This window comes from Cannabis sativa, chromosome 3 (genome assembly GCF_029168945.1).
Source record: "Cannabis sativa cultivar Pink pepper isolate KNU-18-1 chromosome 3, ASM2916894v1, whole genome shotgun sequence".
Lineage (NCBI taxonomy): Eukaryota > Viridiplantae > Streptophyta > Magnoliopsida > Rosales > Cannabaceae > Cannabis > Cannabis sativa.
The window spans coordinates 60,839,599-60,911,687 of record NC_083603.1 but is presented as its reverse complement, the minus strand read 5'-3'; the positions used below and the strand labels follow the sequence as shown (position 1 = coordinate 60,911,687).

The following is a 72,089-nucleotide window of genomic DNA, read 5'->3' as shown; positions in this document are numbered from 1 at the left end:
TGGATTAAGGAGGGAGACAAGTGCTCTAAGTTCTTTTTTCTCTCGGCTACTATACACCATAGGAGAAATGCTATTGAAAGCATTTTAAACAATGAGGGTGTTTGGATTTCGGACAGAGAATCAATCGGTTGTGAATTTGTGAACTTCTTCACGAGAATATTTAATGGGTCAGATGTTGGCTAGGGTTTCAACTGTAGCCAGTTTTTCCAAGAACGGATTCAGGAAGTGGAAAAGGAGAACTAGTTAATTGCCCTTCTCAAGATGAGATTAAGCATACCCTATTTGAAATGGGTAACCATAAAGCTCCTGGTCCAGACGTGATGTCTGTACTATTCTTCAAACATTATTGGGAGACGGTCGAGGAAGACTTTTGCAAGGCGGTTTCTGACTTCTTTGTCACTGATAATAGGCATAGGGGTATCAACACTACGAATATTGTTCTAATCCCAAAAGTCCCTAACCCAACCCGTACTAATCACTTCCGCCCTATCTCCCTCTCCAATGTGCTTTATAAGGTCATATCCAAGATCATTGCAAACAGAATTAAACCTCTTCTACCGACAATCATTTGCCCTACCCAAGCCGCGTTTGTGCAAGAGATAATCCACTCGTTCAATAGAAAGAAGGGCAAGGAGGGATTTTTTGTTATAAAAATTGATCTAGTAAAAGCGTACGATCGGCTGAGCTGGAGATTTATTGACCATGTCCTCTCTTGCTATGGGATTCCTTAGCAGTTTCAGTGGTGGATATCACAGTGTTTATCCACCACCACTCTCAACATTTGTCTGAATGGAGGCAAGGTTGGGTCAATTAAGCCAACCTGTGGTCTCCGCCAGGGAGACCCTCTCTCCCCCTATCTCTTTATTTGGGCAGCTGAGGTTCTTTCAAGGCAGCTGAATGCTCTAGATACAGGTGAGATTCTTGGTATACGACTTAGCAGGGGGGCCCGGTCCTATCCCACATATTTTTTGCGGATGACTTAATCCTTGTGGGTAGAGCCAATGTGAGGGAGGCTAAAGGCGTTTAGCATTGCCTTGAACAATTTTGTGCTTGGTCGGGACAACAAGTTAATAGGCTTAAAACAACAATCTTTTTCAGCAAAACCACTCCCCCGAGTATGAAAAGAGTGATTAAGGAAACTCTTGGTATTGGGTCTTCGGTAGGCTATATTAAATATTTGGGGCTTCCGTTATTCCGATCTAGGCAAAAGGATGCTGACTTTAACTTCATTATTGAGAACCTCACTTCTAAGTTACAAGGGTGGAAGGCAAAAACCCTTTCTAAGGCTGGGCGTGCTACCCTGATCAAATCAGTATGTCTTTCAATGCCGATGTACGCAATGCAAACCACCAAATTATCCAACAGTCTGGTTAGCAAAATTAATGGGATGGTGAGAGATTTCTAGTGGGGTTTTGACAAAGGCAACCATGGTGTGCACTTAAGAGCATGGGATAAGCTCTGTCTCCTGAAGTCCCATGGAGGTCTTGGATTTAGGAAGACAAGAGAGATGAACTTGGCGTTCCTGGCGAAATGGGGATGTAGCTTGTTGAACGGGTGCAATTCTCTTTGCTGTCGGATTCTGCAAGCAAAATATCTGAAACGGAAGGATCTCCTGAGTCATAAATATAAGAGCTCAGATTCGTGGTTTTGGAAAAATGTGATCCGAGCGAATGTGGTACTGAGGAAGGGTGCCTGTAAACTGGTTGGTGATGGTCAAGATACTAGCGTTTGGAGGGACCCTTGGATACCACATGGTAAAGATTTTTCTCCGAAGCCAGTTGGTTCGTATGGTAACGAGGACGCTAAGGTGGCTGATCTTTTACTCCCCAATAGGGGTTTGGACATGACTAAACTTAATGCTCTGTTTAATCAAGAAACGATTACTGCTATTTTAAAAGGGGGTCATCCCTCTGGTCAAGGTAGGGATAGGTGGGTTTGGACTCTGGAACGGAATGGCAAGTTCTCCTAGAAGTTCGCTTACCTAACCCAGGCTTCGGAGAGAGCGCCTCCGTGTGAGGTTGCTCCTTCTCTCTAGAACAAACTCTGGAATAGTAAGGTTCTTGAGAGACATAAGATGCTTTGGTGGTGTATTTTGTCCAAAGCCCTTCCTATTCGGGCTGAGATTAATAAAAGATTCCCTATTGACGATTCTAGTTGTCCTCTATGCGGGAGGGGGGAAGAAACTTTTGAACACTTATTCCTCTCTTGTGAGGTGGCTTTCCACCTTTGGCGATCTTCCCCCTGGGGTATTTATCCAGTCTGTAATACTGACTGGGTAAAATTCATTTGGGACCTTAAGCAAAAGGGGGTTAATGCGGATGATGTTTTTCTCTATGCTTCGATTACTGTTGACACCATCTCGAGGATACGTAATGATAAGATTCACAATAATAGTCCAGTTGATGTTAGCAGATGTATTAATTCTATTTGTCACTCTTTTGAAGATATGCATGCTACCATTTTCCCTCTCCCCAGTCCTTCCCCGTTGCTGGACTGGAGGCCCCCCCCCCCCCCACCGAAGTGGATCAAGCTTAATTGTGATATCAAAGTGGGGCTGGATAGCATGTGTTCGGCTATGGTGGCCATGGATCATCTTGCCAGGGTTCTTCGAATTACAACGGCCAGGCTAGACTTTGTTAATGCGTTGTGTGGCGAAGCGGCGGCTTGCTGCTTGGCGGTTGAAACGGCTTTGGATCTCAAGGCTAATTTTATTATTGTGGAGAATGATTCGAGTGTGGTGATCAATGCTCTTATTGGGAAGGAGTCTCAATGGGCGCTTGAGAACTACATCTCCTTTTGTAATAATCTTCTCCTTTATTTTCTAGTTGTGTATTTTCTTATGTTAGCCGAACCTGTAATTTTGCGGCCCATAACGTGGCCAAGTGGGCGTTCACCCACAAGACATTTGGTGTTATTCTGGTTTCCTCAATACCGGTGGACCTATTATGTAATGACCGCGAGGTCTAACTGTTTTCATCATTAATATATATTTTTCTTCGCTTTTCTTCAAAAAAAATATTAGTTAGGAAATTGTAATGTGAAACTTACTTTATTTGTTTGGACAGTTTAACCTTAAAATATTATTTCCTTAGTAATATAACTCACATTGAGGAGAGTAACATTGATACCTTAAAAAAATGTGAGATTTAATTATTCTCTTTCATTATTTTAATTTGAATAATATTTTTGAATTAATAAATAAATTTAAATGCCATTAATATTTTGATTTATTATAAACAAAATATTACGATATATATTTAGTCTGTGAGATCGATTTTTTTAACCGAGTTATTAGCAATAACATATATATGCATTATACATAAATTTTATGCAGATAATGTATATAAATAACATAGAAAATAAAAGTAAATAACATAGTGATAAAATATATAAAAATGTTTATTTTAATTAATAAAAAATACAATAAAATTTAATATTTACTAATTAATAAATATATTTTTTTAACGAATAATTATTTTTTTATGTATAATTAACATTAAACAGAAATAATAAAAAAGAATTTTTATTTTAATTTTTTAAAATAATATATAAGATTCATGTACTTAACCAAACGACGTAATCCAATTAAAAGAAATATGATTACATATTACCTTTCATAGCCAAACACATTTTACACATTTCTCTATAATCATATTGTCCTTCATAATATTCTCTATAATCAAATTATTTTTAACACTTCATTCCAAACGCCGTTTAAGTGTATAAATTAAGTGTATATCTAGTAATATTTTTCTAATATGATTGTTATTATTATCATTGCATTTGTTTTTTTGTTTTTATCTTTTCTCTTCTATAAAAAAATGTAATTTGATTATAATTTACACTAGGAGAGTTTTATTTGTTATTAACACAATCAATTTTATTATTTTTAATTTGCATAATATATATATATATTAATATTTTTTCCTTCATTCTCACATTCTAAAAAAATACACATATAAAATAAAATATAGTTGATATGGGTTTATTTCAAATATTAACATAAAAATATTAAAACAAGAAAATATATAAAATCTTAGTAGAGTGAAAATTATAATAAATACATATTATTTAAACAATATAAAAACAAAATAAACTTACAAACATAATATTTTAATATGGATATATTTGTAGATTTTTATTTGAAAATTCAAAAACAATTTATAAATACTGAACCCCGTTTCAATAATATATTTTCAGTCACAAAATTAAAATTTTCATGTCAAAATCACAATTTTAAATTTTATAAATTTTAAATCACGAACCAATCAGCCTAACATTTAATACTAATAAAAAACAGGAAATTTGAATTAATATACTTACATTACCCTATAATTTTTCTCCTAAATGCAAATTTATTAAAATTGGTCATATATGACCACTTTACCAATTTTCCTAAACTACCCCTCTCATTTGAAACCATCAGCCTCTCTCTTCCTCTCTCTTCGTCTCTCTCAGCCGAACAAACCCAAGAAATGTTGGAAATTATTTTACCAGGATCTTAGATCTACTCACAAGTATGTTTATTAACATCCTAAATAAGAACTTTCTAAAACGATAAATTAAACATATATAAAGTTAAGAAACCTTACATTGGGTGCAGCGGAATTAAATGACTCCTTCCGTTCAGATCTCTAACCCTTGTATCCTTTCTGTAGCAGAGTATTATCAAGATCTGAACCTGAATCTCTTTCTCTGAATCCTTGATGCTGAATCTCCTTTGCTGATGATCTTTCTTCACGATCTTCCTCACTATGATTGAGGTATTGCTTGCTGTGTATGGGCACTACTCTAATTACTAGGGTAAGTTCAAAATATGAAGGAAGAAGAGAGAGAGAGAGTGGCGGCCAAGGAAGAGAGAGAAGGCTCAGTTTTTTCTGATTCAGAAAAAGTGTGTAATTTTCCTGAAGCCTTCACTATCTATTTATAGCATTCCACTAGGGTTAGGTTTGAATTATTTGGCATTAAAATAATGAAAATATCAACTTAAAAAGCCTACAAAGGTGGTCGGCCATGGCTTAGTGGATTGGGCCTTGCTTTTTGCAATTTTGCAATTTTAACACTTTTGTATCTGATTTTCTCAAAAATGCCAATTTCCTAATTCAACAATTTAAATGCCAATTCTAACTATTTAATAACTATAAATAATTATTAAATAATATTGTCATTTATCATATTTATTAATTGAACCATACAAAGTATCATAATTAACAAATATGCCCCTATTAACACTTTCTTTACAATTTCGTCCTTACTTAGTGAAAATTTCGACTTCGCCTCCAGATCCTCTTTTCTTCTTGTAAACCCACTTGCATCCTATCGGATGATAGTCGTCAGGTGCGTCTACATATTCCCAGACTTTGTTCTTTTTCATGGAATCCATGCCGGCTGACCATCGTTTCCGTTGCGGACTAGCCATTGCCTGTTTATAGGTTAATGGATCGTCATCAATACCGTCACCTACGACCATATTGATTTCACCATCCAAGCCATAACGAGCAGGTTTTGTTGAAACCCTCCCACTACAACGAGGTACGGTTGTCTTCTGAACAGAAACTATAGTAGTAGATTTCTCAGTTTGTTCAACTGAGGGAGTGGGATTGTCCTCTTCACGTGTGGAAGAGAACGGAACATTGGAAGGACTTATATCTGAAAGCATTTCCTCCAACACTACTTTACTTTGTGATTTGAAATTCTTAATATAGTCATCTTCAAGGAAAGTGGCATTTGTAGAAACAAACACTTTATCATCCTTGCGACTATAAAATAGTCCACCCCTAGTCTCTTTAGAGTTACCGACAAACATGCAAACTTCAGTTCGTGACTCAAGTTTGCCATCTTTCTTTCTTAAGACATGAGCAGGGCACCCCCAGATTCTGTAATGGCGTAAACTAGGTGTACGACCATTCCAAAGTTCTGAAGGTGTCTTAGGGATTGATTTAGATGGAACAACATTTAAAATGTCGGTTGCCATCTGAATTGCATATCCCCAGAAGGACGTAGGTAGAGTTGAAAAACTAAGCATAGACCTAACCATTTCCAAAAGCGTGCGATTCCGTCTTTCTGCAACTCCATTTTGCTGTGGAGTGCTAGGGGCGGTTAATTGGAATTCAATTCCAAGTTCAATTAAATGATCTTTGAACTGCATATCCATATATTCTCCACCCCTATCAGTTCGCAAGATCTTTAATGATTTACCTAATTGGTTTTGGGCCAAAGCATGAAATTCTTGAAACTTTACAAATGTTTCAGATTTCTTATGCATAAGGTAAATATGTCCATATCTAGAGTAATCGTCAATGAAAGTGACAAAGTACTCATAACCACCTCGGGCTTTGACATTCAAAGGTCCGCAGACATCGGAATGCACTAACCCTAGGGGTTGTTTGGTACGCTCTCCCTTTGCAGAGAAAGAACGTTTAGTCATTTTCCTTCCAGGCAGGACTCGCATACTGGCAATTCACCTAAGACGACATTTTTCAATGGACCGTCTTTGGTTAGCCTATTGAGTCTATCAAAGCCTATATGACCTAAACGTTAATGCAATAGATATGTTTCATTATCATCAACGATCTTTTACTTTTTGTGATTTCTAGGTTTAGCTACTTTAAAAAGTTCGTTATGTAGGGCAAATGGTGTTTCTGGTCTAAGAACATAAAGCCACTGTTCCGTGGATGCAACACAAATCTGAATGTCATTTCGAGAAATGGTAGAACCAGAATCTGAAAAATCTAATTTGTATTGTTGCAATTGTAAGCATGAAACAGAAACCAAGTTTCTACTGAAATTTGGAATGTATAAGACATTGTCTAATTCCAAAATTCTGTTTTGAAACTTGAGTTTGGCTTTTCCTCTAGCTCTAACCGAAACCATTTCACCATTACCAACTTTAAGTTTCAACTCTCCGAATTTCAAATAATTCCAATTCTCAAGCAATTGCAATGAACAACTTACATGGTTTGTAGACCCAGAATCAAGAATCCAAATGGATTTATCATTCTCTAACACACATGATTCGAAGACTAAAGCATTACTGCTTATTCGTTTGTTAATTGTTGTTCTTGCTAGTTCATTTTGTTGTGAAGTATAACTTGAGGAAGTGGAATCACTTTCTCTTATCTTCTCAACTAAGCTTGAAGTAGTAGGATTTATGGAGTTATGAACTATTTTCTCTTCAGAGTGAACAATTCCCAGCTTACCTGCTTTCTGGAATTTAAAGTCCATCATGAGCATATGTGAAGTATTACTCTGACAAGGAGTTTATAACTTCAAGTTCAATTGCTAAGATAAATTAGGAGTGGAATGAGAAGGGGATTATAGACACTACAACATATCAATAAAACAGAAGTAATGACATATGTTATAGAAATACTAAATCTAACATAGTTTATTTTCCAAGGTTTCCAACATAATGAAATACAGTGTCCCGGTAGGCGAGAGTCAAAGATAACATTAGTTGAATAGAGTTGTCAGCTCATCTAAAATTAAACATTTTAGCAACCTTTTATTCGATCAAAATGAGAATCCAACGTTGTCCCGGTAGGCGAGAGTCAAGGTTATTCTCATTTTATGAGCTTCCACCATTGTTTCATGTTTTATGAGTTTATCTCTAAGTAGTCACCGTAGGGGAGAGTCTAAATAGAGACGAAAACTCACAAAACACTTATCAAATGAAATCTTACGGTGTTAAAAGTGTTCAACGAATAACCATCCATAGGGGGACGAAGTCTAGCGTCTCGAGGTTATATTGAAAAAGTTTAACTATTGTAAGACCAACAATGGAGATCGAACATCTTTTGATTAAAAGCTCATTATTTTTAATAAAATATATATATATATGTATTTTGTATAATCATAATATTCGATATTATAATAATAAAAAATTACAAATTAAAGTTGGTTTAAATAAAAAATCAACTTCAATTAATTTTCAATTATTATTTAATTTGAAAAATAAATTCAAATAAATAACGAACAAGTTCCATAATATAATGATGAAAAATTACAAATCAAAGTTGGTTTAAATAAAAAAATCAACTTTAATTAATTTTCAATTATTAATTAAATTCGAATAATAAATGGAACAAGTTCCATAATATAATAATGAAAAATTACAAATTAAAGTTGGTTTAAATAAAAAATCAACTTTAATTAAATTTCAATTATTATTAAATTCGAAAAAAAATTCGAAATGAAAATGGAACAAATTTGAAAATATCTTGTTTAAGTTGTTTTAGAAGAATCTAAAAAATCAACTTAAATATCTTTCAAATCAGATTTAATTAAATTAAAATTAAGTTGTAACCACTTAATTTGAAGATATTCCATTTTAATTTAATATTCGAAAAGATATTAACCTAAAAAATATCTAAAATATTCCATTTTAAGTTAATATTCGAAAAGATATTAACTTAAAAAATATCTAAAGAATCTTAATAACCAATGCCTAAAATTCCTCAACTTAATTTTGAAATTTTAAATCCAAAAGATATTCAGATTTAAGTTGGTTAATTGTAAATAACTAAATATCAACTTAAATAGGAATATTTAATGAAAAATTTAAATTAAGCTTCAGAAAGAATCTAGATGGTTATAATTCTATATTTAATTAAATACAAGAAAATACATATAGTTTAGCTTAGAATATAAAATTCTTTAAACTATGATTTTCTAAATTAATTTCAAAATAAATGAAATTAATTATGTTGCTAATCAATTTTTTTATTAGGTTAAACTAGTGTAATTAACCTAGTACAGTCATTCAAATCAGGCAAACGGGCCTTCACAATTGGGGTGGTTCATGTGAGGGGGTGCTGGGTTCAGTATGTCGTACCCACTTCTATGGCTTCCAACTCTCACACAAGGCCCAAAAGAGAGGAATTTAACCTTAATAAGAACAACTGTTATTAATTGAATAGGCCCAAAATCTAAATGGGCCTAAATAAATTCTATCAAGAACTATGATAATTTATTTTAGCAACAACAACATATATGCATCTATAATAAAATTAAACACATAGGCTCACACAGGCACACTTTGTATGGGTCCTATCATGTTGCTAGGTCATACACAGATGAAAGAAGTTTGTAAATATACCTGTTACAAATTATTATCTTGACTAAGGGAGCCATCAGATCATTAGATCTGGCAAAAAGTAACCATGGCTATTTGCAATCAAGTAATAATAGGTTTTGAAAACTTACACACAAGCTAAAACACATACTCCTGCAACAAGGTTAGTTGGATAGTTGGATGTAGGATTTATTTAATTTTAAATTAAATAATTAATTTCGAAAATAATTAATTAAATAAATAAAAAAAAATTCGAAAAATTTAAAAAAAAAATTGAAAAATAAAAAATTTCAAAATTTTATTCAATATTTAAATTTAAAATTAAACCTACAATTTTGAAAAATTAGGTTTCAACCAACCTAAATATCATTTCAAAAAAAAATTTGCTAAGTACTTTTAAAATTTAAATGTTATTTTATAAATAAAAATTAAATAAAAAATTAGAAAAGATAAATGGATATCTTCTCCAAATTTTAAATGTAATTTAAATAAATAAAATAACAAAATTTAAAAAATTAGCAAAATATCTTATATCATTTAAAAATTACATGATTATAGTTATGTTATTTTAAATTTAAATAAGGTCAAATTATTAAAAAAAATTTAAAATATTTTAAATCTGACCTTAAACTTAAAAATAAGATAAGATATAATCAAATTTTAAAATAAGATAGATTATTAAGCAAAAAGATAGATACTAACTATTTTCAAATTCAAATTACACTAATATCTTGAATTAAATTTAAAAAATATTAAATTAATTCAAAATGATAATTAGAATTGAATTAGGAATAGTAATAGTATAAATACAAAACTACACAAAAAATCGGAAGTTAATTCTATGAAAAAGCATGAAAAAACAAAAAAATTGTGAGCTGTACGGACAGTTTTCGCGATCGCAGGAAAATTTCAGCACAGCTCCGTTTTTTTTTAATCTTCAAAAAATCATAACTAATTCAAATTAAATCGAAATTGAGTTCTGTAAAAAAAGTAACTTGCTTAATTTTTTCCATACTATCCAATAAAAATAATTCCAGAAATAGAATCGAAATTATTTTTTACGAAAATTCACAAACACCAATCAATCATCAAATAACACTCAATACAACACGATACCATCCAAAAAAAAACAAACAACCGTTTTAAAGTCCAAATTTCTTGCAAGTAAATCAATTACCAAAGCTCTGAGGCCAGTTGTTGGAAATTATTTTACCAGGATCTTAGATCTACTCACAAGTATGTTTATTAACATCCTAAATAAGAACTTTCTAAAACGATAAATTAAACACATATAAAGTTAAGAAACCTTACATTGGGTGCAGCGGAATTAAATGACTCCTTCCGTTCAGATCCCTAACCCTTGTATCCTTTCTATAGCAGAGTATTATCAAGATCTGAACCTGGATCTCTTTCTCTGAATCCTTGATGCTGAATCTCCTTTGCTGATGATCTTTCTTCACGATCTTCCTCACTATGATTGAGGTATTGCTTGCTGTGTGTGAGCACTACTCTAATTACTAGGGTAAGTTCGAAATATGAAGGAAGAAGAGAGAGAGAGAGTGGCGGCCAAGGAAGAGAGAGAAGGCTCAGTTTTTTCTGATTCAGAAAAAGCGTGTAATTTTCCTGAAGCCTTCACTATCTATTTATAGCATTCCACTAGGGTTAGGTTTGAATTATTTGGCATTAAAATAATGAAAATATCAACTTAAAAAGCCTACAAAGGTGGTCGGCCATGGCTTAGTGGATTGGGCCTTGCTTTTTGCAATTTTGCAATTTTAACACTTTTTTATCTGATTTTCTCAAAAATGCCAATTTCCTAATTCAACAATTTAAATGCCAATTCTAACTATTTAATAACTATAAATAATTATTAAATAATATTTTCATTTATCATATTTATTAATTGAACCATACAAAGTATCATAATTAACAAATATGCCCCTATTAACACTTTCTTTACAATTTCGCCCTTACTTAGTGAAAATTTCACAAATAGACAGAGTCTAACTTGTGAATTATAATTGATTAATCAAAACCAATTACATGAGTCTTACAAACAATATTATCTCAACTAGTGCGGGGACCATGGGTCTATATAACCGAGCTTCCAATAAGTAGATCAAGAATTTAGCACTAAAATTCACTAACTTATTAATTCTTCGTTGAATCGACGCATAGAACTTAGAATTGCACTCTGAGTATATAGAATGCTCTATATGTTCCACCATATAGACACATCATTAGTTATCCATTGTTATAATCCTAATTTGATCAATGATCCTCTATATGAATGATCTACACTGTAAAGGGATTAGATTATCGTAACAGCCTACTATGTATTTTATCCTTAAAACACTTGACCCCGTATAAATGATATTTCAGCTTATGTGAAATGAGATCTCCACCATTTATTTTCGTTTGGTCAAGCTCGAAGGAGATCATCCTTTGCTTACTATTCGCCAGATAGAAGCTATAGATTCCATGTTTATGCTAGCGCTCCCACTCAATTGCACTACCGTGTTCCCAAAATGTACATATCACCCTGACCGAAAAGTAGGCTTAACTAACAAATCAAAGAACACGAATAGTCTTTCAAGATTGAGCCTAATCATAACAGGATTAAGAACATTTGATCTAGGATCAACTTGGCGATATTGACTTGAATAGATTTTACGGTAAGTTTAATTAAATCTAAGTCAAAGTTCAATATCGGTCCCTTCTGATGCATACTCCATGCATCCAACCTGAGCTTTATTTTAACCAATGTTCTGGAAAGAACATAGTATTTCTCCAAATACAAGTAAACTCTTGTTGTAGATTATCATATCAGTAAAACCCTGTGTCTGATAAATCTAGGAAACTTTATTCACATAGTCATGTTTACTTTCCAATGTGATGACAGCACAATAAACATGATCAAGTATGTGAAAAGGGTTTAAGATGAATTTATAAATCAAATAGACAAGCAATTGATAAAGTGAACCAAAACATACACAAATGAATGAAAAATACTTCTGTTTCTTTATTGATGTTGAATAAAATAGATTACATTGAAATGGAGTTTTATTTAGGGCATAAAACCTAACAAGAAAAAACCCATCTCAGCCACGGTTGTTACACAGCCCAGCTCAACCCCGACCACTCCGTCGTCGAAGCTGAACCCCAACGAACGCTCAACCCCGACCAACTCGCAACCCCGACCCACTCCGAAAATGTCAAAGGTATGTGGTTTTTTTTTGTTTTTTTTAGAAAGGGTTTAAAGATTTATTTTGTTTGGGATTGTTTGTGAAATATTATTGGTTAGATTTAAGAATTTTGTTGTGAAAATGGGATTCGGATCAGTTAAAATGGGATTCCGACTGTGAAAATGGTGAAAATGGGACTGTGTTGTGAGATTGGCCATTCGGATCTGGGGAAGAAGCTCGGTCTGATGGTTCCAGCTCGGTCCGATGGTCCGATATGGGTCCGATGGGTCCGTTTGGCACGGGTCCGATGGCTGGATTCGGAGTGTGTTCTGTATGGGCCGATTGTGTTCTGTCCGATGGGTCCGATGGGTACCCTATCGGGCCAATCGGACCCATCGGACCCGAGCTGATTTTTTTTTCGTTTTTTTAAATATTAATGATTTAGTAATTATTTTATTTATTATTTTATTTGTATTGATTTATTAAGTATTTTTTAATTAATTATTGTTTTATTATTAATAATTAATTATTGTATTCTTTTTATTATTAATTAATTATTGTATTATTTTTTTTATTTTATTAATTATTGTTTTTTATTAATTATTAATTATTGTATTATTTTTTATTATTTTATTAATTATTGTATTTTTATTAATTATTAATTAATGTTTTATTATTAATTATTAATTATTGTATTAATTTGTATTGTTTTATTAATTATTATTTTTTTACTAATTATTAATTATTAATTTTTGTATTATTTTTTATTGTTTTATTAATTATTAATTTTTGTATTAATTTTTATTGTTTTATTAATTATTTATTATTGTTTTTTATTATTTATTGATTATTGTTTTATTATTAATGATTAATTATTGTATTGTTTTTTATTGTTTTATTAATTATTAATTATTGTTATATTATTGTTTTATTTTTTATTATTTTATTAATTATTGTTTTTTTATTAATTATTGTTTCATTATTAATTATTGTATTATTTTTTATTGTTTTAATATTTTTTAATTATTGTTTTATTTTTTATTGTTTTATTGTTTTATTAATTATTGGTTATGGTTTTATTATTAATTATTAATTACTGTTTTTTTTTCAGGGAACTGCACATCTAATAATTCCAGTGTCGGACCATTACACAGGCCGTATCACATGGCGCGGGGGTAGTTACTACTACCCAAAGATTAAGGCTAAATTTGAAGAATTCAACCTATGGGACAGGGTGAGGGAATCCCCTTTCAAACAGTTTTTCGAGAGAGAGCTCATTCAATTTTCAGGAGCATTTTTTCATCAGTTGATGCTTCACAAAATAAAATATCTGACAAGCCGGACAAGGTGCATTTCTATGTGGGAAGGAAGAGATGTAGATTTGGCAGGGTGGAGTTCGGCTTGGTCACCGGGTTAAACTTGTTGCCTGGCCCTACTGAGGAAGACATCAAAGTAAAAAGAAGTTCTGACCGGTTGATTATGGAATATTTTAACGGTAGTCCTTCGATCAGCTTCGGCCAACTGTGCAGAGTTTTTGAGAGCTGCACAGAAGCTGATGATGTCTACAAGTTGGGGATGGCCTTGTTTGTTATGGGCGTCCTCACTGGTAAGGAGGAGAAGACTGTCGTTCCTCCTTTTGTGATAAGAATGGTTAATAACCTTCCATTCTTCTACGAGTACCCCTGGGGAAAGATTTCTTACACCAAGCTGATGGAAACTTGTAACAAGGACTACTTGGATGTGAAGAATAAGATGTTGAAAAAGATTGAGAAGGGAGTCACTCAGAAGGAGGCAAAATACTCAGCCTACGGCTATACTGCAGCGTTGCAGTATTGGGCATACGAGGCCATCTTACAGCTGGGAAACGAGTATGCAGTGAGGAGGTCGCATCGCTTTCCGAGAATGGTCAACTGGGAGAGTAAGCCGAACACTACACTCGGGAAGGATGACGTGACCAGATTATTTGCTAAAAATGTAAGTTTGTTACGCTTTATGTTGAATTCATGTTAATATCCATATATTATATTAATATATTTGTTATATTTTTCAGTTGACAGTGTACTCCATGTTATGTCCTCGGCCCAATGAGGTTGAGTTTGTGAGTTACATAACCGGGGGTCAGCCTCCGTTATTTGTTGACTTGGAGGAACTTGCGTTGGGTGAGGATGGGCAACCAACACAGGATGCTTTGCGAAGCCAGGCCGAAAAGCTTGCCTCCACATTGGAAGAACGAGCGGAGGCAGGCCGAATATTTAAAGACTCTACACCACCTCCACCGTCTCCACCACGTGCACTGCCTGCAGTTCCAGATGGGTCTGGTGTTGACCCATCTCCAGCTTCAGTTCCTGATGGGTTTGGTGTTGACCCATCTGCAGCTTCAGTTCCAGATGAGTGTGGTGTTGACCCACTTGCAGCATCACAGGACCCTCCTGTTCCCCCGTCAGCTTCTATTCCCAGCACCTCAGAGGCTCGCGATCCAGTATACCCTGCCATTTTGGCAAGGTTGGAGACTGTGGAGAGGGGGCAGATTGCTTTGAGGGAAGGGCAGGCCGCTCTGCTAAGAGGACAAACAGCGATTATGGATCAGTTGAAGACCATAATGACGCTCCTACAGGATCCTGGAAGGCTGACAGCAGATTCACAACCACAGCCACAACCAGAAGAGGAGGCTCAGTCACCGGAAGATGACTTCATTTGCCCAAATGATTACAAACCGGATGATGATGACATGTTCTGTACACCTGAGAAGACGAATATCACCAGCATCGGGGATACTCAGGATTCTGAGGTGCGGGTGTTAGAGACAGCTCCAGAACTCATGGAGAACCGGAGGAAGAGAAGGCGGCCTAGGTGGTTCACTGAGTACACTGAAATGAAGAAGAAGTCTAGGGCTACTTCGACACTCGTGAATGCGGGCCCACTTAGAGTGGTTGATCGAAAGCTGCTCAGGACTTTTCACAGTTGGGTACTTGGCCAGATTGGGAACAAGTACCCGAGAGAGTGCTTCACCGGTCGATACGATTCGTCTTGGTTCCTCGAACTACATACTCTGAGGATATGGCTTGGGAACGATGTAAGTTTTTAAGACTTTTTTACTTCTTTTGCTTTTAAAGACTTTATCTAACTCTTTTTATTTAATCTCTGATATATTTAATTTTCATGTTTTAGCATTTGGATGCGGCATTCCATTTGATGAGGAGGCGACAACACTTTTATCCAGAGGTCTACCCAAATAGATATGTCATCATGCCGTGTATTTTCCCAGCAGGAGTTATTGCTCGGTGGGAAGCTGCGGGTGATGACCAGGCTAACTATCAGTGGGATGAGGGCATATTAGATTTGATTCGAGGGGATGAAGGTCAATTCTTGGCCAGTTGGAAGAATAAGGAGAGAATATATATGGCCCTCTACTTCGATAGGGCGCGACATTGGGTGACGCTAGAGGTAGATCTGGATCATTGGTTGTTGAACATATTTGACTCGAGCCTCGGATCGATTTCCCCGAATGAATTCAAGAGTCACCTGGCAATGTGGGAAAAATTACTACCAACTTTGATGCTGCAGACTAGCCTATTCGAGACTCATGACATGATCCTCGTGCCTCAACTTACCGCCTCAGAGAGCCAGGTTAGAAATTTCACTTCAAAAGTCATGGACCGGGGCGTTGTTCTACAGACAAAGACAAGGTAACTTAATTACAATTGATTTTTTTGTTATTTAACTTGAATTTAATTTGCATACTTTTATTTATTTACTTTTTATTGTCTCATACAGCGGTGACTGCGGGATGTATGTGATAGAGCACATCGAGCATAGTATGCTAGAGACTACGTTTGATAATGTGCACGATGACAATATGAAGAAATTTAGAGAGCGGTGGTGTGTAGATTTATTTTACCAGAATTTAGCATGAACAAATGTGTTTTTTTTTTATTTGGTATTTATTAAGATAACAATGTAACTGGTTTTTTTTATTGGTATGCTTATGTTTTTTTAAGAGTTCATACAAATTTTACGCCTTTTTTTCATGCAACAAATCATAATAATTATGTAAACATAAAATATCACAAATTCTAATGTTTAAAATAGTCCAACATTAATTCAATAACAATACATAATAGTCCAGCACATCACGATACAAATAAACTAAAATAACATTTTTAACCTCGGTAGTTGCAAGTGCTTCTGTTGTGCCCCTTGGCACCGCACTTGTTACAATTACGTGATTTGATAATCCTTTCACCGTTACAAGCAGTTTGGTTGTTCTTAATTCTTCCAACCTTTTGCTTCTTGGGTCGCCCTACTGGTTGCTTGTCAACAGGCACTCCAACTGTCATGTTCTTGATGTCATCAGGCGATTCCCAATCATCCTCGTCACCAACTGGCATAATTATTCCTTCATATGTCCTCCTCCAATATTCAGTCTTGTAATATGGCGAGCATAGTGTGTATGCGCTAATACTTCGCTCCTGAGATGCAGCACATGCATGAGGGAGGACAAGGAAACTTCATGCACTGGAACAAGCCGCAAGTGCAAGTATGTTCATGCAAGTCCACCACGCCACCGGTTATAACTGTTCCTCCAAGGTGAACCTGCAACGTGTAAGGCCCGCATGAGTCAACGTTCAAATACCGACCTTTTTCAAAATGCAATGTCAAGTCCTCCTGCATTTCTGGTGCTAGGGGTTTCGTCCACTTGTCAGCTTTTTCTTTTCGTGAAGCAAACCACTTCTGGACTTTGGACCTCAGGAATGCTACAGCAGCAGTGATCGGGAAGCCTCTTGCATCCTTAGTTGTGTTGTTGAAGCTCTCAACCCAGTTGCTCGTCATTACATTGTAACGTACCCTTGGAAAGTACGACCAGGCCCATTTTTCAAATCCAATTTCCTCAAGATATTGTGCAACCGCAGGATTCATGGACCGAATACGTGTAGGCACACGTGTAAATGTGATTCGTGAAGACGTCAGTCTTGAACTTGTGGTTGATGTTCATAATAATGTGGTGGTAGCTTGCACCGTGGTGTGCATCAGGGAACACGATATCCAAAGCACGAACAATGCTTTGATGCCTATCCGAAACAAAAGCTAAGTTCTCAACATCACCAATCGTTTCTTTCAATTTTCTCATAAAATAGGTCCAGGAATTGTGGTTTTCACTGTCAACTATAGCAAAAGCTATCGGAAAGATATGACTCCCTGCATCCAAAGCCACTGCACACAACATTTGCCCACCATACCTAGTCTTCAAGAAAGACCCATCAACGCATACAACAGTCAACAAAACCTAAACCCCCGAATAGAAGGACCCAGAGAGAAGAAACAATACTTGAAGCGACCATCTTCTACCACAAAATCCGTGATGGTACCTGGATTCCGCAACTGTAGCATGTGCAAGTAACTAGGTAATTTTGAGTACGAATCTTCATGTGTACCCTGAGCTAGGTGTAGTGCCTTCTCTCTGCACCTCCATGCCTTTTCATAACTCATTTGGATCCCATAATCCTTGTGCATACTTTTTCTTATATCAGAGGCCAAGTTATCCGAGCCGTCAGTTGCGAACTTATCCTTAATTAGATGTGCAACTATTAAAGGTGATGCTTGACGGTTATCTTTTCCTCGAAGATCAAGGGAACATGTATGTACATTATGAAATGTACTCACCTCAAACATGTTAGAAAGTACGTTCTTCTTCGCTCTTAATCTCCACCCACAATCTGTATCCTTACATGTGACGTACCAAATATCAGTACCGGACTTCCTAACGTAGTAGTCAAACCCTTTCTTCATTGCATACAAGCCAACAACCATCTTTAAATGCTCTTTATCTCTTAAAAACTTTCCCACATGTAACTCCCCGCCTGGTGTGCCACCCGTAGATATATAATGACTATGATCCTCGATGTCTTCTCTTGTATACATTTTCTCCTTGAATTTACCGTAACTTGTCGAAGAAGAAAATGGATCGCTCCATCCAGTCACATTGGTCCCTCGAGCATCAGTAGGACAACTAATATCATTGGCCTCTCTACCATTATTAGGACCTGTACTGTCAGTAGTTCCTCTAGCATGACTGGTTTCGCCTGGACGACCACTACTAGTACCAGGTATTTGGCAATTTTCTCTGCGGGGCATTCTTTTCCGTGTCGGTGGCCTCGATGGTATTTGGTACGATAGTGGAGTCAAGTTCAAAGGTACAGCAGCAGGGGCCTCTGTACCTTGGTCGTCTCTTACGCCATCATTGCCCTCAACATAACATTCAGGGTCTGGACCATTAAAAAAACCATCGATGAACGGCATTTGTGCTACAATATCAGCACTCGGCATCATAGTGTTTAATTCAGGTAATACATCCGCAACCAACACCTCTGGATTTGTTTCTGGAACAAAACTCCCAACCTCGCTACGATTATCCTTAACAGAACTTGGTGTGGGACTAGGATCGACGCAAACATTCTTCTTTAACAAAGTCACAAACAAAGGAGTAAATTCATCTGGCTTCTTCGCAAGTGTAGATTAAAAGTATCTTGCACGCTTATCATTTCCAATAACTTCAGGGCGATAGTCATAGCCTTTCATGTATTTGTAATGTACTTCCAATTTCAAGTCATACTCCACTTTGTCGACATCTAGTTCTTCGTACAAAACATCGACCAAACCTGAGTAGCTTAGGTTCGGATCAATGTCAAATGTCAAATTTTTCGCCCCGTTTATAAACCCAATCTCTACCATCAAGCTCCCAAACACCATTATACATAACACACGCATTAACAGTTGAACCTGCCACATACATTCAAAAAAAACACAGTTATAATTTACAACAAAAATCTTACAAAAAAAATCTTCATTAATCATTAATAACAAAAAAATAATAATTAATTGATAATAAAATAATAATTAATAATAATTCATAATTAATAATTAATAATAAAACAATTATTAATAAAAAAATGAAAAATAAAACAATAATTCATAATTCATAATAAAACAATAATTAATAATAAAAAATAATTATTAATTGATAATAAAATATAATTAATAATAATTCATAAAACCATAATTAATAATTAATAAAACATAATATAACAATAATTAATAAAATAATAATTCATAATTAATAATTAATAATAAAACAATTATTATTAAAAAAAATAAAATAATAATTAATTATTCATAATAAAACAATAATTAATAATTAATAATAATAATTAATAATTATAATAATAATTAATAATTGATAATTAATAATAAAATAATTCTTAAAACATTAACTAAAATAATAATTAATAACTAATAATTATTAATAAAAGAATAATTAATAACACAAATATTAATAAATCAATACAAAATAAATTAATCATACAATAATAAATAATAAATAATAATAATTAATTAATTAAAAAAAATTCCAAAAACTGTTGTAGGGTCCAATTGGTCCGACCATCGGACCCCATGGAGGAGCATCGGACCCTCCTTTAAAAAATTAAAAAAAAGTAAAAAAAAAATCCAAAAACCAATCGGGTCCGATGGGGTCCGATTGGTCCGACCATCGGACCCCATGGAGGAACATCGGACCCTCCTTTAAAAAATTAAAAAAAAAAAAAAAAATTCCAAAAACCAATCGGGTCCGATGGGGTCCGATTGGTCCGACCATCGGACCCATATGGGGAGCATCAGACCCAGACTCCAAAAAATAAAAATAAAATTAAAAAAAAAAAAGCCATCGGGTCCGATGGGGATCCGACCATCGGACCCACTTGATGGACCATCGGACCATCTGTTGGGTTTTATGCCCTAAATAAAACTCATTTCAATATAATCAGATTTACTTATTAATATAGATCAGAAATAACATTTAATGTTGCATGGTTTACATGATTTATTTCATGATTATATGTACATAATGTATGAATTCATCTGAAACCCTTTTCACATACTTGATCCTGTTTATTGTGTTGTCAACACATTGGAAAGTAAACATGACTATGTGAATAAAGTTTCCTAGATTTATCAGACACAGGCTTTTACTGATATGATAATCTACAACAGAGTTTACTTGCATTTGGAGAAATGCTATGTTCTTTCCAGAGCATTGGTTAAAGTAAAGCTCAGGTTGGATGCATGGAGTATGCATCGGAAAGGACCGATATTGAACTTTGACTTAGATTTATTAAACTTGCCGTAAAATCTATTCAAGTCAATATCGCCTAGTTGATCCTAGATCAAATGATCTTAATCCTGTTATGATTAGGCTCGATCTCGAGAGGCTATTCGTGTTCTTTGATTTGTTAGTTAAGCCTACTTTTAGGTCAGGGTGATACGTACATTTTGGGAACACGGTAGTGCAATTGAGTGGGAGCGCTAACATAAACATGGAATCTATAGCTTCTATCTAGCGAATAGTAAGTAAAGGATGATCTCCTTCGAGCTTGACCAAACAAAAATAAATGGTGGAGATCTCATTTCACATAAGCTGAAATATCATTTATACGGGGTTAACTATTTTAAGGATTAAATACATTGTATGGTGTAACGGTAATCTAATCCCTTTACAGTGTAGATCATTCATATAGAGGATCATTGATCAAATTAGGATTATAACAATGGATAACTAATGATGTTTCTATATGGTGGAACTATAGAGCATTCTATATACTGAGAGTGCAATTCTAAGTTCTATGCGTGGATTCAACGAAGAATTAATAAGTCAGTGAATTTAGGTTATAAGTTCTTGATCTGCTTATTGGGAGCTCGGTTATATAGACCCATGGTCCCCCCACTAGTTGAGATAATATTGCTTGTAAGATTCATATATTTGGTTTTGATTAATCAATTATAATTCTCAAATTAGACTATGTCTATTTGGGAATTTTTCACTAAGTAAGGGCGAAATTGTAAAGAAAGAGTTTTAGGGGCATATTTGTTAATTATGATACTTTGTATGGTTCAATTAATAAATATGATAAATGACAATATTATTTAATAATTATTTATAGTTATTAAATAGTTAGAATTGGCATTTAAATGGTTGAATTTGAAAATTGGCGTTTTTGAGAAAATCAGATGCAGAAAAGATAAAACTGCAAAATTGCAAAAAGTGAGGCCCAAATCCACATTGCATGGCCGACCACTTTTGTAGGGTTTTTCCTCTGATATTTTCATTATTTTAATGCCAAATAATTCAAACCTAACCCTAGTGGAATGCTATAAATAGATAGTGAAGGCTTTAGGAAAATTGCACTTAAATTTTCTACTTTTCATTCAGAAAAAACTGAGCCTCTCTCTCTCCCTATATTTGGCCGACCACTCCCTCTCTCTCTTCTTCCTAAAGATTTCGAAATTCTTAGTGTTAGAGTAATGCCCACACACAGCAAGTGATACCTCAATCATAGTGAGGAAGATCGTGAAGAGAGACTTTCAGCAAGAAGGAGTTTCAGCACTAAAGAATCAGAGAAAGAGATCCAGGTTCAGATATTGATAATGCTCTGCTACAGAAAGGAATCAAGGGCTAGATATCTGAACGGAAGGATTCATATTATTCCGCTGCACCCAATGTAAGGTTTACTAAACTTTATATGTGTTTATTTCATCGTTTTAGAAAGTTCATATTTAGGGTGTTAATCAACATACTTGTGAGTAGATCTAAGATCCTGGTAAAATAATTTCCAACAACTGGTATCAAAGCCATGGTAATTGATTTGCTTGCAAGAAATTTGGACTTAAAACGATTTGTTTGATGTTTTGGGTGGTATCATGTTGTATTGAGTGTTATTTGATGATTGATTGATGTTTGTGAATTTTCCTAAAAAATAATTGAAAATCTATTTCTAGAATTATTGTTATTGGATAGTATGGAAAAAATTAAGCAATTTACTTTTTTACAGAACTCAATTTCGATTTAATTTGAATTAGTTATGATCTTTTGAAGTTTCGGAAAAAATCAGGAATCGGGCAACCACACGCGCGCGCGCGGAAATCATGTAAAATTTCCCCTGCGCCGAGGTTTCACGCCCAAGCACCCTGTTGCGCGCCCATGGACAGTATGCAATGCATACTGTCCGTACAGCTCGCATTTTTTTTTTTCATTTTTCTTCGATTTTTCATGCTTTTTCATGGATTTAACTTCCGATTTTTTGTGTAGTTCTGTATTTATACATTTACTATTCCTAATTCAATTCTAATTATCATAATTAAATTAATTAATATTTTTTTAAATTTAATTCATGATATTAGTGTAATTTAAATTTGAAAAACAGTAAATATCTATCTTTTTTGCTTAATTATCTATCTTATTTTTAAATTTGATTATATCTTATCTTATTTTTAAATTTAAGGTCAGATATTAAATTTTTTTTAAATAATTTTACCTTATTTAAATTTAAAATAAGATAACTATAATCATGTAATTTTAAATAGATGTAAGAAATTTTGCTAACTTTTAAATTTTGTTATTTTATTTATTTAAATTACATTTAAAATCTGAAAAAGATATTTATTTATCTTTTTTAATTTTTATTTATAAAATAACATTAAATTTTTTAAAAAGTAGTTAGCAAATTTTGAAATGATATTTAGGTTGGTTGAAACCTAAGTTTTCAAAATAGTAGGTTTAATTTTAAATATTATTATATTAATTTCGAAATTTTTTAAATTTTATTTTATAAAATAAATTTTTTATTTAATTAATTATTTTTTTCAAAATTATTTATTTAAAATTAAATAAATCCTACATCCAACTATCCAGCTAACCTTGTTGCAGGAGTATGTGTTTTAGCTTGTTTGTAAGTTTTTAAAACCTATTATTGCTTGATTGCAAATAGTCATGGTTAACTTGTTGACAGTGTTGGGAATTATTTTACTAGGATCTTAGATCTACTCACAAGTATGTTTATTAACATCCTAAATATGAACTTTCTAAAACGATAAATTAAACACATATAAAGTTAAGAAAACCTTACATTGATGCAGCAGAATAAATGTCTCCTTCCACTCAGATCTCTAACCCTTGATTCCTTTCTGTAGCAGAGTATAATCAAGATCTGAGCCCGAATGTCCTCCTTCTTCAAGCTTTGATCCTTCACAGTCTTCCAATCTATGATTGAGTTACTGCTTGCTGTGTGTGGGCACTTACTCTTTCACTAGGGTCACGAAAAAGATGAAGGGAAAAGAGAGAGAGGTATTTCGGCCAAGGATTAGAAAGTGGGAAGGCTCAATTTTTCTGAAGAGAGAAATTTCTGTCAAAAAGCTAATGAAAGCATGTTATGAGACTGAGCCATCACTTTCTATTTATAGGCAACTACGAGGTTTAGGTTAGGATTTATTTGGCATTAAAATAATGAAAATATTAATTTGAAAAAGCTAATTAAGTGGCCGGCCATATGGTGTTATTGGGCCTCACTTAATTTTGCAATTTTATCAAATTTTATCTCTATTTTCTCAAAAACGCCAATTTTCCAATTCTAACATTTTAAATGCCAAAACTAATTATTTAATAACTAAAATACATTATTAAATAATATTGTCATTTAATTTAATTATTAATTAGACATATAAAGTCTCTTAATAAATAAATAAACCTAGAAAACTCTTTTCATTACAATTTCACCCCTGCTTAGTGAAAATTCATAAAATTAGACATAGTCTAATTTTAGAATTATAATTGATCAATCACGAATCAATTAATGAGTCTTACAAGCAGAATGTTCTCAACTAGAATGGGGACCATGGATCTATATGCTGAGCTTCCAATAAGTGAACCAAATTTACCAAGTAAATTCCTACTTATTAATTCTTCGTTGAATCCACTCTTAGAACTTAGAATTGCACTCTCAGACTTATATAGAGCATATTGTATGTTTCACGATACCAATATACTATCTCATTTAACCATTGTTATAATCTTATTGTGATTTAAAGATCCTCTATATAGATGATTTACATCGAGATGGGATTTCTTTACCGTTCTCACCCCTCAATGTATTTTGCCCCTTAAAACACTTAGCTACCTGTAAATGGTGTTTAGTGATCTAATAATTAGTCAGTTAAACAAGAGCTCATCCATTTACTTCTATTTGCTAAGCTCGAAGGGAATCATCACTTGACTTCTATACACCAGTAGAAGCTATAGATTCCATATTTATGTTCAGCACTCCCACTCAATCATACTATCATGTTCCCAAAATATACGTATCACCCTGACCCAAAGGTAGGCTTAACTAATAAATCTAAGAACATGAATAGCACTCCTGAGTTGAGCCTAAGCATATCAGGATTTAGATTCTTTTTAATCTTAAGATCAACTACTGATATTGACTTGGAAAGATATGTATAACGGTAAGTTTGTAATATCTTAACTTAGTTGCAATATCGGTCCAGTCCAATGTATACTCCATACATTCGAAACTAGTATACTTTACTAATGTCCTGGAAAGAACATAACACTTACTCCAAGTGTAAGTACACATCATCGCTGATTATCACATTAGTGTAAATCCAATAACACTGATGAAACAGGGACCAAAACTTTTGATTCATATGATCACAATCACATTCCACTGTGTTGACGATACTGTAATTGTGAATAAACATATGATCTGGATTTAACTGATTTTGTGTGTATGAATGTAATAAACATATTTAACATATTAAACCATTAGCATGTAAAATTCATGCAAACATCAATCACTTCAAATTTCTTATATTGATAACTAATCAAATTGTAAAGAGTTTTATTTAGGGCATAAAACCCAACAGACAGATCCAATGATCTGATTTTAACTCATGGCTCCCTTGGTCAAGTAAATAATTTGTAACAGGTAATTTTCACAATCTTCTTTCATCTATGTATGACCTAGCAACATGATAGGATCCATCCAAATTGTGTGCCTGTGTGAGCCTATATGTTTAATTTTGTTATAGATGCATATAGGTTGTTGTTGCTAAATAAAATATCATAATTTTTGATAGATTTTATTTAGGCCCATTTAGTTTTTTGGGCATATTCAATTAATAACAGTTGTTCATTTTAAGGTTAAATTCCTCTCTTTTGGGCCTTGTGTGAGAGTTGGGAGCCATAGTAGTGGGTACGACATACTGAACCCAGCACCCCCTCACATGAACTACCCCAATTGTGAAGGCCCATTTGCCTGATTTGAATAACTGTACTAGGTTAATTAAACTAGTTTAACCTAATAAAATTGATTATCAACATAATTAATTTCATTTATTTTGAAATTAATTTAAGAAAATCATAGTTTAAAGAATTTTATTCTAAGCTAAACTATATGTATTTTCTTGTATTTAATTAAATATAGAATTATAACCATCTAGATTCTTTCTGAAGCTTAATTTAAATTTTTCATTAAATATTCCTATTTAAGTTGATATTTAGTTATCTCTAACTAATCAACTTAAATCTAAATATCTTTTGGATTTAAAATTTCAAAATTAAGTTGAGGAATTTTAGGAATTGGTTATTAAGATTCTTTAGATATTTTTTTTAAGATGATATCTTTTCGAATATTAACTTAAAATGGAATATTTTCAAATTAAGTGGTTACAACTTAATTTTTGATATTCAATTAAATTTAAATTTGAAAATATTTAAGTTCTAGATTTTTTTCTAATACAACTTAAATTAGATATTTTTTTCAAATTTTGTGGAAAATATACTTAGTCAAATAAGATATTTTCTAGATAGTTATTTCTAGACTACTTATTATTTCTAATATTAAATAGGAAAATATTATACATTGTGAAATTAATTATTTAAATAATTAATTTTGGTACAATTTATTTTAAGTATATTTTTCCTAGTATTAAACTAGAAATTAATAATTAAGCCTTCTCTATACTTAATTATTTATTTCTTGAATTTAATACATTTAATTAAATTGAAAATTAAATATCTAAGTTGATTTTCATCATGATACTTAAATATTTCTTTTTCATGACACTTAATTGAATAGAAAATTATTTTTAGTTGAAATTTATTTTTTCAACTAAATTTAAATAATTTTCAAAATATATTTTTTCTTTATTTTATTAATCAAATTTCGAAATTGCATTTCTTAAATGCTGGAATTTTGAATTTTATTTGAAAAATAGATTAAAGTTGTAAATTATTTATTTTAATTTTGGACCAACTTAAATCAATGATTTTTTCATTTAATGATTAATTAAAATAAATGAAGTAAAATATATTTAATTAGAAAATGAATTAATTAGTCCATGAAAATCTAGATAGATATTATCTGTTTTTGCCTGAAGTATTTTTCTAGTCTATTTAATTAAATAAAAAATTAATATTTAAGTTGATTTTCATCATCATACTTATATATTTGAAATTTTTCTTATATATATTTAATTAAATAGGAAAATTATATTTTTTGTTGTAAATTAATTTTATTAATTAATTTTGAGCCAACATTAAATTAGAACAATTTTTCCAGGATTTATTTTTTATTTTAACATGCATTTTCGAAAATTGTATTCTTAAATACTTTAATTTTTCGAAATGCAATATATATTTATAGAAAATTAAAATTGAGTTGTAAATTAATTTAAATTAATTTTGTAACAACTTAAATTGAATATTTTTCTAAATATTTATTGGAAATTATTACTAAGATGGAAATAATTCATGTTATTTTCATATCCATCTAAGTAAAATTTATAAATATTAAATTAAAATTTATATTTAGAATTTTTCATTCTAAATTAGAAATTTTAGTTAATAAATATATATTTAAAATAAATAGATTAAATAAAGAGAATCAAAGAAAATACAACTCTCTTTAAATAATGAGCTTTATTATTAAGATATTCGATCTCCATTGTTGGTTTTACATCGCGTTTGTTTTAGTGAGTAATCCTCCCTAATGGAGGAACGTTCATTAGCAATTTCGTACCGTTTAATCTCGAAAGATAAGTAGTTTGTAAGTGTTTTATATGGTATGGATCACCCTAATGGTGGCGACCATATTTGACTTGCAAATTATGAAACAATGGTGGAAGCTCATAAGATAGAATTACCTTGACTCTTGCCTAAACGGGACAACGCTGAATTCCAATCTTGATCGAATAAAAGGTTGCTAGAATGTTTAACATTTTAGATGAGCTGACAACTCTATTCAATGGATGGTAGCTTTGACTCTCGCCTAAACGGGACATTGATATCAGTTTGTTGAAAACCTTAGAAATTATTTAGGATTGTATGTTTTAGTATTTTCACTTGTCATTCCTACTTGCTATATGTTTAATAATTTCTGAATTGTGTATGAATTTATATTGAACCATGTTATTTTCTGTTATTAAGTTGTCGTTTAATTTCGAATCTTCATTGTTGGTCTAACCTTGTTTGTTTATCTAATGAGATAAATCCCTAATGGATTTTCACCATTAGACATACATAATAGTGTTAGATCTCGAAAGATAAATATTGTATATGCAACATCTAGCTGTTCATCAATTGATGACACCTTAGACTAGTATTTTTACAATATGAAACAAGAAGATTATATATAAATAAGATTACTTTGACTCTCGCTAATCAAAGCATCGTTGGATTCTTATTTATAAACGAAATTATCTTATTTCCTCTTAGCTTATTCATTTCGAATTAGCTCAATAACATATCATTGGATGAATGGTCTATATATCATATCATGTCATTCTATATTTTCTCTTAAGAAATTAAATGACGCATATGATTATAATCCCGAAATTCTATTCCACAATGATATAAATCCTCAATCTTAGAAATCTCCTACTTGTATAGGCAAATCAGACTTAGAGTTAAATTAGTAGTGGTAGTCCAAGATAGGATTACTCATTATATTTGGTATAAATTTAAGTCTTTGACTTTAATTTTAGATTCCAAACAGAAATTTTCTTATATTTCTAATTCCAGAATACAATACAGTTACACTTTCACAAGTGTTTAATATCCATCTTCTGTTAATGGTTTCAAACTGTATGGAATATGAGTTTAGTATTCTGTGACCAGGATCCAATTGCACTATTCTAAGAACTCTTTGATGTAACTATACCTAAGTCATCAAAAGACTCAACCACATTTTTTATCTATGGCATTTGTATCTTGATCATAGTGGTTTTGACAAGATCAATCTCTGCAAAGAGTTAATATGCCTATATCCACTGAAAGTAGTTCATCTCATTCGAAGATGGATGTACATTCAGGGGTGGATATGAGTTTTTCGTTGTATTCTTAAAACGATCACTCTAGATTATACCTTATGCAAAGAAATTTGAAATGTTTGAAAAATTTCTGAATTTCTAGCAATAGTGATAAACCATTAAGGTAAGTGGTTAAAGATCTTGCGAACTGATAGGGGTGGAGAAATAGTTAGTAGATATGCAGTTTAAAGATCATTAAATTGATTTTTGAATTATATCAAAACTTACCTCCCCAGAAATTTCGATTTGCATATTGATGATTAGTTACTAGTCGTTGCCTAAATCTTTCTATGGTAATACAATTTCAGAATGATTTAATGGTTGTATACTTAATGTAAATCATTACTAGATTCATGGATGACCTAATCAAAATCTTAAGAAAAGCTAGAACTGTTAACCATGGTTTGTTAGCTATTCTAAGTGATTAGGGGTGGACCATCCCATAGTCAGTAGATAAGAAAGTGTTTGTTCAAATAAATACTACTTTTCTAAGATAATGACTAAGTCTGAAAATAAAGTAGCAAATAAAGGAGATATTTATTTCTTGATTCCAAAAGTGTTCTATCATCTTATTTGACATATGATGATCCCACTGCCTCTGTTGTCTTGTCACAACCGAAGAGATCAATACCATTTAGTTTTCTTAGACATAATTCACGATACCTTGTCGTAGTGGGAGAGTTTCTAGGAACTCACCTTCTTATGACTTGGGAGACACTAGAGATTAAAATCCATTGTGAGTTTAAACAAGTAATGGATTGTCAAGATAAGAAACTAAGAAGAAAAGCCAATAGAACTATGGTTTAATCCATTCACATGGAATAACCTAAAGTTTTCTATTACAAGGACATAAAAGGAAGTTCGTGTATAAACCTATTCAATGGACTTAATGAAACTTCTTGTTCCTAATATTATAGGTTTGAGTTTATCTAGACCTATGGCTTGTGGTATACCTGGTAATTACTTACTCTAATGCAAGCAATTTACTTTAGTAAGATGCTGAAGCATTTTCTTTCTAATGGCAATCTATAGAAGCTTCTCGACTTCTAGGCATAGATTTTATTTATCTAAGGAAAAGTCTCAACTATTCCAGAAAAGATAAAGTCATTTCTTATATCAACAGTAAGAGGTCTCAGATATGCTTTAGTATGCCTTAGACCAGACACCTGCTGTTGAGTGGGAGTAATGAGTAGGTATCAGATTAATCCAGGAGAGGAACATTGGAAGACAATCAAGTAAATCTTAAGATTAAGAAGAGGAACTATATGTTAGTCTATAAGGGTGTGTTTAAAACTCTTAGACTACACCACATCAGATTTCAAAGTTTGCCTTTGTGCTAGAAAATCTTTCTGATAAGATGGTGATTACTCTGGGGGTGGAATAGTGATTTTGGAGAAGTGTAAAAACCTATCTGAAGTTTCTAGGTCTACCAGAAAGGGACTGAATGTTAAAGTTGCAAGAAAGGTACTTATTCAGTCTAAGGAAAGTTCTATACATCTTTGGCACCATTCCAAATTGCCTTAACTACTAGTGTTACTTCCTGAATAACCAAGAAGTAGTTGCCAAAGGTATAGAATCCAGTATCCCAAGAGAGTAGACATATTGAGAGGAATTTCACATTATCAATGATTTTGTGATTAAGGAAGAGTAATGGTGGAGAAAAGGTTGTGTTTAATTCAACCTTTCAGATCCTATTACGAGGAGTTTACTACTACTACACTTGATTTGTATATCAAGGTGTTGAGATTATTTGAAATGCACTTTTTTATTTTATATCAGTGCAAGTGGGAGTTTGTTGGGTTTTATGCCCTAAATAAAACTCATTTCAATATAATCAGATTTACTTATTAATATAGATCAGAAATAACATTTAATGTTGCATGGTTCACATGATTTATTTCATGATTATATGTACATAATGTATGAATTCATCTGAAACCCTTTTCACATACTTGATCCTGTTTATTGTGCTGTCAATACATTGGAAAGTAAACATGACTATGTGAATAAAGTTTCCTAGATTTATCAGACACAGGGTTTTACTGATATGATAATCTACAATAGAGTTTACTTGCATTTGGAGAAATGTTATGTTCTTTCCAGAGCATTGGTTAAAGTAAAGCTCAGGTTGGATGCATGGAGTATGCATCGGAAGGGATCGATATTGAACTTTGACTTAGATTTATTAAACTTACCGTAATATCTATTCAAGTCAATATCGCCTAGTTGATCCTAGATCAAATGATCTTAATCCTGTTATGATTAAGCTCGATCTCGAGAGGCTATTCGTGTTCTTTGATTTTTTAGTTAAGCCTACTTTTAGGTCAGGGTGATACGTACATTTTGGGAACACGGTAGTGCAATTGAGTGGGAGCGCTAACATAAACATGGAATCTATAGCTTCTATCTGGCCAATAGTAAGTAAAGGATGATCTCCTTCGAGCTTGACCAAACAAAAATAAATGGTGGAGATCTCATTTCACATAAGCTGAAATATCATTTATACGGGGTTAAGTGTTTTAAGGATTAAATACATTGTAGGGTGTAACGGTAATCTAATCCCTTTACAGTGTAGATCATTCATATAGAGGATCATTGATCAAATTAGGATTATAACAATGGATAACTAATGATGTGTCTATATGGTGGAACATATAGAGCATTCTATATACTGAGAGTGCAATTCGAAGTTCTATGCGTGGATTCAACGAAGAATTAATAAGTCAGGGAATTTAGGTTATAAGTTCTTGGTCTGCTTATTGGAAGCTCGGTTATATAGACCCATGGTCCCCCCACTAGTTGAGATAATATTGCTTGTAAGACTCATATATTTGGTTTTGATTAATCAATTATAATTCTCAAATTAGACTATGTCTATTTGTGAATTTTTCACTAAGTAAGGGCGAAATTGTAAAGAAAGAGTTTTAGGGGCATATTTGTTAATTATGATACTTTGTATGGTTCAATTAATAAATATGACAAATGACAATATTATTTAATAATTATTTATAGTTATTAAATAGTTAGAATTGGCATTTAAATGGTTGAATTTGAAAATTGGCGTTTTTGAGAAAATCAGATGCAGAAAAGATAAAACTGCAAAATTGCAAAAAGTGAGGCCCAAATCCACATTGCATTGCCGGCCACTTTTGTAGGGTTTTTCCTCTGATATTTTCATTATTTTAATGCCAAATAATTCAAACCTAACCCTAGTGGAATGCTATAAATAGATAGTGAAGGCTTTAGGAAATTTGCACTTAAATTTTCTACTTTTCATTCAGAAAAAACTGAGCCTCTCTCTCTCCCTATCTTTGGCCGACCACTCCCTCTCTCTCTTCTTCCTAAAGATTTCGAAATTCTTAGTGTTAGAGTAATGCCCACACACAGCAAGTGATACCTCAATCATAGTGAGGAAGATCGTGAAGAGAGACTTTCAGCAAGAAGGAGTTTCAGCACTAAAGAATCAGAGAAAGAGATTCAGGTTCAGATATTGATAATGCTATGCTACAGAAAGGAATCAAGGGCTAGATATCTGAACGGAAGGAGTCATATTATTCCACTGCACCCAATGTAAGGTTTACTAAACTTTATATGTGTTTATTTCATCGTTTTAGAAAGTTCATATTTAGGGTGTTAATCAACATACTTGTGAGTAGATCTAAGATCCTGGTAAAATAATTTCCAACACCATCGGACCATCACCCCTGTCAACAAGATTTTTCCCAACATTGGGCCCCCCATCGGGCCAGCATCGGACCCCATCGGGCCCGACGAAAAAAAATGCAGAAAACCAGTAAAATTCGAGTTTTCACATGCAGCAAACATTTTAACAGAAAAAATAGCAAAATAACAGCAACAATCCACAGATCAAGCAACAAACACAACATTCTTAATTAAATATAACAACAACAAACAAGATTTTAAAAAAAAAAAAATTAATTAATTACCCATTGATGGAGCTTGTAGTGTTCTAGCTTTTAATGTGGTGGATTAGTGTGGTGGCTTGTAGTGTGGAAGGTTGTAGCTTCTAGTGTATTAATGAGTCAAGAGAAGAAAAAAAAAATTTGGTGGTGGTGGAAGATAGGAATTCGGGTGGGAAAGGGTGTGAAATTGATGAGAAGAGAGGGTTGGAGTGGGTAGTTGTAATTGGGGAGGGTATTATGGGGATAAAGGAAATATAGTCATATATTAGCTATGGTAAAACATATAAATTTAGGGAAATAATATTAGGGTTTATTAAGCATGGAATTTCAAATTTCCCTAAAAAACAATGTGGCCACGGCACCCACTATAGAATTCCTTTAAAAAAAAAATTAATACAAATTTATTACTAGTTCAGTTTAATTTTGAGTTGGTAAGGAAGGGGACTAAAAAAAGATTTGCCCTACTATACTATGTGTAGAGTAGAGGTGGGTCATTTTCATGTAGTCATGTATATGTAGTAGGCCATCTAATTCAAACTTACCATTGATTAGTTGCTACTTAAAATCTTGTTTATGTATCAAATAATTAAATAAAACCTTTAAGTTTTCTCACAGCAAACACTTTTCTTAAGCATGCAAATGAATATTTTAATTTGGAAAAAAGATTGTAAGTTTATTCCTTTTCTATTTGAGAAAATATCATGATTAAAAGGTGAGAAATGTGGTAGAAACCAAGTCTATTGATTTGATCACTTATTGTGGTGAGATTCAAAGTGGAAAACTAACCCCATTTTATAGTGATGAGTTGAGATTCATATAGCCTGGTCCAAAACTAAAACCCATTTCCTAGGATCTACTTGACATTGTCTTAGTGTTGACTATATTTTGTGATCAAGTATTATTATTATTATTATTGTTATCGTTATTATTATATATTTCTGAAACTATTATTATAATTATTTTATCTTTACTTTTTCTTTTCCTTATTTTATTTTATGAAAACACCTACATATATTTGCTCCACTTCTTCCATCAAAAAAAAAAAAAAGGATGGACAATAACAATTAACAAAACATATCATTACTCAACTTGTCCGAATTTGACTTTGGACTTAGAAGGAAAGTCCTCGAGATTTAATAATAAATATCTTATTATTTTCTCTTTTTAAGAGCTCCACACCTTCACTTGCACTACAACTCTCTTGATGACCGAAAAGCCCCTTTATGTGAGCTAGAGATGAGTATACAACTCTATCCCATACTCATATCCTTCTGTTGTATTCTTTATTAGTGGTCAAGTAATACTAACAAAAGCACCTTCAAAAAAATGAGATATCTAAAAATAATGAACTATCAAAGATACTATTGCCATACCATATTGATAGTTAATCTGATAATAAGATGGGGGTAAAGTACTTGTGGTCCATTCTCTCTTTCTAAAGTATCAATTATGGTTTTCACACTTAGCAATAAGATTTAGCCAAAATGACTAATAGCATAGCACCCACTTCAATACCAAGTACTACTAAGAAAGATGAAGTGAGATAGGTTGTCATGTTTAATGGTAGGTGACTAAACAACCACCTTCAGTTCACATGCTCTCTTGTGCTACAATATTATAAAATTAAAAAATTGCTTCCTTTTCTTTATTTATATATTTATATTCTTCATATAGCAAAACCCAATTTTCAAAACATCACTCATTTTCACTTTTGTGCCAAGAAAAAATAATTAGCCTACAAAAACCAACAGATCACTTTTCTGTATGTATTGTAAAAGAAAGTACATCTTTCTGATAAAAAGAATATCAATTGTGCTGCTACAGTGTTTTTCAAGTTTCAAAATGAAACAAAAACTACTGAGAATGAATTCTTTTACTGGGTGTTTACAAGTATAATAACCAGCAAAAAAAAGAAAGAAAGATAAAAAAAACTTGTGATATGAAAGTTGACAATGGCCTAATTGAAGGCTATGAGAAGCAGCACCTCAGCTAGTTGTTGAATCTGCAAAAGAATCAATGAAATAATGTCCAGAAATAGTATGTCTGTACACTGTTTTGAACCTCTTTTTTTTCTTTTTATTTTTATTGAAAATCCATGGGAGGGACCAAAAAAGGGGACAAACTCAGTTTGATATTAGACCCACAAAAGCCTCATGTTTGTGGCTGCTTCCACCCCACCATGGCTTTAGGGAGGCAACATGTCCATTGCTGTCTTCTTCATCAGGAGCAGGAAGATTCAAATCAAGGAAGTCCCGGATACCCGGAATTGGCTTTTTGATCACAATGGTTTGGCTGCTTTTGGCATCTGAAGAACTATTGATCAAGTGGGATCTCTTGTGACCACCCAAGGCTTGGCCTGAGGAAAACACCTTGAAGCAAATTGGGCATTCATGACCTTTACTACTCTTCTTGGACACTTTAATTTTCTCAACTACTTCTCTCTGGGCTTTTTTATCATCACCAGCAGGCATATTATGGTGATCATCAATAAGGCTCTTGTCATCATGATCATGATCATGATCATCTTCTGCTGTTGGTTCTGGAGAGATATTATCAGTTTCAATGCTGTTTTCACAGCTATCAATGATTGAAGCAAAGCAACCTTTACTCTTCTTATGGCTAGCTCTATGACCTCCAAGAGCTTGGTAAGAATAAAAGACTTTGTTACATGTGGTACACTCAAATTTACTCCTCTTATGAGAAATCTTAAACATCTCAGGATCTGAAACATCAGGACTTAACTTTTTCAAAGAATCTACTCTCAAGTTAGGATCATAATGATCGAAATTAAGACTTCTCTTGGTTGAATTCAAGTACTTCTTGGAACCCAATTGAGCTAACTCAGTCTCATCACTCTTAAGCTTCATCTTGATCTTGTCTTTAACTTCACTCGCATTCATCCTAGAACAAGATTTCATAACCCCAGAATCCATCTTGGCTGGCTCACTGGTCCTGGCATTGCGTTTCCTCGATTTCCGAACCTCAGAGCCATTAGTAGCAGGAGTCTTGCAAACAGTTCTAGAAGATGGAGATTTTGAGGATTCAGAAAAGTTGTCAGAGGACTCAGCTACTGATTTGAAGCCCCCCACCCAATGGTTATTGTTTACATCCCTTGACAGCATCATTAAACACATAGCCACTTCCTCTTGTTCTTGTTCAATCTCAGAAACAGAAGAAGAACCATTGTTAACAACAGAGAAAGAAGAAGAGTTGGTTGTTCCCATGTACCTTGTTCTTCTCTGAGATCTTCTTTTCCTATTGGGATGAGTAGCTGTGGTTTCATTATCAGATTGGCTATCCATGGCCAGCAGCTGCTTCTGGTCACCACTAGTCCATGAATCTTGTTCCTCCAAATTAAAACTGTTATTGTTATTATTAATGGAAGAAGCTCTTTCTTTCTCCGAGTGTTGTTTCATGTGGCCAAAAAGAGCTTTCCAGGACTGAAATCCTTTGCCACATTCTTTGCAGGACTTGTTTTCAAAAACCAGTGTCTCTTCAGTACTCGAATCCGAAATTCTCCATGTCTTCTTAGGATTCTCTCTAAGGCCATAATTAAGGTGATGAGGACCACCACCACCGGTTTCAGAGCAGCCAGGTTTATTGGTTTTGGTATTGTTTCCACCTCCTCCATTGTTGACAGACGAGAGCTTGCTTCTGTTACTGTTGAGCTTCTCATCAGTTTCTGCTTGATTGTTGGTCAAGTGAGACCTCATGTGACCACCTAAGGATCTTCCACAAGGAAAACTCTTGTGGCAGAATTTACAGGCATGTTTCAATTCTCGACCATCTTCCATTGAATTGATTACAGTTTTTTTTTTCGGTTTTCAAAGACAATTTACCAAACAGATAAAGAACAAAGAGAGAGATAAAGAGATCAGAGTCAGACTACAATGCTTCGAGTCCCTGATCTCATTACACCAAGACAAGTCGAAATTCTGATGAAACAGAGGATCTCAGAAAAGAAAAAGGAAAAAAATAACAAAAAAACAAGAGAACCCAGATCAGAATATGAAAGAGCAAAGCTCAAAGCTTCAAGAGAAAAACCGAATCAGATCACGGATACCCTTTACTCATTGGACTATAAAGAGCAAAACCAATCTCAGATTTCATGGAATTATGAAGCACAAAAAAAAAGATCTGATGCAGAGAGAAAATGAAAAAGAAAAAAGAGTAGTTATAGTAAAATATGTCACTTAACTTCTTTTCTCATTCACTACTACTGCTACAAGTACTAGTATTACTACTACTACTACAAGTAGTACCTCTTTGTTTATCTCTTAGCTCAAATTTGGTGCAGAAAACAATATGTAAAGAAGAAAAAAATTCTGTTGTACCTTTGTTTAGTAATTATGAAGTGGAGATGAACGAAGCCAAAAAAAAAAAAGGAGAGAGAATTAAAAGTGAGTGAGCAAGCGTTTGTTTCTCTCTTCTTTTTTTTTTCTTTTTCTCTCTCTTTCACTACTTTCTCTCTTTCAGGACTTGACTATATTTGGAGGAGAAATCCATGCATGGAAGCAAAGATAAAAGAGAGAGAGAGAGAGAGAGAGAGAGAGAGAGAGAGAGAGAGAGAGAGCAGCACGTGTACTCAACTGAGTATACTACGCCATCCTTAATCCAACGGCTGAGATTTTGTCCAAATGAGCATCCCAATGGCTGAGAGAGAACTTCTACTTAAGCTAACTGCCTTTCCTTAACTATTCCTTCCTTTGTCTTGCTATTAAGGAATTTCTCTCTCTCTCACTAACCCAAGTGAAAGGTTCCACTCTCCGGCCGTTATTCTTTTCGATTTTTGGTTTTTGTATATATTTATTTATTTATGTAATATGATATGATATGATATGACCTTCAAAAACACTCACCTTTTTTTCCTTTTTAACAATTACTAATGTAAGTAAGTTGCTTAGTAGTTTTTAGAAGATATTTTATAGTTGGTTCTCTAGTAGTTGCAATCCCCCTTTATCTAGTTCCTTTGGTTACAAACCAAAGCATATAGCAGCATGCAGAGGGGTTTGGTCATTTTTGGATGAAAGTCCAAGGGCAATTTAGTAATTTAAGTATCAATAAAACTTTTTTGATGTGCTGTGAAGTGTGATTGGTGGGTGATGTATATTGGGTATCAACTACTTGTTGTGAGCAATTTTCAGCCCAATGAGAAGCTCCCATGAATACAAGCTCTCTCTCTCTCATCCAAATTCTCATTATTTATTTTTGGCAACATAGTGAAGCTAATTCTTGGCATCTTTCATTTGATTTCTTAGTGCTTACCATTACATTTACATTACATTATAATATGTATATGACTCTTTCTTGGATTGTCTCTACAATTCACCAAAATTTCCACTTGTTAAAAAAAATCATCTTAATTTTCTCCAAGATCCAATATGGTCCAGCTATAATCTTTTATCATGGACTTGAATAAAATAAATATTTAATGATGATTAGGGAGGCTCTAATGAAACTTTTCACTTTGCCTATGGAAAGCCAATTGGGCAGGTTAGTAACCTTTCACAGTCTTGGCTAGCATATTTGGCTGGCAGCCCAACATATCCTATTCAACCATAATATATATAATATAATTATATAAAATATATATATATATATATTTATATTATTGAAGAAAAAAAGGCATTTTTATTATGTTGCATACTGATGAAGCTTTCTGGCCCTAGTAATTAATTAGTAGTGATAAGTTTTAATAAAGAAAAATCACTGTAGATGGGAATTAGGTACTAAGAAAATAATGAATTTAGTGTTGAAATATTTTTCATTTAATCATTTTTTTTTTTCTTTTTTTCCTGAAATATTTTTCATTTAATCTTGTTTTCCAATATTTAAAGGGGGTGAAAAGAACATAGTGTAGACATGACCATATAAATCTAAACAAGAAGTTTCCAGAGTAAAAGAGCCTACAATAGTTATTGTTAATTATTAATTATAGAATGGTATCTTCTTAAATTAGTTAAAAGAATCATTAAGCTCATGATAAAAATTAAATAATGAATTGGTACATAAATACAAGCTGTGAGGGATTGTGGATGCTTTGTTATTATAAGACAAGGTGTGTTTTGGATGTTAGTTTATGTTTAGTTTAACAAGGTCCATCAAAACTAGGCACAGCTTTGACAAAACTTCTCATGATGATCACCTGGATTATTTATTTGCCGGCCATTTTGTTTTCAATAATCTTCATTAGCCGGCTTAATTAGTTTCGTTGATCAAACCGTAATTAATTTGATTATCTTATTATTAGAAAGAAGAAGAAAAGTACTAATCCACTCTAATTAGCATTAGCTACAACAAATCCTGCCCTTTTTGCCTGCAGCTACCTCAGTATTACAATGTTTGGTTGTGACTTGTTTTTGTTGTTTTTGCAATGTGAGGAGATGCCTAACATTAACATAAAAGTGATTAAATTCAAAGTAAAGACATTATTCTAAATTAGTATTGTTCTTTGGAATAATACCATTTTCTTTTCTTTTTGTCCAAGGACATGTGACTACATTAGTTAAATAATGTTACTTTCCACTTTTTATTTCTTTCTTTTTCTATTTCCAAATGTTTTAATTACTATTGCATTGACCGTTTGAGAGAAGCTGCCATGTTAAATAACAAAATTTCTGAATTAGAGGTCAAGTTAATTTAAGATTGTTTTATAAGTTAAGTGCCATTGATTGAATTATATAAAAACTTCAGCAATGCTTTAGGGGAAAAAAAGTTATTAAAGGGTTATCATTCAAATGTAAATAGTACTAAACCAATTAACCAAACTAAAGCAATGAAATGGAAAAGCTTAAGTTACAAACTCATAATTAAAACTCAATATGTGTCAGCAGGTCAGAATTGGATGGAGGAGTAATTGGTGTTTGGATTTCACAAAAGTGAGCTCAAAGAAAATTAAAAGCAATATTTAAGTTGAATTAATTACACTTATGTATGAGGATAGATGATGATGGGATGTAATTTCACTTTGGGGGACCGGCAGTATTGTATTGCACTGTATTAATAATACACAATTATATTTATACACATTAGTGATATATATATATATATATACTTTCATATATAATTTACATCACTTCACTTCTAATTAAATGGGAAATTATCTCATATACTATTTTTTAATTTTTTTTTTTTCAAATTTACGGTTTGAGTTTCTAAAGTGGTTGCAGCGCTAGTTGCAATAGGAGCTTCTATACGATTTTTTGTTACAATTTAAGTTGCAGTGCTAGTTGTTGCAATATGAGTTTCTATGTAGAATTTCGTAAAAATGCAAAGAAAATTATTTTGAAGTGTAAAAATGAAAAAACCCCTAATTAAATTACATAAAATTACTGTTATATAATGCAACATATGATCAGTCTCCAAACATGATATTACTATGATTATGATTAAACTAGAGAATTATACATAAAACTATATTAGTTGTGTATAAATTTATATGTAGATACGTATTATTAATATTCTTTTGTATAAAAGTAAACCTAAACATATAAAATTAATTAAATGAGATGAAGATATTCGAAAATCCTATATCTCAGTTAGTTGAGGCTTGCTGAAGTGATTGGGGCGTGTATAAAAAAGAGAAGACATTATAATCCCTGTTGTATAAAAGAAATAAGTATGAATATGTATGTATGTATATATGATTGTGTGTATGTATGTATGCATATGGAAGTTTAAGTGAAGTAGATTAATTTGGTTGAGTTGGGTGTGTGCCCACAGAAACTTCACTTGAGAGTCAAGAGTGTTGGGTTTTCAAAAGTACTGATGCTAAAATTGACAAGTACACTCCTACTACTCCTAATCCCTATAATAATACTAATAAAAGCTGGTTGGCCACACTCCTTGGTTTTCTCTCATTTATCACTTGTAACGTATTATATCACTAAGATAAGATGCCTAGCTACTTTCGCCTATAATTATATATATGCCCTCTTTTTTTCTTTCTCTCTGTTATTATCCCTATTCCTCACCATCCAAAATGCTAATAATCCCATAACCAATATGGGAAAGATATAATAAATCCATTCACTATTTACCTTTTTTATTAAAAATAAATAATAAATGAGATTAAGAAATTGGCATGTCCACCACTTCTAGCTAATAATCTGTGACCCAATTTTTATATTCTAATATTCTGTCTTTTGTTCATATTAATCTAGACAGCATTTGCAGCTGATATTTATTTTCCTTTTATTTATCCAACATGACCAGATTTTAATATTATCAATTTGTATATAGCAAAATCTTCAATACAATTATTTGTAATTAATTACATGAAAATGGGATTTGGCTGTCTTCTTTCAGTAGGCTCTCAATTAAGGGCAAATAATAGTGCAATAAAGTAGTGCTTTAGATAGGCTGCCCACTAGAATTAAGCAAAACTTATATTTTACAAGCCAATGCACTCAATAGAGTCACTAAGGTCACTGAGTACAATCATCTTTAGTTTCCCTACTCTTCATTAAAATATATATTATATATAAATATATAAGTGAAAATGTAATTGTATTCTTTTTTTTAGCACATAATTTGAGCCTTAGATCACCCAACCACTTAAGCCTGCTCAAGTAACTATACATGAAAATGTATATGTTGACATTGACATTTTTTTGGCACTCTTTTCTCTGTATTGATCTCAATTAGATTTCTTTTAGTTGTTTATTCATACTTCTTGCCTCTCTCTTCTAAAACCCTTACAATGCCTCTTAATACTCACAACACAAGTGGTTGAGCTACCAACTTACTCAGCTTGAACACCAAAAAGTTAAGTTGAAGTACATAAACAGATGTATATATATTGTATATGTGTGTGAAGAGAGAGAGAGAGAGAGAGGTTAGGATAGCTTTAAACTCCTTTTCATAGCACCCACTAAAAATAAAACAAAGCAAAATGAAAAGGGTATGCTGCCATTATCAGGATATGTCCACTCCATTCAGCTGAAAGGAAGTGTATAGGGAAAAATAAAGTCTGCATGAAGCAATTTAAAGCTCCCTTAATTCATTTTCATGTGACACACTTAATAAAACCGTTACTTAATATTTGATTGACCCAGTGGCCACCACCACATATTGATTAAATACCATCAATGTTTAAAATATATACTAACTTTTAAAAAGAGATAATGAACCAATTGATAATGATAATAATAACAAATTAAAGAAAAGTACAGATAGATAATTGAGTGAAACACCAAAACTTTCTCCCACTAAAGCTTTTTACCAATTTACATTTAATTTTCTTTTTTTCTTTTTCTTGAATACACTGTAGGTGTACATGTATACACTCATTAATATAAATTTATAATAGACTATATATATGGTATGAGTGTTCTAGGTTTACCCATTGGGTGAAAAATAGTTATATTGTAATCATACACTAGATTTATAAGGGTAAATAATTTAGCAAATGGAATTGCAACTGGGTATATATATATATATACATGTACATATGGTTATATATAATGAAGGAAGGGAAGCAACAACAAATCCACTATTCTCTCTTATAATATATGGCCTAATCATAAAGGTCCATGTGTTTCTTCACAAGAGTAATAATGGTTCATGTGTAAGTGAGCAAGTACACCAGCAATGCTTTGGGAATACTCAAGAAGAGTCAATAGATTTCAAGGCCAAAAAAAAGGAAAACTGTTTAGTTTTTTTTTTATTATTATTATGATGTATAAAATAATTTGTATGTGAGACCCCACATCTCTTCCCCTAGTCTTTTGGTTGGAAGAGGTTGGCACAATTAATAATCTTATAAATATATGCTAACTTTGTTTATTATGTGTTGCCTTTTAGCTCACCAAGCAAGATTTTTCCCTTTTGCATAGTTGCATATTCCTTATCCAAAGCCATGTGGGTGTAAGAACCAAAGATTGGCTCATGTAAAGACATAATGGCTTTGTTGTTGTTTTCTTTCACAAAATTACCTAGGCATTCCACTAAGAACTCGTGTAATACAACTAATAAACGCCATACATATTGTACATTATATAAATATATATAATTTTCTCTAAAACCCCAAAAGCTGATCTTAATTTCCCTTTCATTTTTTACTGGCAGCAGTTGATTATTGGAAAATATCTTGCTTCATATACAGACAAATCACTAGGACAAACTAGTGAGCTACTACTATCTTTCTCTTTGTTTTTATTACCTCTTTCCTTACCCACATTCCTACTTTGTAAAAAAAAACATTTCCACCCTAATAATAATAATAAATATTAATGTATATAAATCATGATATTTTATGCATGTAGAAGGATTTGTGCTAATCAGAAAGGAGAAGCAGTTGTTTGAATTCTAATTTGAATCTAAATACTAAAAAGAGTCTTCTTCATTAGCTGCCAGTTGGAGCTCAGGCTCCACTCCTCAAAGTCTCCAAGAATTTATTTTGTATTATTTCATTATACTAAAATTTAATTAAATATGTGTATATATATGCAATCTAGTAGTCTATCTCTAATAAGTAAAAATGTTTATTATTTGGATTATTATTAAACTTTGGACCACAACCACTAATGAAGATCCTTTGATCATGTGAAGTTGGCAAGGTATTTGGTTAGCAACTTATGATATCTCTTAATTAGGACCACTGGATCCTTTATCTCTTGAAATGTTAATTTGGAGTCAAAAACATAAACTAAGGGATGATGTGATTGTTTTTATAGAATATAATTAGAAAGAGGCTCTTAGCAAAAGGTAGTCTAATATAGAGAGATACTGCTTTAAATACGAGTTGGGCTTTCTGACACGACACAAAATCTGCACGAACACAATTAGGCACGAAGAAATACGGGCTTGGGCACGACGCAGCATGATGCTACAAATTGGCACGACACGGCACAAAAAATATATCTTTTAGCACAACACAGGACGAGAAGCACGAAAAACACAATACGTAAGCACGAATAAATTAACTTAAAAAGCACGACACACGACAAGCCCGAAAAGTATGGAACGACAATAAAAAACCTTATAATTTATTATTATTAATAATAATAAGATATGAATTTATCAATTATAAATAAGTTGAAATAATAATAAAAATTAAATATAATATTGTATTATAATTCTATAATTAAAGCTATTAAAATATGACAAATTAAGATTATATATTAATTTATTTATAGAGTGATATAAAAATTTAAGTATTTATAAATCAATATTTAAATTTTAATGATGTTAATAATTTTTTTATATGGAAATTCGTAAAATATTGTTCAAAAGTTATATAAGTATAACTAAAGCTTTCAAATATATATAATTTTGTAATTATCAAAAAAATAAAAAAAATAAAAATAAAGCACGAATTTAAGCCCGAATATCAAAATAGGCTGGCTTGTTTAAAAAATATGGGCCGACACGAGCAAAGTACGGCACAAAAATACCAGGTCTACAGATTGTGTTTGGCCTACCCTTTAAAAATGTTGGCATGACGCGACCTATATTTTTCTGTAGCACGGTACGACCCGTTTTTTACAAAACACGGATAAATACGGGTCGAACCAACACAACAACAATTTAGCTGAAACTAAAAAGCATCATTGTAGCACTATTCACAGTAAAATTAAAAGAAATTTGAATTGTACAATTATATTTTAATACAGATGGTTATAAGTTTGATCAACACAATTTCAAATTTAAAAATGATGAAATTTGAGATAATTACTGGGATCTGATTGTACTTTTGCAAATAATTTGTTACCGTAAAGAGTAAATTTTTTTTGTCAATTATTGCCAAATATGTAAATTTCTCAAACTAAAAATTCTAGCCCATTAAGCAATAGTGCAGTATACTACTACTCCCTCTCAAATCCTAAACATGATTAATTATTTAAAAGGAAATGCTGAACAGAATTATTGACTTTTTTATTTTAATCCTTTTCATCTTATTGGGGAAAATTATACTATGAATGCACTACAGTCATTCCACCAATGTCAATAAAAAGCAAATCTTATTTATGATCAGGTCATCCATGACCATGAGCGAGCATGAATGAATACATACAAAGTATTTGGTCTTTAAAAAGGTTAGTATGTTTCAAAAGATAATTAATAAGACAGCAGAAAAATGCATGCTCTCCAAAGAAAATATTTTCCATAGTGCAGCAGCACTGTTTTTGCATACAAGATTACATTCACAGATACTTTGCCCTTTCTAAGATGGTGCTTTTCATAGTCAACAAGGATAACATCAGAAAATTAAACAGTGTGATTGTTTGTTTAATTTTGGTTGGTTCTGAAAACAGCTTATTCTAATTCTTCAAATATAAAGGGGAAATGCACTGAACTTGAAATCATTTGTCAAATTAGGCTGTGTTAACTTTGAATTAAGAAAACCAGATTATCCACTTTAACTGGTTTATATAATTTTCTAGACAAGTTTGCTTGTAAAAGGTTCTAAAGTTGCTCCACCAAACCATATTAATAATACGTATACAAAAAGTTGAAAATTCAATTACATTAGACACAAAAAATGAAAAAGCCCAAGAAAATGAAGAATAAACCTCCTTTTTCCGACTGATACAGGCACAAAAAATATATCCTTTGCTTCAAGTATATGTGTACATCAATACATGGACCACTCCCATGCAATGCAATATGAGTCATGACTGTCCAAAGCATCAAAATCTTCCAGAAGTAAGAAAAAAAAAAATAATAAAAAAAAAATCTTGAGAGGTGATTCTTTATATTTTTTCATTGCTAAAAAATATATATGAAAAATTACACGGCAGAGCTCCATCTCATACAATCAGTATATCTTCTTTTATCAGCCATCCTCACTCCCAACAAGGGGAACCCTTGTAAAGAAAACCCTCTTTTATGATCTTCTTTAAGGTGTGAATGGAATTTTCTAATTCAAGAATAAGCTTAAACAAATATAAATGAGAACTAAACAAATCGCTATATAGTACACTATCTTACATTAATGGCAGGACTTCCCATCCCCCTCTTTGTTTCTATGTGTGTAATGTACAAAATGAAAGCTATATCTCAGATTTTTTCTGAGAGCTTTCTGGTGAGAGGACTTGAAAAGCCTGAATGCTGATCTCAGAAAGTAAAGGTTTTTCCATCTCTAACCTTGTGATTCAAGGTCTCTTCTCCAAAAACCTCTTCAATCATATTGCAGGTTGGCAAGAAGTCAACCTTATTTCTAGAACTTGTCATGTATCCCAATTCCCAATCTCCAGAATCACAAGGCTCCAAAACATATCCATTGCTACTAAAGCTCTTCAAGCACCGATTGCCATTTTCAGACATGTGGTTCCTTAGTGATGTGACTCCTGTATCAGAGGTTGTACACGAATCGTCTTGAACTTCTCTATTTTGTTTCTCATCTAAAGCAATTTTATTCTGATGCTGATTAAAATTGTCCAGCTTCTCATGGCATATTTCTGAACTTTGGTCAACACCCCCATTATTAGAATCAGAATTAATATTATCATCAGAAGTGTCTTCAGCTATATGCTCACTGCACTGCAAGTTATCTTCTTGACTCCAAGTGCCATGTCCATATACTGGAGACTCAACAACCGAGTCATCATCGTCCTCAGACATATCAATTTCATTGTCACCAAAATCATCACTCCCCTGCCCCTCGTCATTATCACTGTCAACATTTTTTGGATCATATCTATTCTGCTCAGCTCTCTTACGAAGCATAAAGACATTGAAATAGTAACTGACAATCTCCTTCTTAGTCCGGGAGGGAAAGACAAAAGACAGCCTGTCCCAGAAATTTTTGCCCAAAGAAGCTGGGTTGGAGAAGACAACTTGATGGAATGCATGTTCATCCTCTTCACTCCAAGTTTGAGCTACTTGTTCTCCCATGTCATGAAAACCTAGCTCCGAAAATACCTCCAGCCCAAGAGATCTTACAAGTTCTCCTCTAGCTTCTGTAATGTGTTTTCTAGCACAACTGAGAGAACCCTCATCTTCACAATTACAATCGGTTCTCCCGCTCCCAATTTTTGGATCAGTATATACAGGTGAAGCAAAATCAGGCATTGGAATGATGCACTTACCAATTAATCTTTTTTCATCCTCAGATTCAGGTTTTAAAACTCCCTCTGAAAGATAGGAAGAGCCTGAGATCTTACTGGTGCGCTGTTGACCCCATGGTGGAACTTCAGCTTGATGGTTTGATCCAATTGGAACCGACTTCCGAGAAGGGTGATTCAAAAGTAAAGAATAGATGTCCTCACAGTGAGCTATGGTCCTTATGGGACGCTCGGGAATAAAATATTCTGGGAAAAAAGAAAAGCGGAAGTGTGCTTCTGGCATAGATTCTTCTTCACTGGCAGCAGGCCATGATGATGAGATGGAACCAGGTGCACTTGTTTCAATGTTCTCACAATCTTTTGGAACATCAGTAACAATGTCACCAGAAAACTTTCCATCACCTTTGCTATCAGCATTTGTGAATCCATCCTCTACCAATTACATATTACAACTCTGTGAGTTTAGAAAACTTTAAAAGGAAACCATGTAATTAGGTTGTTTTAGTATTTAAAACCACAGCTTGTCATAACTACAATTTTCAGAGTCCAAGTCAAAATTTGTAATCATCTTATGCTACAATCACTCTATCAGATACAAGTAAAGACGCCCCATAAACCAACAAAAAAACATGAATAAAGCCAACACAAACACAAAAGAAAAAAAATTGAACAAAGGAGAATTGGACAACTGACTCGTAGGGGTACATTTGTTCTTGCCCTACCTGAGCTTTTACACGTGGCAGCATACATATTGATTTCACTGAGCAAACAATTATTCATATGACAAAATGCTCTCACAACAAAACAAGGCTTAAAAAACAGCTACTTTCCATTTTTACTTGTATTGTTAAAGTCGCAACATGCTCACCTAAAGTTTTTGGCACCATTTCAGATGCACTCTCAGAAAAAACAGATTCTGAGAATGAGAAGAGTTGTTTGCTGTCTTCAATCTGTCTTGGGTGCTTAAAAGAAATCTTGAAGATTTCTTCTTCATCATAAGGTCGCTTCTGTACCATATCTACTGATCTGCATGGAAGAATACGAATAAGTCACTAAGTTCAAAAGAGAAAACAAAAAAAAAAGGAATAGTATCTAGATACAAGGTACAATGAGCATTGATAAACATAAATTAAAAACAGAAAAGGAAAAACTTCTACTGAAGCTGAAATATAGAATGCTTTAACTGGCATTTAGAATAACTGAGTTATATATATATATGTATATATAAATGCATTGTCTCAGTCATCATATGAGCTAACAATTGAGAAAAGTGTTTCATCCATGTATATATATATATATATATCTCTACTATACTTAACACAAAAACATTACTGTAAAATACAACTTTGTTGCATCTTACTTCACTGAGCAATGAATCACTAACAAAAGGTAAATGAATAATTCAACCCATCAACAACAAAAGAAATTTATACCAATGTCCTATCTAGTGTCAATTCATAGCTACAAACATTAGTGATACTAAGTTGAATTTCATCTCTTAGAAAAACAGTTTCTATTCATATGTATGAATATATGGAGAGCAGTTAATGCCACTAGTAAAAGAAAGAAGAGACTTCAGATAACATTTTATATTTATTCACATAAACCAAAAAACATGTTGCTACTTTCTCAAAAAAAAAAAAAAGTTTCTTCTAAATGTAATCCTTTTTGCTAAAATCTTCTAAATGTAATCTTAAATAGCATCATTGTTAATGAAATGATAGTTGTTGTCGGATATATTTTATTATAAGAGATGATTGGTCAATATATATAGACATTTTCTTTAATAGAGGGCATTTATGTCAAATGACTTATCTCGTTGACTTAAATAAATAAAATAAATAAAATTGCCAATTAATTTTTTATTTTTATTATTTGCGAATAATTACAATAAACAGGTTGGTATTTTATAAAATTAACAAAAAGAGATCTAATCTATACCTCAAAAGAAATCTCCGAGAAATGATATCGTTAGATCGGAAGATTGGAGCTAAAATTTGATGGCAATAGCGAACAAAACCGTGAAATTTCCAGGAAAACAGTCTTTCTCCCAACCCAACTTAAATAAAAAAAAAAAAGCCCCAAATTTCTGAAAACCCTAACCCTAGATTTAAAATTCCGAGAAAACCATAAATAATACAACCCCGGTCATGTACAAAATCAGCGATTTCCAATTACAATTACACGAAAGCCTATGAATAGATCAAAAAAAAAAAAACAGACAAATAATCCAGACACAGAAACCCAGCAAGAAAAACAAAATCAGAACGAAATCGAAGAGAAAACGAATACCCACAACCCCAGAATCTCTAACTATGAATCAATCTCCTAAGATCTACGAATCTAATCGCGGATCGAACAAGTTTCGGAACCCTAACCCTAGAATTAGAAAGAAACAACGGCTATTGATAAAATTGGAATCGATCGAAAGAGAAAAAAGAGAAGAAATCGAATACCAGGTCGATTTGGAGATGCAGGCGAAGAATTGAGATCGAATCGATCAAGAAAAGTTTGAGATCGAAATTGGTGGCGGCGATTAAAAATAAGGGGACAAGATTAGGGTTAGGCTTTTTTTTTTTTTTTTTTGTAAGAGGCGTGAAAGAATTGAAAATAACGAAAAAGGGCTCGAAGTGTGAATTTAATTACGATATATACCCTCGGTCATACGAGAATAGATGGGCGTAGAGAAAGGGGCTATATATGGTTAAATTTAAGGGTACTGAGGTTATTGAACTTTCATTGAGCTTCGTTGTGCCGCCACGTGGCCATTTCGTTTGAGAAAATAATTGACCAACAAATATTAGCATTCATTCTTAAAAAAAATAAATATGTAACATTTAATTATTTTGGAAAATTAGGAATATATTCGGTTGTAATTTATTTATTAATAATTAAATTATAAAAATATATCAAATCAAATTTTATAATTTTTGAAATAATTTTTTTTGACGTAGTGATTAGAATTACTCATGAATTTACGATGTATATATCTACAAGCTGCACAGTAACCTCCTCGAACTAAGATAGCTTATCGTTTAACCGAAGGGCATGCTTGTCAAACCATGAACTGCTAAAGTAAGCGAGCAACATGAGACAAAATGCTCTCAGAAATTTAAACAATAAAGATATAACGTCATCAAATAACACACCAAAATGGCTAGAGCTTCAACTTCTAACATCGAAAAACTACACGCCAACTCGTTAACATATCAAACTGCTCCACAAAATATCAACAAAATAAAAAGATAAAGAAAATTGGATTAACCCCTAACGATGATATTAAAAACTAATAAAAGAAAATCTCAATAGTAAAAAGATGACAATTCTCAAATAAATTGTATTTAAAAACTTTTGTAACCCTTCACAAAATTGACCTACAAAATAACAATAAAACTCTATTACCACATAATTTAATGAAAAATATGTAATGTGAATAAAGATTGTTGTACAATTCTGTTATACCCGAAATTTAGCTACACTTTAGAAACTGACACGTGTCCTACAAACGGAATATGAATCAACTTTAATGATATAATAAAGTTATATCGTTAAATGCAGATTAAAATAACTCGTTATTGTTAAATAAAGGTATGATAGATAATATTCAAAACTCATTGATTATATAATCTTAAGCGAGATAAGGGTAATAACTATTGAACTGATATTGACGAGACATACATCTGTCTCGGATTACATAGACAAAAAAGAGTATATTCATCCACTCGAGCAGAATGAATGTTTACATACAACAGCCTCGGGTTACACATGATGAGCCAATCATCTCACAACACTAAATCAAATAAAGGGATACAGCAAGGTGAACGACTTACCAACACTTTTAACATTTTTTTCTTATTAAGATGGATAAGGAGGATAACTCATATTAAGCGAGATACAACCTTCCAAGTCAGCAATAACCGTCTAAAGGATAAACACAAAGAGTAGTTGGGTAGTTATTAGATATTGTCCCACATGTGATTAAATAAAACGTGGGGATTATCCACGTTTCATGAACAACTATATTTGAATTGATCCCAAAAGAATAACTGCTAGCCTATACTCCTATAAATAGGGGTAGATTCTACAGAAAAAGGGACGAAAAAATTGAGAGAGAAAATACTATTATTCTGATATTGCATTCCGTACTCAATAAATATCCCCAATAAGAAGGACTCATGCAAAACTACGCAAAAATATCTAGAGTTATTGATCTTTTATTATTTATTAATTTCTGTAGAAAATATATTACTAAAAGGCTATTTAATTTTGGTTAACGAAAATCTGCGTTAACAGTTTGGTGCTTTCATTGAGAGCCTTAGTGATAAAACTCAGAAAAATTCCTCCTTACAAACAGAAATTTATCCATATTCAATGGCTGATAACAATCAAAATGATAAAAATCACCCTGAGGAAACTACACATCGCCCTGGGAAAGAGCCAATGGGTTCTCAAAGACCCCATACTGTAAGAATATCCCGTTCAAGGAGAAATGATAGTCAAAATCCAAAAGAAGGAATGAAGATACTAATAATTTTGCAAGGTATGTGCCTAGGAGTGAGGATGCTTATGATCCAACTAGACATGTACCATTAGTAACTCTGGCAACATTTAGCCGAATCTAACTGACAAAACGCTGAGTTCGAAAGAGAGGCTGCAGCGACAAGGGTGGCATAAGGAACAAATCCTCTGAATTAACCTGATCTTGGAGTAAGAAGACCACGAGAAAGACGTCGAGGTTCAAGAACCAAGAGACAGGAAGCATAGCAGGGAAATCCCCAACACCCAGGAAGAACAACCTAGGGGTACAAGGGATGTTCCAGTGGCGTAGTCATCTGGTGTATTAGGTGATTTCTCTGTTAATGTGGCAGAGTTACTTGCCATTCACTTAGGTCTGTCTCTTGCGCATCAATATAGTTTCTATATCTCTATTATTAATAGTGATTCGATTGTAACAATTGATTGGATTAATAATTTTCACATGAATTTTGGTGTTCAGTCTATTTTATTAGATGTCTGTTTTTTATTAGTTGTTGGTGGTGGTGGTTCTTGCAGTGCATTTCCGCGTTCGACGAATAGTGTTGCCTACACACTGACAACTTCTATTACTTATTTAAGAGATTATGTTTGGACGAATACTTGTCCACAATTTTTGAGTTTTTCTGTGGCATCGAATTTATTTCAATAAATTATATCTTTTTCTCAAAAAAAAAAAATGCGCTATGACAATTTTCGAACCTAAAGGGTGTTCACGAATATTTGTAGTGTACCAGTGTTATTGTAATCTTGACAATAATCAATAATCATGGAACGCCCCTATTGTTTTTCTTCAACTTCTACAAACAAAAAAGTATTGAACTTTTCCATAAAGGCACCATGGAATGAACCCGAAGTAGAATCAAAATAAGAGAAACTTATTATTCACTCGGTCAAGCTCTTTGTGTGTACATATCCATGAAAAAATAGCATCATTGATAAGTCTCAATAAGTTTTTTTTTCCCAATATACAACTTATGATGACAAACATGAACCAAAGAAAAAAGAAAAAAGAAAACATGTACAATGCAATGCAGTTTATCTCACATATGACAAGGAATCATATATAACAGTATTCTCTCTTCCAAATTACATCAAAAGTTCATACGAATCAACAGATATCAATAAGTAATACTGCTTTCTAGCATTTTAAATAGCTGTGGACTGTTCAATCTCTGTTGTTCGATCTGTTCAGAGAATTTAAGTTAATTAGCAGAGCATACAAACCAAGCTATTGAACAGAACAAACCTGTAAGATTGTAAAATTGCTACCTTTGCTTGAAATTAAAAAGCAAAGTCATTGGAACGGTTAGCGGGCACTTACAGTAATTTGAAGGAGTAACTAACTCTCAAAGATCAACACCCTCATCAAGCCCTTTGGAGCTTATCATCACATTTGAATCAATTTGCTTGTCAAACTTCTTCCTCCTCCTAGCTTCAAACTCTTCGAATCCTTCCATCTGGAATAATTTGGAGTAAATGATTGATACAGCACAGGCATACCACAATTGAATGGAAAAAGGAAAAAAAAAATTCTTTCCCCTCTTTTTTTTTTTGTTTTTTTTTTTTTTTTTGACAATATGAAGCTGACATCAGGGAATGGAAATTGTGTGGCATACCTGCTGAAACTGATCCATTGAAATAGGGTTGCCATGAAGGGAGAGGTTCTGCAGTGCTTTACAGTCCTTCAAAATATTTGTTGGTATCTGTTCAATTAGTATTACAAATATTAACACAAGAAATATCCAAACAAAAAATTAGTAGAAATTTTTCAAGAAGTTGACTCAGCAATAAGTGGGAACATGTCAGTATTCACAGGAATCCGTAAGGCAGCAACTAACAAACAAAACAATAATTTTAAGCATTTCATGCCTAAACATATACGAATTATCTTTCGAGTTATTTACCACTATCAAATTGCGTCTTCTAAATTTTTGGTTGTTTTAAACTGAACTATTGTTCAGTCTATAATATGAAATTCTGCTAAAAACTTATCCCATGTAACTAACAAAATGTTGATGTGCCTGTGTATGAATGACATATCAATATGTAAAATTTAAAATTTGAAAAATGTATTCTCTTATCAACAATTAATAATAAAATTAGTTTATTTTTATTTAATAATTGTTAATAAAAAAAAGTAAATACCATTTTGGACCCTGTGTTTTGCAAAAGTTACTAATTAGACCTTCTGTTTTGTTAAATGACAAAATAGACCCTATATTTTCCAAAATAGTAAAAATAGGACTCTAAGCTCAATTTTCAACAATTTTATTTTTTATCATTACCAACTTTAATTTCTAAAATGAACAAATACAGAAAATATAATCAGTTTTGTCATAATTAATGTTTTATTTTGACTAAACATCAGTTTAGGGTCCTATTTGTACAATTTTAGATTATACATGGTCTATTTTGTCATTAACAAAACAGAGGGTCTAATTGATAATTTTTGCAAAACACAAGATCTAAAATAGTATTTACCCATAAGAAAATAGATTTTTAAAATTTTTAAACTACACATGTGGTGCTATTTTGGCAATGATACATCAGCCATGTTAGCATTTTTTTTACCATATAAGATAAAACTTAACAAAAACTCTATGTTTCAGCACGAAGAATAGTTCGGTAGAATTATTCTCGGACAAAAACTTTTAGGAGACATTTTGATAGTATGAGGCAAAAATCCTAAATAACCAATCTTTTGCATGGTGCCAACTTTGTATATATTACGGGAAGCCATTTTTCTTTGCCTTTTCAGTCATGCCTCTATTTAGGCATATCATGTGCTCACATTGGTTTAAACAATAGAGGGCCTCTAATCTGGCAATGGCACGGAGAGGAAGGACAAACAACAAATGGAAACCCAAAGCAGTCAACATATAACACCCATATGATATATAAACGTGTAATATAGGAATTCCAGAAGTACATACCTTCTTCACATTATTATTGTTCAAGGAAAGCGACTTTAAGTGGGTAAGATTGCAGATAGAATCAGGAAGATCGTCGATAAGATTATCTGGAAAGTCATTCAGAATGATGAATCTGTGAGTGCACTAATCATTAACCGGATTGTGTTATTTCACATCAGATATGTATTTTAAAAAATTTCAAACAAAAAATAAATAAATAAAATTACTACAGAAACAGGAGGCGTGATGACTTCAAATACATCTAATTTCTGATTCCAGAAATATCTCTGATGGTTACACAAGTAAGAGCTTGAAAATGAGGAAATTCTGCATAAATTTGAACCGTAGAAATTTAATAAATATTCACAATAGAAGTTTACCATTAGCTTGTAGTTCTTCCAAAGAGAAACAGCTCCCAATTGATTCTGGAAGAGACTTTAATTTGTTATTTGAGACATCTAAAAGTTGCAACTGCATTTGAAAGAGAAAGGAATAAAGCCTAGATTTTTCATAATAATGGAGAAAACATCACAATATCCCACATGGGTGCTTTTTTATGATGAAATTAAATTTCCCATGCATGCATATTCTGTTCAAAGTCACATCTGATCAACAGGTATCATAGTCACAATTTAACCCTATCTCACCCACTCGAATTCTAGATCATCTAAAAGAAAACCCTAACTCCAACCCTTCTAATTAAATATACATAATCTAGCCCCTTAAGGAAAATAAAACCCTTAGTAGCAGTTGCAGCATTCTGTAAAGAAAATAAAAGAGGACACACCGTTATGTTCGGACGAAAGAATTCATATCAGCAAACATAATAATAACTAGAAAATTCAACACTTGACAGCAAAAAACCAACATCCTTATTTGGTTTCTCTTCTACAAATCATACCCCTTTACCCAATACTTTTAGGAAGAAAAAATCCAATGGGTCCTCATTTTCATGGGATCAACTCCACAATTACATTGGGTATGATGATACTTAGACATATAGGCAACATGAATTGTCACACACAAACAACCAAATAAGCACAATCATTCAGAAGCTAAAATTGTGAGAAAAGCACTTACATTTCGCAAGCTGCCAATAGTTTCAGGCAAACATTCTAAGGAGTTCCTTGAGATGGACAGCCGTTCAAGCCTCACTAGCTGCCCAACTGAGCACAGTATATGAGTATATAGTAAAGAAACCATGAAACACTTTGCAAGAAACAAAACCCCATAGGTGCACAGACAGGAACATCAAAAAAGGAAAAAAAAAAAAAAAACTCCATCTATTAAAAGATCTTCTTACATATTTAGAGAAGAAAATTACATTCATCAGGCAAGGAAGAAATTCGATTTCCATCAAGTGTCATAACTTTTAGAGACTGCAGTTTCCCCAAATTTATTGGCAGAGACTGAATAAGATTATCAGCTAAAACCTGACAACATGAATACCAAAGATGAATCATTTCTCTAGCTAAATAATGTTTTTTACAGGGATAAAAACAACAAGTAGATGGTCCAGAGTCAAAGCGAAGATTAGTAACACATTATTAGTAATCACTTTGATGTGAGAAATAAGCCTAAATGGTTGAGTACTCTGACAAGATGAGCAGTGAATTGTAATTTAGCCAAGATACGGAACTTCGGGTAATGATAGTCACAGGAACTCAAACAAACAAGTGCACATAATGTGTAGAAGACCAATGGAATATGTTCTCTCCTAAGTAAATTGATCATTGGTCTATTTCCTCAAAAACAGCAAGATATGATTCTAGTACACATTACTATCTAATAACTCCTGAATATTTTAGTTATCTGTGAGCGAATTTAAAACCTTGTAAATTTACTTCAGCTTCATAAAAATAATGCAAAATAGTGAATGATAATCATAAATATCTCAAGAACTTACCAGCCGCTGCATATTTATTAATTTGCAAATATCCAAGGGAATGTCAACTGCACACATAAAATATATTTATATATAAAGTTATTCAATCTTCTCATACAAGGAATAAAATCAAGATTTCTTTAGTTACCACATTTTCTGTTGACCATAGAATGTGAGCATCACTAGTTGAGATAAATCACAAAAGGAAATGAGGACCAAGCCTAAAAAATTTGTTCTTTTTATTTTTCCTGAATGTAAGTCACTATGATCTTCAATTTTAGGACAAACGAGCGTACCTATCTTGTTGTGTGTTAAATCAAGAGTTCGTACAGATCTTTCCAAATTGAGGACTTCTTCTGGCAATGTCTATTTCACATTAAAGGGAAAACAAATGAGTACATAACAAATAAAACAACACAGAAAACCTCCAAAGCATCTTGTCAGGAGCCTTGTAGATTCAGGAATCCGGGAAATTATTAGAGTTTATAGTTTCTTCACAGTATGTACTAGGGAAGCTCAGCTTTGTGGTGAGTTTTTCCTCTTAGCCTTCTATACATGTTCATCAGAAAATAAATGAACATGAAAAAAGTATGGATATTCCATCAGTATTATTTTGTACACAGTACATTTACTTATTCCATTTTTTCTATTGTTTTGTGTACAAAGTAGCGTAACCAATGAATGGTGTTTATTAATGTACTAATTAATTATAGACCGATTAGTAGTGATGTGGAACGACAGATGCCATGTCTAAGTTTTCAATATTAAGAAAAAAAGAAAAAAAAAACTTGAGCAATGTGAATTTAACATTTAGACAACGATTTTATCAAAATATTTGTTGCAGCTCAATTTTCAATTTGTTCATTTAAGTATATCTATATTTAATCAAAAATAGACAAGCAAGTCAACAGTGAAAATGATGGAGCTGAAAAATCTGTAGAGCAAGAGAAGTAGAGAGCCATCATGAATGATTGCAATGCAACCTAAATTCTCAGTGGACGACTTAAACATCTGCATTTAAGCTTGGGAAATTCAGCACTTGAAAGAGTAATAAAGGACCAACTATAAACAATAACAATACCAAATTTTACATTAAAAGCGCAGAACTGTGAAACTTTACTCTATCTTGACTTAAACTTCAATACTTTTTCAAATAATAATATTAATATAAAATCTACGTTAAAATCAAACTTTAGCTCGATCACTTTACCAATTTCCCATAATAACTAGGTACCCTTATTTTTTTTTTCTTTCAGAACTCAATCGAAACCCAATTCAAACCAAAACTATAAGCAAACCTTTCTCATAATCCAAACAAGTAAAAAAAGAAAAACCCAAATAAAATAGAGAAAGACAACGAAACTGAATAGATATTTAATTGAAAAGATGAAAACGAAAGAGCAAAGTACCTTCAATTTGGAGTCACGCAGAGCGACAATACCAGTGGATCGCCATCGATTTAGCCTACTGGCTTTGGAGTCTGCGTGTTGGCTGGAACAGCAGCCCATTTCGGGTGCAGAGAGAGAGGTTGAATAGAGGTGTTAGGCTTGTTTGTGGTTTAGGAAATTTGAGAGGAAGAAGATGAGGGTAAATGGGTGGGAGGGGCAAGGCAAGGCAATGGCGAGAAAGAGTCAAAGTCAAGGATGACAATAAGAGTCAGCCAGGGAGAGATTGTGTTGTATAAACCAGAAAACCAAACCGCGTTTTCTTTTTCTGCTTCTTCTTCTTACGCTCCCATCTGCGCTGCTTAGCTTAACATTTTCAATTTGTTCTCTACACGAGCTAATATCAATTATATATAAAACGTGGATATACAAAACAATTTTTGGTTTAAGGGTGTTTTTAAATTTTTTTTTTATGGATATTTCAATTACTTAGGTCGCGTTTGGAATAAAGTATTCAAAATAATTTAATTATAAAAAATATTACTAAGGAGAATATAATTATAGGAAAATATATTGTATTTGGTTGTGTAGAATAATATGTAATTAGGAGGAAATAGGAAATAGTGCTTCGCGTGAGGTTACAATTTGTTTATTGATAACTAAGTTATAAAAATATATTAAAGTTGATATTTTTGTAATAATTAGTAAAAAGTTACGTGCAAGGCACGTATACTAAATTTTATGCTATTTTCTTTTACGTTATCAAAAAGTGATACAATTAAAAATTAAACAAAAATATTATTAGTTATTAGGTTCAACATCATTACACTGTATTCATTTTTAAGGAAAAAAATATATTTATAAAATAATAATTTGTTGCAACGCGTGTACAGGAAAAATTCAGAAAATATAGCATTTATTAGTAGAGTATTAACAATTTCAACAGTAAATTAACTGATTGTATACTTTTTTGTCTGCTAACATTAAACTTTTGATATTTGAGTGGTGAACTCTTATTTATCCGCCTTCCAAATTTTTCTAACACTCTCATTTTATTCTTCTAATTTTCTGTAATTGGAGTGATGTCCTTAATTGTTGTATATAGTGTAGTTATTTGTTCACCTGTTTTCGAATAAAACAATAGATATACAAAATAAAAAATATAAATAAGCTCATATTTAAATCAATCTCACCTTTCAATATAGTGAAAGGTTTTTAAATTGATTCATTCTCACTTAATAATTGTGACAGACATAACGAATAATAATATTATGTTACCTAATAACAAAATAGGAATCCACTAAATAACATTATCAAAATTTATTGTAAGTATAATTATATAAATCTCATTGAAGTCTATTAGAAACTATTAAAAGCTCACAATACGAAATTTCACATTAAAAATATAAAAATGATCAACTATGTAGCAGCAATGATAATACAATAACCAAAATTGCCTAGTCATATACAGTCTTAAAACTTAAAAGAGTGGCATTATTCATTCAAGTTTCGACTAAGTGCTTCTGAGTTTGAGTTATAATATTGTGTCTTGTGTTTATGTCCAAATATTGTGTGTGTCTGGCTAATCTAGTGAAGAAGATTGAAGTTTTGATTCTCAATAAATAGAATGAATATATACACTAGTAGGTCATTATTGTGTCATTTTTAAGTTAATGTGTCAACTTGAAAATAATTCATTTAATAAACGGAATAGAGGAGTCAATCTAAAAATATGTTTCTACCTTAATAAGTAAAGCTATTATTAAACAAATTCGGTAACTTTTTGAGTGTTCAGAGTAAGTTACTTGTGTGTGGCAGCTGGTTAAAGAAGCCAAAATTGAGGTTTATGTATATACTGACAACTCAGGTTCACATTTCAAATTCTGTAAGACTATACCCTCTTCCCAGTCCTATTAACAAAAGTTTAACGTACACATAACACATGAATATGACTTTTGGCCTGAAACTAAGAGATGATTAGAAAGTAGAAGCACCGCTAGAACTTTCCTTTGTTTAAAGTAATAATATAGTAACTAATATCTTTTATTACATCTTAATAATTAATTCAAGATGAACTTTCCAAAGTATTTTTGAAACATCGTGGGATATATAAATGCAATACTTTTGTATAATAGCATGTAGCATGTTGTCTTCATTAGTATTTTTTAAATTTTAAAATAAAAATTAAAATTATAAAATATAGCTTAAGAAATTATAAAATGAAATTATAACCTGATCGAGCCAAAAAAAATAAATAGAAAAATTCTTTAGCAATATATATATAATATAAATAGTAGTAAATTCTTATTTAGAATAAAATCTAATTAAATAACATAAGTATATTTAGAAAAGCTAATGGTAGATGTACAACAACAAAAAACTAATTGTATTTTTTAAAATTTAATGGGATTTATTTTATTTATTTTATTATATACAAATAAAAAGTGACCCATGAATTTCTCATAAACCATTTTATTTTTAATATAAATAAAAAGTCACTCATGACTTTCTCATAAACAAAGAATTCTGTTATATAGACACACTTTATATAGAATAGATATGAGAAATTATTCTACTAAATTTTTTTCATAATTTTTATATAGAAAAATAAATTAGTATGGTAAAAAAATTTCATACAATTTCTTATCTAAAAAAGAAAGCAACAAAAAGATATTTTCAAACGTTATAGTAAAATAAAAATAAAAAAATAGAGGTTGGAAAATCCTCACACAAAATAGAGATCTAAAAAAATCAATTGATAAATCTATAGATAACTCATCATATGATTTTAAAACTGTTGTCATTCAAAGCCGATGTCATCACCGTATCTCACTTGTAGTCTTCACTACATTCAAAGTCGCTATCATTATCATATCTTATTTGTTGTTATCACGATTGATCAAAATAAGTTTGCTCCGTACATAAAATAAATCATATACCTGAGTTAATTAACTACTAATTTTTTATACATAAGTGAATGATTTTGTTATAAATTTCTTACTTGCCTCATCATATAATTTGTGACCTAACAAAGAAATAAAAAGAATATTATCAAAAAAAATATAAGGTAATAAAAGACTAAACCAAAACTGTAACGCCCTAATGCTAAGGCACGCTATAGTGCTTTTACAATTACAGTGCTGTCTTTGCTAATCAAAGAATTTTCTTAAAAACGTGTCAAATTAAAACTTTTATATTAAATATTAAACTTTATATTATATCAAAATATTTACAAATGTCGGGATCCCGTTTTCAAACTTTTAAAACATAATATACCAAAATACATATTAATCAGGTCGCACGGCGACTACAAAATACAATTCCCAGATGTCCCGAGACCGAACACTCCAGGTCGCGCTGCTTTGACATGTACTGTAACGCCCTGAATAAATAGGCAGCTACCCAAAATACTTATGAAACCCTAATCCCCTAAACGGAATTACTAATCAAAATAGCGCAGATTTTAAACTTTTATATTAAACAGAATGAAAATAAACTTGTAATATATTTAAACTTTTAAAATAGTTGGGATCCCAAAAATATTTACAAACGCTATTACAAGTCATTTATTTCTAGCCGACCTAAACGGCAAAATAGAATTCAAAAGTTCATCACTGATAGACCCTTAACCCGCTTGGTCTGATATGGCCCGGACATGTACATTCTTCGTCCAACTCCTGCACTCATGGCTGATCAGCATAAGTCCTACCCTTTCCTGCACAGTAGAGCACCCGTGAGCCAAGCCCAGCAAGACAGTATAAAACATATCAATAATATGCTCATCATACAATATAAACAACAATGCTATTCAAATTTGTCTGTGTGACACAGACCTGCATGTTACGCTCACATGCCTATTTATGTCTACGTGGCGTAGACCTACGTGTTGCGCTCACACGTCTATTTATGTCTACGTGGCGTAGACCCACGTGTTGCTCTCACACGTCTATTTACAATAAGGCCTTAGATCAGTTCATCTCAGTTCTTGTTACCGAGTCCAACCTGGTTATGCCTTGAGCGCATAACCCTTAGTCTCAACATATACATTTATCATATAATTATTGGTGCCACTGCACTATTTGTCTATTTGCTATAGACCTGCGTGTTACGCTCACACGCCTATATATGTCTATGTAGCATAGACCTACGTGTTGCTCCCACACGTCTATATATGTCTATGTAGCATAGACCTACGTGTTACGCTCACACGTCTATTTACAATAAGGCCTTAGTACGGTTTATCTCGATTATAATTACCGAGTCTAACCTGGTTATGCCTTGCTCACATAACCCTATTCATATATATTTGCGTAATCCACACATTACGTTCTTTCAGTGGTTTATCCTAGTAATATACTAGGTCTAACCAAGTTATGTCTTATGCACATAAATCTTGAAATATATGTATGTATTCAATAGATAACAAAACATATAGAATCTTAGGGTAATAACCCTAAATTACATACCAAATAGTCTCTCATATAACATATCATTGCATGCTCAAAATAACACTTATAGAGATTAATAACCCTAATTCATGCTTTCACTTAATTAGCAATATTATTGTACATCATGACTTTCTTACCTTCACATAACTTCTAGGGTAATAACCCTAGACCGCATTACTATCAAACTCAAGGTACTAATTTACCGAGTCTAACTTAATTATGCCTTGTGCGCATAATTCTTTATTACAATATATTTAGCATGGCATAGCATTTACACATTAATAATTACTAGGGTAATAACCACAGGCCATTAAACCGCTCACTTTAGGGTAATAACCCTAATCCGGTTTCTAATTATCACCAATATAATATTCAATATAAGCACCACCGTGCATATCTCTACGTGCAACTACTGTCTTACCTGGTGTCCCGCAAAGGCAGAGATTCCGAATCCCAGTGCTCCCGACTGTGTGCCGGTAATCCTAGTCACACAATCCGGGATTTTCACAAATAGGGTTAACCCCTGATTTCATATTCATAAAATAAATTCATGGCATTTCAAATACAGATAATCACATAGAGCTCGAAAAGAGCTTTCCAACGGTATAAAGAACGTCCCAAACGGAGTCCCGAGTCAAAAGTTATGGTCGAAACAAAATTCAGCATTTCCCGATGAACTCCAACCGGAATTCCGGATGAACCAACCGGAATTCCGGTTGTCCGCGAAGAACACGAAATTTCTCAATCTTTAAACTCCCAAAACTCACTCAAATCATCCCCAAACATTCCCAAACTTTCCAGAGCATCAATATATGTCATAATAAACATATTCCACAACTTAAACCCAACAATTGCACTAAAAATCAAAAAGTGCCATTAAAGCACCAAGCTTGAGTTCCATGAACTCAAGCTTGCTTTTCACAACCAAAATCACAATTAATCCACTTACAACAGCTAGCAAATACTAAGGATTTAAAACACATTATCAAGCATTAAAATCCAGCAATTAATCCCTCAATTTAGATTGCATAAAAAATCATAGAGTTCAAGCATGTTCATGGCAACATCAAGCTCTTGAATAAGAGCTTCATCAACAACAACTAAATATTTTCCAGCAGTAAAACAATAAGTAAATATTAGATTCAAGCATGAAAAACAACCTAGAATCATACTCTAAGCTCAATCCTACACAAATCAAGAGATTAACAAGCTTAAACATCCAATTCACTAAGCATGCAACACCAAGAACAAACAATCTCAAGCATGCTTTTATCACCATATTTCAGCCATGAATTCAACAAACAACTCATATAATTTCAGCTAGAAACTACCTCAATCTCTTGCTCAAACAAGCTCCAAGCTTCCAACACAAATCAAGCTTCCAAACCAAGCTAAAAATCAAGCTTTCTTCTCAAAAATCAAGTTTGAAGGAGAAGAGGGTTAGAGAGGATGAGAGGGTTCGGTTGAGAGGAGAAAGCCACCAGAAATTAACATTTCATTTCCTCAAAAATCACATTTTCCAAACATAGTAATTAGGGGTCAAATGACCAAAATGCCCTTAGGGCTTAAATACCCACATACACCCTCACAAGGGTAAAATAGTCATTCAATACTCAATTAATTTCAAATAAATTTCAGATTATCATTCATTAAATAAAATGCCAAATAATCAATCCAATTTACATTTCGGGCCCGAACCCGCCGCCCGAAATTCCTGCTATGACTATACCGCGCTAACCTGTCAGAACACACCTGAAAAGACAACACAGGCATACTATATAATAATATAGTTCTATTAAGCACGTAATTAAATTAATTTCATCATTTTACCCTTCTCGGGTCATAATTACCAAAATGCCCCTGGCTCAACAACGGGGTCTTTAATATATTAAAATTCATGTAAAATCACATATATTGAACTATATAATAATATAATTCCTCAATTATACATAATTATCTAGTTAGGGTTTTGCTAATCCATTTCTTAATTCCGGGTATTACATGTACAATCTCATCCTAGCTCAGGTTCACTCCTGTTCAGCTTTCGCCTTTCCTTTACCTACACATGGAAGCAGAACTGTGAGTCGACAGACTCAGTAAGAAAAGTATATAACATATCATATAATTTCCGACTTGTAATTAGGCGCCCATACACCTATTTACAAGGCTCAACAGATGAGTAAGAACGTTCCATACCAGGGTATAACCACTATACCACATACACTACGTACCTCACTGTACGAGTGTTGGTAGGATTTGTTTCATACCCCGAGTACCATTGAGTGATATAACACACACACCCAGTACCTCCCCGTACTTATGCTGGTATCACAGTACTCTCATATAACATTCACTTTACCAATGCACTCTATACCTAACTGTATAAGTGTTGGTAGTGCAACTAACACTTTAAGCATGCATATACACATAACATATACATACACTCAGATATTGATATCACACATTATATACAGTTCTTACCTTCTTTCCAGATTCAAGTGTGCTGGCCGACCTGAACGGAAAGTCTCGTGCTAGATGGATGTCCTAATCACATTATGAAATCGGGTAAGTCACATGATTAAAACCCTAATCCCGGGAAACCCGAACCCATAACCCTAGGTTCTGCTATACTTCGTAAAGGTTACACAAACTCTGGAAATAGGGAAACACCCAACCACGGCACTGAAATGGACGAAAATTGAGAAAATGAAGCGTTTCGGGACCCTACCTAGCCGGTTTTGGGGGTCTGGTAAAACCGGCTAGTCAGTTTGCACCAGTCCACCCCAAACTTTTCATTCTTTGCTCAATTTTCCACCAAAAAAACCAAACCTTCCAGAGTACCTAAACAATGCATATACAACATATTCCAACCAGTAATTCACAGAAAAACTCAATGAAACAAATTATGCCATTAGAGATCAAAGCTTTGAACCCAAAGCTTAAACTTGCACAAAACCTAATCCAACCATCAATACCAGTTGCTAGGACCTAAAATCAACTCAAATTAAGCTTAAAATTCGAACTACAACTTAACCTAACTCTAACAGCCACCAATATTCAAAATCACATATTGAAACCAAATAAAACTTCAAGAACTAAGGGGGAAAAGAAGCTAGGGCTTACCTTGTCTTGACTTCTCTTGAATCCCTTGCTGAAATTACCAAATTCAGCAGCAAACCCTCTTGTTCTTGGCTGGGTTCGAAGAGAGAGAGGGAAGGAAAGAGAGAACTTTCTATTTCCTTTGATTTTTCTTAATTGCTTAAGGCTTAGGAAATTAGTTCCTTTGCTGAAATTAAACTAGCCAAGTGTCACAACCTAGGGCAGCCACCTATCTTTAACTAAAAGAAATGACTTAAATGCCCTCCAAGTTATAACATAGGTATTTCTCAAAACTAGGGGTAAAATGGTCAAATTCCATAACCCCGCTCAACCTCAATATTTTATTTTCTTAAAAATATTTCCCACTAAGAAATAAGGTTCTAAACTTACCCATGTGATCAAACTAACCATCCATCGTATTTTCCGTTGTCGCCGAGCAAAAATTACAAAAATAACATATTTCACATATAAGTCAAATAATACCCCTAGAGTTTAATAAAATCTCTAATTGAGAAATTATAACTTTAATAATCACTTATAATAATGGAGTCCACAAATAATACAATTCATAAATAATTATAAAAAATACAGAAATTAGTGCTAATTGCCTTTACTAATCCAAATTATTAAAGCGGACATTACAATTATCCCCCCGTTAAAAGGATTTCATCCTCGAAATCTAACCTGAATAGCTCTAGATGCTGAGTCCTCATATCAGACTCTAATTCCCAGGTGGCTTCTTCCACCTTACTATTCCTCCAGAGCACCTTAACTAGAGCAATGGTCTTGTTCCGAAGAACCTTTTCTTTTCTATCTAGGATCTGTACAGGTTGCTCTTCATTAGATAAGTCTGGTTGCAGTCTAAGGGCTTCATAACTCAAGATATGAGTCGGGTCTGACACGTATTTCCTCAACATAGAAATATGAAATACGTCATGAACATCCGACAACGCTGGTGGTAAGGCTAGCCGATACGCTACCTGCCCAACCTTCTCAAGTATCTGAAATGGCCCAATGAACCTAGGGCTTAACTTACCCTTCTTCCCAAAGCGCCTAATACCTTTCATTGGTGAAACCTGCAGGAAAACATGTTCCCCTGCCTGAAATGTGACATCTTTGCGCTTCGGATCAGTATAACTTTTCTGCCTACTTTGAGAAGCAAGCATCGAAGCCTTTATCTTGTCAATAGCCTCATTGGTCCTCTGAACTAATTCTGGACCCAAGTACTTTCTTTTTCCAATTTCATCCCAAATGAATAGGGGAGCGACACTTCCTACCATACAGCAACTCATAGGGAGCCATCCCTATTGTACTCTGATAGCTATTGTTATAGGAGAACTAAATTAAGGGCAAGTACTTACTCCATGACCCCTCAAAGTCCATGACACAGGCTCGTAGTAAGTCTTCCAGTATCTGAATTGTTCTTTCTGACTGACCATCAGTCTGAGGGTGAAAGGCTGTGCTAAACTTCAACTTGGTACCCATAGCCTTCTGAAGACTCACCCAAAACTTTGATGTAAACTTTGGATCCCTGTCTGACACAATAGATTTAGGGGCTCCATGGAGACGAACTATCTCCTTTACATATAGTTCAGCGTACTGATCCACTGAATATGTAATTTTCACTAGTAGAAAATGAGCTGATTTTGTGAATCTATCCACTATGACCCATACCGAATCATACATTCTTGTGGTTCTAGGCAATCTAGTTACAAAATCCATTGCAATGTCCTCCCATTTCCACTTAGGAAGGACCAAAGGTTGCAATAACCCTGCCGACCTTTGGTGTTCGGCTTTAATTTGCTGGCAGGTTAAGCATTTGGACACGTAGTCCACCACATCTCTTTTCATCCCATACCACCAGAAGTAGGGTTTTAAATCCTGATACATTTTGGTGGTTCCCGGATGTAATGAATAAGGTGTGGTATGAGCTTCATCAAGTATCTCTTTCTTAAGCTCATCAACACCAGGAACACAAAATCGAGCCTTATACAACAACATTCCACTATTCGAGACTGAAAAGTCTCTAGGCCGACCAACCATTACCTCATCTCGAACCTTAACTACCTCGGGATCTTCTAATTATTCCTTTCTTATTCTCTCTAACAGATCAGATTGAAGTGTCAGGTTGTGCAATTTCCTAACCACAAACTTAATCCCTGCACTAATCATTTTGGAGGCTAGTTGAGGGGCTATCAAAACCGTGGTGCAAACCTACTCGGGACCTTTTCTACTCAAGGCATCAGCCACAACATTGGCCTTCTCGGGATGATACAGAATCTCACAGTCGTAGTCTTTAACTAATTCCAGCCACCTCCTCTGTCTCATGTTTAAATCTTTCTAGGTGAAAAAGTACTTGAGACTCTTATGATCAGTATAAATCTCGCACTTCTCACCATAAAGATAATGCTGACATATCTTTAGGGCAAAAACCACAGCAGCAAGCTCTAAGTCATGAGTTGGGTAGCGCTGCTCATAATTTTTTAGTTGACGAGAGGCATAAGATATGATTCTGTCAGCTTGCATCAGAACACATCCCAGACCCTGTCTGGATGCATCACAATAAACGACGAATTTCTCTTGATCTGATGGCAAAGATAACACCGGAGCTGTTACCAAACTTTACTTCAACTCTTGAAAACTTGCTTCGCACTTGTCTGACCGCACAAATATCTGATTTTTCTTAGTCAACTCGGTTAGGGGCAAAGAGATTTTATAAAATCCCTCGACAAAACGTCGATAATACCTTGCTAAACTGAGAAAACTTCGAACCTCCGTCACAGATTTTGGCCTCGGCCAATTCTTCACAGACTCAATCTTGCTTGGATCAACCATAATCCCATTCTTTTCAACAATATGTCCCAGAAAATATACCTCAGACAACCAGAATTCGCACTTTTTGAACTTTGCATACAACTTGTGATCCCTAAGCCGCTGCAATACGATTCGAAGATGATGCTCGTGCTCCTTTTCTGACTGAGAGTATACAAGGATGTCATCAATAAACACTATAACGCAGTTATCGAAGAAATCCTTGAATACCCTATTCATAAGATCCATAAAGGTCGCAGGAGCATTAGTCAATCCGAATGACATTACCAGAAACTCATAGTGCCCATATCTGGTTCGAAAAGTAGTCTTTGGTATGTCCTCTTCCCAGATTCTGAGTTGATGATAACCAGATCGTAGGTCAATCTTTGAAAACATTGTCTTTCCCTGAAGTTGATTGAACAAATCATCAATTCTGGGTAACGGGTACTTGTTCTTAATTGTCAACTTATTTAGCTCCCGATAATCAATACACATTCTGAGGGAACCATCTTTCTTTTTCACAAACAGAACCGGAGCTCCCCAGGCCGATACACTGGGTCGGGTAAACCCAATATCAAGCATCCCCTGAAGCTATAACTTAAGTTCCTTGAGTTCTGCTGGAGCCATTCTATATGGAGCTTTAGAAACAGGTTCAGCTCTAGGTGCCAGATCAATTACGAAATCAATTTCTCGTTGCGGCGGCAATCTCGACAACTCCTCAGGAAACACGTCGAGAAAGTCTTTTACCACTCTAACTACCTCAGGCCCAAATGTTTCGGTTCTGCTGGAGTCAATCACCACTGCTAAAAATCCTATACATCCACTGTGTAGTAGATCTCTAGCCCTCAATACAGAAATAACCGGGATCCGAGACCCCTGAACTGATCCAACATAGACAAATGGATCTTCACCTTCTGGCTGAAAAGTCACCATTTTCCGCTTACAATCTATACTGGCCGAATACTTTGGACAGAAAATCCATCCCAAGTATGATGTCAAACTTAGTTAATTCCAGTTCTATAAGATCAGCACTCAACTCCCTATCCTCGATCCTAACCGGCATAGACCTAATGCGCCTATTAGAGATAACCAACTCCCCGCTAGGCATTAGGGTTCCAAACCCTCTTTCTAGAATATCACAAGGTCTACCCAAAGGATCAATTATTTGCGTAGCCACATATGAGCGTGTAGCTCCCAAATCAAATAATACAGTATACAAGGATTTGTTGACATGAAGCTGATCTGTCACCACAGAAGGACTGGCTGCATCATCAGCTTGGGTGATAGCAAACACTCGAGCAGGAACAGGTTTTGCCTCTGCTTTCGATTCTTCCTTCTTTGCATGAGGGCAATCTTTCTTAAAATGCCCCACCATGCCACGCAGAAAACATGTCTTCCGATTTCACTCTCCCGGATGATGTTTCTTGCAACGAGGGCACTTAGGGTAAGAGTAACCCTGACGTCCACCTCTACCTTGGTTCCCACGGAACCGCTTGCTTTGCCCTGAACCACCAGATGCCGAGGTAACCTTTCTTTTCTGATCAGTGGTGGAGTCACCACCATCCCTACCATAAACAGGAGTAGGAAAAGTGGGGGTTCCACCAACACTTGGAGTCACTCGGGGCTCCTGAAGGAATTTCACAGCACCCTCGGCTCTCAAAGCTTTTTCAACCATTTCAGCATATGTGGTTGCTTCATTGGTGGTAATCACCAGATCATGCCTGATCTTAACATTTAAACCGGCCAAATACTTTTCTTTGTTGCTAAAGTCAGTTGGCATGATTCCCACGGCGAGCTTGGCCAGACGGTCAAACTTGGTAGTATACTCAGTAACCGACATCCCCTCAGTTTGTACCAATTTAGTGAACTCTTTTCGCTTAGCACTGTGGACGGCTTCATTATAATATTTAGAGTTAAACAACTCCTTGAATTCTTCCCAAGTCATAACTGTGACGTCCCGAGTGAGGGTTATCAACTCCCACCACACGAGGGCGTCTTCCTGGAACTGAAAAGTGGCACAGGTCACCCAATCATTACCAACCACTCCCATAAAGTTGAGAATACGTTCAATCACTGTGAGCCACTGCTCAACCTTCATCACATCGGGACCTCCCAGAAACACTGGAGGTGCTTACTTACGGAACCTTTCGTACAATGGCTCCATACGGTTGCCAGCAACAGGTTGTTCTGCTGACACCGCTGGAACTATAACGACCTGAGCAACTTGCTGAGGAGGCACGACAGGAGGACCTTATTGCCTCAACCTTTGAATTTTTTCATCCTGCTGGCGGATTCGATCTTGCATTTCTGCAAACCTCTGCTCCCAATCTAGAGGAGCTTGTGGTGGATTTACAGGGTGACCACCCTGAGCTCTGCCACGGCCACGGCCGCGACCACGGGGATTCTGGGGATTTTGATTTCCCTGACCGCCTCCGGTCTCATCCATATTACCCTACCTTCTTGTATTTCACTGGGCGTCCATTTTATAGGACTTAGCCTGCGAACCCATAAGCCAGGCAGGTTAGACAGCGATCAAAAACTTAATACCGCTCTTATGGACTTAAAGGCAACACACTTAAAATAAATAATTATATTCTAATGCTTCCTAGCATGCTTTAATAATCATTTAAAATACTAAACAAGTACGGGCTTACTGAACCGTGAACCGAGCTTTTTCTGATGAAGATGGTACATGTCTTGGCAAACTTCGGTAGACAAACCTGGCTGCTTTGATACCAAAATTGTAACGCCCTAATGGTAAGGCACGCTACAGTGCTTTGAGATCTAGGTTCAAATCTTGTTATTACTCTACGACATAAAGGAACAAGGGTTAGATATCTGAATGGAAGGAGTCGTAACATTCTGCTACCACCAATGTAAGGTTTCCTAGAAATTTATATGTGTTTATTTCATTGTTTTAGGAAATTCATGTTTAGGGTGTTAGATTATAGGAAATTCATGGCCGGGCAGAGGTGCCCTTCTAGGGTGCTGGCCAGTCATGAGTGTGACAATTGGGGGCGTTGTAGTGCCAGAGATTCATGGTCGGCCCCCTAGGCCAGTGGTTGCCAGGATCTAGCTATTCTTCCCATTAGACCTTCGTAGGAAGGCATGTCCTCCTTTGAGTAAAGGAAGGTCTGTCCTAGTTCTTGAAGAACCAGGTTGGTCAGCTTGCTAATAGATCCTCCCTAATCTAGCAACTAGTCTTCCTTGGAGTGGATCTCTGAGATCTTGGCCTCTTCCACTGGTTCTCTGATTGAACCGCCTTATAAGGTCACTGGCTTCTCTATTGCGGCAATTCCGCTCTGCTTGGTGAGATCGAAGGATGTACTCTTGGCCGTCCATCCATTTCAGAAATTCACGTCTCTACAGAGTGAATAGATCGCAATCAGTAGCGTGTGGTTCTTCAGTTAGGCTGGCTTGGCAGGCATCCTCTCTAAGTTTGGCTAACTCGAGATCTTCTCCTAAGTTTGCATGGGGCTTGCCAATTCCTGGTCTCATCTCTCCTGCATAGTAACAGGGACAAGGTCCAGTTGTCGTTCATGGGGGCTATTCCCCAAGGGTCTTTCCTTCAGTGGGAGGCGCATGTGGAGGGTCCTCCCTTGGAGGCAGGGGCCGATTGTCCAGATCTACCAAGATGTTTGTGCCATCCTGGCTAGTTGTAGTGGCCAGATTCGTGGTGCCTACCGAGATGGCAGGATTGACCACACCTGCAGTGTTCATGGGAGTTCCAGTCCTGGCTAGAACATGGACATGAAGATCTGTAGTTAGAGGATCTCAAAAAAGACTTGATGATGCAAATGGTGCGGCCAGATTTCTCCTCGTGCTAACCATGGCATTTGATCAGATATGATATCGACTCGCTCTCTATAAAAGCACCAAATTGTTGACCTCAAAAAGTGGCCAACTGACAGTAGGATCGTATCAATTTGATGTTTGCCACGTAGTACACAACAAGAATAATAAATTAAATAAGATAAGTATTTTTATAGAGGTTCGGTCTTCTTAGTTAGCGGGTAATGACCTACTCCCCTTTTAGTTGTATTTATACTTAGAATAATACTATTCAAATCACTATAAGTGAGATTTGATATAGCTCAGTAGGCAAATCTCTAATGAGAGAGAGATGAAGCCTTGGAGTCGTGTGAGAGAGAAAGAGGTACAGAGCCTTTTGGGCATGTATAAGAGAGAGAGAGAGAGAGAGAGAGAGAGAGAGAGACAGAGAGAGAGAGAGAGAGACAGAGAGAGAGAGAGAGAGAGAGAGAGAGAGAGAGAGAGAGAGAGAGAGAGAGAGAGAGAGAGAGAGAGAGAGAGAGAGAGAGAGAGAGAGAGAGAGAGAGAGAGAGAGAGAGAGAGAAAGAAAGAGAGACCTAGGGTTTCAGACTTAGAGCTTTATGGCCTAAATGAGACTTAGAGTGACTTAGATTTCTAGGGTTGAGACCCTTTACATAGGAGAGCATAAACCCTAATTAGTAGATAAAATCATAGATATTTACATATAAAATTAATAAATACAAATGACTAAGTTACCCCTTGAAATTAGATATTTTCGTAGAATCTTATTGGGTTGTCAAGGCTCAACTCGCAGCTTGGTTTGCTGTCCACAGGTGAAAAATGCACATCAATGTCCTG

The 72,089-nt window shown here is 33.7% G+C and overlaps 4 protein-coding genes across 5 annotated transcripts; all 4 read right to left on the bottom strand.

The window, feature by feature from the left end:
* Positions 1 to 16,418: 16,418 nt before the first annotated feature.
* Positions 16,419 to 17,088, bottom strand: LOC133036206 (uncharacterized). The gene is made up of 2 exons (XM_061112718.1): positions 16,852 to 17,088; positions 16,419 to 16,727 (listed from the first exon to the last, which is right to left on the bottom strand). The coding sequence occupies exons 1-2, from the start codon at positions 17,086 to 17,088 to the stop codon at positions 16,419 to 16,421; spliced, it is 546 nt and encodes a 181-aa protein (XP_060968701.1).
* A 17,017-nt stretch (positions 17,089 to 34,105) lies between these two features.
* Positions 34,106 to 37,328, bottom strand: LOC115709909 (uncharacterized). Its single transcript, XM_030638164.2, has one exon. It carries the CDS (start codon positions 36,167 to 36,169, stop codon positions 34,499 to 34,501), a length of 1,671 nt encoding a protein of 556 aa, XP_030494024.2. The 5' UTR covers positions 36,170 to 37,328; the 3' UTR covers positions 34,106 to 34,498.
* Positions 37,329 to 45,055: 7,727 nt separating this feature from the next.
* Positions 45,056 to 49,169, bottom strand: LOC115709445 (uncharacterized). 2 transcript variants are annotated; one of them, XM_030637556.2, is made up of 3 exons: positions 48,326 to 49,169; positions 47,253 to 47,410; positions 45,056 to 46,816 (listed from the first exon to the last, which is right to left on the bottom strand). In XM_030637556.2, exons 2-3 carry the CDS (start codon positions 47,398 to 47,400, stop codon positions 45,435 to 45,437), a joined length of 1,530 nt encoding a protein of 509 aa, XP_030493416.2. In that variant the 5' UTR covers positions 47,401 to 47,410; positions 48,326 to 49,169; the 3' UTR covers positions 45,056 to 45,434. The 2 variants fall into 2 exon arrangements, with proteins under 2 accessions (XP_030493416.2, XP_030493417.2); XM_030637557.2 differs by having other exon boundaries at positions 48,841 to 49,167.
* Positions 49,170 to 51,774: 2,605 nt separating this feature from the next.
* On the bottom strand, positions 51,775 to 57,550 carry LOC115709798 (plant intracellular Ras-group-related LRR protein 7). The gene is made up of 10 exons (XM_030638017.2): positions 57,127 to 57,550; positions 56,014 to 56,083; positions 55,739 to 55,785; positions 55,157 to 55,265; positions 54,913 to 54,998; positions 54,213 to 54,303; positions 53,854 to 53,939; positions 52,537 to 52,623; positions 52,242 to 52,377; positions 51,775 to 52,104 (listed from the first exon to the last, which is right to left on the bottom strand). Exons 1-9 carry the CDS (start codon positions 57,223 to 57,225, stop codon positions 52,267 to 52,269), a joined length of 786 nt encoding a protein of 261 aa, XP_030493877.2. The 5' UTR covers positions 57,226 to 57,550; the 3' UTR covers positions 51,775 to 52,104; positions 52,242 to 52,266.
* Positions 57,551 to 72,089: the final 14,539 nt, after the last annotated feature.

Bases quoted from the DNA above. Each gene is read 5' to 3' on its own strand.
- LOC133036206 (XM_061112718.1), bottom strand. From the start codon at position 17,088: ATGACGAGCAACTGGGTTGAGAGCTTCAACAACACAACTAAGGATGCA. The intron at 16,728-16,851 runs GTTCACCTTGGA...GCTGCATCTCAG, and splicing joins GCGGGCCTTACACGTTGCAG to GAGCGAAGTATTAGCGCATA.
- LOC115709909 (XM_030638164.2), bottom strand. From the start codon at position 36,169: ATGGAAGATGGTCGAGAATTGAAACATGCCTGTAAATTCTGCCACAAG.
- LOC115709445 (XM_030637556.2), bottom strand. From the start codon at position 47,400: ATGGTACAGAAGCGACCTTATGATGAAGAAGAAATCTTCAAGATTTCT. The intron at 46,817-47,252 runs GTGAGCATGTTG...TGTAATTGGTAG, and splicing joins AATGGTGCCAAAAACTTTAG to AGGATGGATTCACAAATGCT.
- LOC115709798 (XM_030638017.2), bottom strand. From the start codon at position 57,225: ATGGGCTGCTGTTCCAGCCAACACGCAGACTCCAAAGCCAGTAGGCTA. The intron at 56,084-57,126 runs GTACTTTGCTCT...AATGTGAAATAG, and splicing joins TGCGTGACTCCAAATTGAAG to ACATTGCCAGAAGAAGTCCT. The intron at 54,304-54,912 runs GTAAGTGCTTTT...TTTCAAATGCAG, and splicing joins CTATTGGCAGCTTGCGAAAT to TTGCAACTTTTAGATGTCTC.